The sequence below is a fragment of the Bremia lactucae genome, linkage group LG3, assembly GCF_004359215.1.
Source record: "Bremia lactucae strain SF5 linkage group LG3, whole genome shotgun sequence".
In the NCBI taxonomy this organism is placed as follows: domain Eukaryota; phylum Oomycota; class Peronosporomycetes; order Peronosporales; family Peronosporaceae; genus Bremia; species Bremia lactucae.
Window position 1 is genome coordinate 3,552,071 of NC_090612.1, and position 72,089 is coordinate 3,624,159.

Sequence of the window (72,089 nt, forward strand, 5' to 3'; positions counted from 1 at the left end):
TGGCATCACTAGCCATCCCCAGAGCATCCCACTGGGAGTGCTCACTGCTGTGTGCGGGATGTCCCGTTCACACATAAGGATTTGATAGAACCCATCCATCAGATCCGTAGATGATAAGATCGTACTCTTCGACATACCATCTATGATTACGTCTTTTCTCGGTATCGGCGTTTGAGCCGGTACCGTTGCAGCATTCAGTTTGTTGAATGCGAGCACTATCTGCCACCCTCCTGTGGCCTTTCGCACACAGAAGGTAGGAGAGATATGTGGGGGGGGGGGTCACACCCTTACATGGCCCGCTTTTAATAGATCGATAAAGAACTTATCGATCGCAAGTACTTGTTCACGAGGCAGTGGTCACTGCTTCATGACACAGTACTGCGAGCCCGGTTTGAGCTCAATCTCATATCGAGTGCCTTTATTTCTTAGGCAACTCGCATAGAACTGTTTCAGGGAATACATCCCTGAGTTCAATTAGATCTTTGTATAAAGGATTTGTCTTAAGTGACTTTAAGGATTAAGTAGTATATCTTTCAATCCGAGTCTTGACATCGAGGACACTTTCGTCCATCGATTAGTTGCTGAGAATCCGTTCGTTCTCTGCAAAAATTACCGCTGACCGAATGTCGTAATCGTCCTCTGTCGCGAGTATACAGATCTGCTTGATTTTACCACCATGCAGATCTCTCAAGAACTGCTTGGGTTCTAGGCTTAATAACTGAGTTATCTCCGAAGTCAACTTCGGAGATGCGGCACACTCTCATCAATTTTGAGTGCATCCTCACGGAAGAGAGACCTTCGCCTTGTAAACAGATCAGCGTCATCGCAAACCGCAACAAAAAGTACTCATCTGTCTCAACGATTAGCTTACTGGCTATTGTTTTCTCTGAGTAAAACTTCGTCGTTGTCTATAAGCCAGGCAAACAAAATACTTTTGCCGATGCGCTGTCGCAATGTCCTGATTACGTTCCTCGCTTGGACCTGAGTCGTCAGAATACTGACGGCGATGATGGCGGCATATGCAGGCGTGTGTGTCACTGTATCTGACCCGAGTCGTTTCAGTTACCTCTTCATGATAAGATTGTAACGGCTTACGGTGATGACCCCGATTACGATGAAATAATCGCGTATCTATGCTCACCCAACGACTCTTCAGTGGGGGCTCTTTCCAGTCCTAAGCGTGATCACATCACGCATTACAGCTTAGACAGAGACTTGTTGGTGTACATCATTTAATGCGCCTCGGACCGTGGTTGCTAACGAATCGGATTCACGAGCTCGGATATTTCACGAGTTCCATGATTGCCCACCCAAAGGTCATGTTGGCCGCGAAAACAATTTCGCGGCTATTTTAAGCAATTTTATTGGCCTCACTTGTATAAATGAGAGCGCAATTGGGTGCAGACCTGTGGAATTTGCCAGCGTGCAAAGCCGTCGCCTTCGTCGCAAGCTCCCCTGCGACCACTCCAAACGCTTCGGAGGCATGGCGGATGATTTCTATAGGCCTTATCTATGACCTCTTTTTTGCCCGATGCCAAAGGCCAAACTGAAATCTTGTTTTTTGCTGAATGCTTCAATTAAAAAGTCATACCATCCCTATCACGGCGCAAACCACCGCGGTTGAGACCGCGGTGCACTTCATCGATGCAGTGTACCGTCATCATGGTCTTCCGGAGATGATTGTGCCCGACCGCGATCCACGGTTTTCTTCCCCTTTCTAGAATAAACTGTTCGGGCTTCTTTGAACTACATTGCTGATGTCTACGGCGACATATCGTTAGACCAATGGGCAAGCTGAACGATCGCGTTCTCGAAGACGTTCTTAATCGCAGCTATGCGACATCGTTTACCATTTGGAGCTCCTTTCCGTCACTGGCTAACTTCGCACTCACAACGCTAAACATGTAGGCGGGCACGTCGTAATGCGGCCACGCTCTACTTAGCACACACCCTAGCACAGCGAGGAAGCGGTTTGTACCTGCTTCTCTGGCGTGCAGTGAGGTAGTTGTGGTGGGCGCGCAAGCGACCTCACCCAACACACTAAGAACTCTGGTGAAGTGACGTCACGGGAGCGGTAATCCGTCTCCTCGTGCGCACTTACCAAGTAGGTAGTAAATTTCAGACTGATTTATATTTAATAGAATTAAATACAAATACCTATTTTTACCAATTAAAATGATATCTCTATAGATATCATTTAATATGTATTGCGAGCGTATCTTTATAGATACCTCGCGTAACTGATGACGCTAGCCGTCATCATGGATGACGCTGGGCGTCATCCCTCCTAATGTGAATGCACCCATGTGCATCACATCCACAAGGGTTGGTCACAAATGTGCACCACACCCGAGTGTTGGGTCTAATTACTATTATTTAGTAATTGACCATCCCCTTAAGTACCAAATGTACTTAATGGGGACTGTGTAACATTAGGGCAACTCTAGCCCGTTACACATGAAATGCGTATATTTATTGATTTTTGTCATTGTTATGATTTAGATTTAGTCGTGGCCATGGTGTAAACAGCGTAAATATTAAGGACTGAAGACGCTAGCAATAAATTCTTGAAGATGTAGTAATCCGCATATTGTTTGCTTTCCAGCTTCGTGTTTAGAACGTGGGAAGAGATGAAATCATCATCATACTGTAAATCTCTTAACGTGTAGTGAAATTTCACTACGCGTTTCATCACTGTTATCGATGCGCCTGTCGCTAGACGCACCGTCATCCTCGTTGGAGGGATGTCGCGCTCAACATATTTGAGCCTACTACCCTCTAGTGACTGGCGACGAATAAAGTTATTCGACACTCCGCAGTCCACTAGGGCTCTAAGTGACAAATCATTTGTCACTTTCAACTTCAAGGTGATGAGAGATACCTCATCACCAGGTGCAGACACATAATGATTGTGTGTCAGGAGCAACTTTCATCAGAGATTTGCAAATTCTCTTGAGGTTGCTGGATCAGTAGGGCGTTGCGCCCCTACTGACCCCGTCCATTTTTTGGCGGTCCGCCTCGCTGTTGCGATTTCGCAACAACGTCGGATCCGCGACCGTTGCCCTTTTTGGCATACGGTCCACAATTACGTTCAGTACTACTTTTCGGTGCTGGACGTGGGGCACTACACTCATGAGCGAAATGTCCCAATTTTTGGCAGCGATGGCATTTTTGCGATCGCTTATTGTTATGAAAGCGAGGTCTCTCGCTTTCGACGTAGGAAAGGTCCATGGGTTCTGGACCTCCTAATTCGTGTCGCCTTGGTGGACGATATGATGACGAACTCGCTTGAGCCTGTCTCAAGCTAAAGCCCTCCTGCTCCGCAACGAATGTTGCACCTACAACCGTAGCCAGTCCCAAGCGGAACAGGTGGGTCTTTACGGGACCATCCGTAGACCTTGCATGAAAACCGTAATTGGTTGTATGTGATACAACTCGCTAAGAGTCGTAAATACTGGGCAAAAGCGTGAACATCACGCTTGCCTTGCTTGAGTTTCAGAAGCTCTGACCGAGCTCTGAACTCAGCCCTAGGCCTGTTTGAGCCGGGCTTTAAAGTATCTAGCGACCCAAGGACATATGGGTCGCGCAACTTAAGGCCTAGTGCCCAAGTTTTAGCACGACATGCCAAATTTGACTGAGCAAATGCGACTTGCATTTGCCCGTCGACGATGTGACGAGCCCTTTTGGCATCGTCCAACTAGACAAACCATCTTAAGAGGGAGTCTTCTTTAACTCCCCTATTCTTAGACGTTTCAATCTTTAAGGTTTCATGACGACGCATGTGCGTCATCCCAGGCACAGGGGTCTGTACCTGTTGTAACCTCAACAGTTCTGCCCGTTGAGAGCCTTACTGATTAACAAGGCAACGTCCTCCTTCTCCTTTGCCTCGTCAACTTCATGTTGTATGAACTTGGTGATGGCTGAATGGAGGGCATCTCTATCCAAACCGGACAGCATGGCCAGGATGGCATCATTCCCTACGGTCAAACTCATTCGTTTGACCGCACTCCTTTCTATGTCACTTAGGAAGGAGCGGCTATCACGCGCAACCTGATGCGTATTTCCATTATCATCTAACATGTCCATGTAAGAAGATAAAATTATGGTATTTGGACGGACTACAAAGTGCTACCACTTGTAACGGTTCAATGCCGACTTGTACTGCTTCAGTACTAATCCACGGCTAAATTCCCTGCTGATCGGGAGTTTAGAACGAGGTTGTACCTCATACCTGGGCTCAAGTACTGTGTGACTGCTGTCGAGCGATCAAATCAAGTCAAGACATTGACGAATTAAGAGGGCCGCCACAAAGCAGGACATGTGCGAAAGTGTCTCGCCCCATCCGAGTCCTTTTTTATTGTGAAGAATGCAACTTGCGGGTGGCAAATCTCCCACGCCTTTAATAAGCCGAACGATGCCACTATTTAAGCGCAAACACCGTTCCTCAGGAAGAACGTGGTGTTGCAATCTATGTCTCGGAGCGCCATTTATTGTGCCATCGACCTGGCGGATGGCTCTTATCAGATTAAAATGAGGTTAAGTGATATTCCCTCTCACAGCATTTAGCACTCCCTAGCGGCAATCTAGACGTTCTGGGAACAATTAGTAATGTCGCAGGAACTAAAGAATTCTCACTCAGCGAGTTTGCCCCCAAGTTACTTCGACGACAGTTTCGGTCACAGTCGCGTTGAGGGCGACCTCAATGGAGTTGATGTGCAGTTGAAACACTTATACATGTCTATCAAATAATGAGATACAACAAATTTTTAAGCAATTCAAAGTCTCCAAAATTTCGGTGCTAGTGAGTAAAGCAGGAGCTCACGCCAATTCTAAGAAAACGTGTATCTATCTTCTCATAACCAACACCTGTAAGCCCCACAGAGTTGTATGATGGCTTGATTTGGCACATAATCTACACAAGTGCACGAAAAAAGCTTACACCGAATCTATTCAACCAATATCGTCATTCCGTAAATAAGACGTCACGTAGTCGTGACGTTTCGAGCATCCGACCGCGTTTGAATTCGTGAAGAAAAGCCTGGCTTCTGCTCCAGTATTGGTGTTGCCAGATTAGTTAAGGCCGTTTCATGTCGTTTGCGATGCTAGCGATTTCGCGATCGGCTACGCACTCATGTAAATTGACTACGATGGCCATTAACGGGTCATGTACGGCAACTGAGGCCGCCGAGAAGAATTACCACGACATGGATTTTTTTGCTATGCGGCACACTCTCATCAATTTTGAGTGCATCCTCACGGAAAGCAGACCTTCGCCTTGTAAACAGATCCGCGTCATCGCGAACCGCAACAAAAAGTTTTCATCTGTCGCAACGATTAGCTTACTGGCGATTGTTTTCTCTAAGTAAGACTTCGTCGTTGTCTACAAACCAGGCAAACATAATACTTTTGCCGATGCGCTGTCGCGATGTCCTCATTACGTTCCTCGCTTGGACTTGAGTCGTCAGAATACTGACGGCGATGATGGCGGCATTGGTACGGCGTGTGTGTCACTAAATCTGACCCGAGTTGTTTCAGTTACCTCTTCATGAGAAGATTGTAACGGCTTACGATGATGACCCCGATTACAATGACATAATAGCGTATCGATGCTCACCCAACGACTCTTCAGTGGGGGCTCTTTCCAGTCCCAAGCGTGATCACATCACGCATTACAGCTTAGACAGATACTTGTTGGTGTACAGCATTTAATGCGCTTCGGATCGTGGTTGCTAACGAATCGGATTCACGAGCTCGGATATTTCACGAGTTCCATGATTGCCCACCCAAAGGTCATGTTGGCCGCGAAAACAATTTCGCGACTATTTTAAGCAATTTTACTGGCCTCACTTGTATAAATGAGTGCGCAATTGGGTGCGGACCTGTGAAATTTGCCAGCAGGCAAAGCTGTCGCCTTCGTCGCAAGCTCCCCTGCGACCACTTCAAACGCTTCGGAGGCATGGCGGATGATTTCTATAGGCTTCATCTATGACCTTTTGCCCGATGACAAAGGCCAAACTGATATCTTGCTTCATATTGAATGCTTCAATTAAAGAGTCATATCATCCCTATCATGGCGCAAACCACCGCGGTTGAGACCGCGAGCACTTCATCGATGCCGTGTACCGTCATCATGGTCCTTCGGAGCTGAGTGCTCGACCGCGATCCACGATTTACTTCCCCTTTCTAGAATAAACTGTTCAGGCTTCCTGGAACTACATTGCTGATGTCTACGGCGACATATCCGTAGACCAATGGGCAAGCTGAACGATCGCGTTCTCGAAGACGTTCTTAATCGCAGCTATGTGACATCGTTAACCATATGGAGCTCCTTTCCATCACTGGCTAACTTCGCGCTCACAACGCTAAACACGTGTCAATGGATTTGACGTCTTCCTTCGTTAATATTTCGCGAAATGCTCGCTTCCCAGCTCTACTTGCTGTAGGTAGTCAGTCCCACGACGCTCATGGCTCCACTCCAAGGAATGTGGCCGATGCCGAGCAATCAAAATTACTGAGTGCAGCTCATGCCATGGCCTGGACACACGGTAACAGGTGCGGCAACCGGCATTGACACCACCCAAAAAGCGGCGTCATCCTTGGCGAGGTAGACTTCGAAGGGATTAGTTGAGCCGTCGTTGGGGGCACGAACGTCCGCTGCATGCGGCCAACTACGCGCCGCACCATCGACGCGCCCGATTAGTGACGTCGTTGCTGTAACCGACCATACTTATGCAACGGCAGTCAATTACCCGGGTTGTCCGGGATACACTTCAAGCATCTGTCGACAAACATAAAGAGAACGCAGACGGACGTGGAATTAAAAACTTGAATTCTTTTCAGCGAGGAGATCGAGTACTCCTGTCGACCGAAGGCATTAAAGACTTAGCAGTGACGAATTTTGTAGGGAACCAACTTGCTCCACGCTGTATTGAGTCCTTTAAAGGCTACTTTAAAAGAGCGGACAAGCCTACACTCTCGACATTTCCATTACATCCGTTTTTCTGCTCCAGACGGCTGAAACTGTATCATCTAGCTGCGATCCTCGAGTCTGCTCAGCAGGCTGAGTCAATGTACGCATCCATCCCGTTGAGCCCGTAGCTGAGCCTCCACCTTTCAAGGCTGCGATCCAGCTTGCGACCGACAAAACATCTTCCTGTCATGGTCGAGCAACTCGCGATTCGACGGACGAATCTCTGTCGCTACCCTCCCTGCTAACCCAGCGCGCTCCGACACTTACTCCGTTTCGGAGTGATATTGAACAGCTTGGTTTGTAGCGGCATCCACACCGTCTTGGGCGACCAGAATGAAAGCGATATCATCGCGACGATCCACAGCCTGGATGCTGCGTATATTTTTTACTGTACGTCGATCTNNNNCGTGGTTGCTAACGAATCGGATTCACGAGCTCGGATATTTCACGAGTTCCATGATTGCCCACCCAAAGGTCATGTTGGCCGCGAAAACAATTTCGCGACTATTTTAAGCAATTTTACTGGCCTCACTTGTATAAATGAGTGCGCAATTGGGTGCGGACCTGTGAAATTTGCCAGCAGGCAAAGCTGTCGCCTTCGTCGCAAGCTCCCCTGCGACCACTTCAAACGCTTCGGAGGCATGGCGGATGATTTCTATAGGCTTCATCTATGACCTTTTGCCCGATGACAAAGGCCAAACTGATATCTTGCTTCATATTGAATGCTTCAATTAAAGAGTCATATCATCCCTATCATGGCGCAAACCACCGCGGTTGAGACCGCGAGCACTTCATCGATGCCGTGTACCGTCATCATGGTCCTTCGGAGCTGAGTGCTCGACCGCGATCCACGATTTACTTCCCCTTTCTAGAATAAACTGTTCAGGCTTCCTGGAACTACATTGCTGATGTCTACGGCGACATATCCGTAGACCAATGGGCAAGCTGAACGATCGCGTTCTCGAAGACGTTCTTAATCGCAGCTATGTGACATCGTTAACCATATGGAGCTCCTTTCCATCACTGGCTAACTTCGCGCTCACAACGCTAAACACGTGTCAATGGATTTGACGTCTTCCTTCGTTAATATTTCGCGAAATGCTCGCTTCCCAGCTCTACTTGCTGTAGGTAGTCAGTCCCACGACGCTCATGGCTCCACTCCAAGGAATGTGGCCGATGCCGAGCAATCAAAATTACTGAGTGCAGCTCATGCCATGGCCTGGACACACGGTAACAGGTGCGGCAACCGGCATTGACACCACCCAAAAAGCGGCGTCATCCTTGGCGAGGTAGACTTCGAAGGGATTAGTTGAGCCGTCGTTGGGGGCACGAACGTCCGCTGCATGCGGCCAACTACGCGCCGCACCATCGACGCGCCCGATTAGTGACGTCGTTGCTGTAACCGACCATACTTATGCAACGGCAGTCAATTACCCGGGTTGTCCGGGATACACTTCAAGCATCTGTCGACAAACATAAAGAGAACGCAGACGGACGTGGAATTAAAAACTTGAATTCTTTTCAGCGAGGAGATCGAGTACTCCTGTCGACCGAAGGCATTAAAGACTTAGCAGTGACGAATTTTGTAGGGAACCAACTTGCTCCACGCTGTATTGAGTCCTTTAAAGGCTACTTTAAAAGAGCGGACAAGCCTACACTCTCGACATTTCCATTACATCCGTTTTTCTGCTCCAGACGGCTGAAACTGTATCATCTAGCTGCGATCCTCGAGTCTGCTCAGCAGGCTGAGTCAATGTACGCATCCATCCCGTTGAGCCCGTAGCTGAGCCTCCACCTTTCAAGGCTGCGATCCAGCTTGCGACCGACAAAACATCTTCCTGTCATGGTCGAGCAACTCGCGATTCGACGGACGAATCTCTGTCGCTACCCTCCCTGCTAACCCAGCGCGCTCCGACACTTACTCCGTTTCGGAGTGATATTGAACAGCTTGGTTTGTAGCGGCATCCACACCGTCTTGGGCGACCAGAATGAAAGCGATATCATCGCGACGATCCACAGCCTGGATGCTGCGTATATTTTTTACTGTACGTCGATCTATTTGTTGACCACTTGGATTTACCGAGCGCTTCTGGTCATTCGGCTCGTGGAAGCGCGCGATTCCAATCGCGCTTGTTGTAGATCTCCCGAGAGATTTACGAGAACCTCATGCCAATCTTCTTCGTGACGGTCCGGATGACGTTCAAGAGTTTAAAGTTAACTCATGGTCGAGGCTTTAACTAAATCCAGAGCGAGGACGAGTCTTGACGATTCGAGTCGCTCATGTGGACTCATTCTAACGCGGATGAGACGCAATGCTCTGTCGACGGCCTGGCGGAGTTGATGCGACCCGCCACGAATAGTGCCGGCTTTTTAACCCAAGGCCACACTCGTACTTGCACCCAATTCTGTTTGAATTTGCTGAGCTGTCGCTCGGCAATGTAATTCATCCATGCTGCCCCAGTCGGTCTAGGCAAGACGGAGCAAGACGTTCACCCCTCGATGAAGTAGTCGAAGCATAGGCTGTCCTCGCCCAAGCGTCATTACACGCTTTGTCACATATGGCGCTGAGGGAATGATCATTGCGGAGATCTTTCTCATCGACCATATAAACGATAAATCTGCACCTACTTGACGTCTGAAGCGCATCGTATCCATCGCCGTCGATCATCTTTTCGCGCACGCTGCGGAAGCGCCAGAAATGATCTCGGACGGTATCAGGAGAGTCGGGAGCATCCGCTTCGGACTCGTCATATAGTGCCCACGGTCGAAGTTCAACGTCCATTTTGTGGACATGTTCACTACAGCTGTTGGGTTTCTATGGCGCTCGGTAGCTGCTCTACACATTGTTACCTTGGTGTCTGTGTCACGATTTTTCCTGTGAACACCCAGGTGTGTAAGTGCTGTCTTGGGAGGGTTGTTTTATTGGGCCCATCCCGTTACATGATACTAAGGTTACCTCTACAAAAAACTTAAGTAGGGTGGTATACGTGACTTATCGGGTGTAGCACGTCTCATGCTTCTATGCCATTAATGGGGAACCAGACCAAAATTAGTAGGATACCGGCACGTAGATAAATGACTCCCATGAGGCCATTAAATATAGTCATTGTTAGGGTCCTTAAAGTTGTATTTTACATATATTACGGACATGCTATACGATTCCTTACGTGCAAGTGCAAGCCAGGTAAAGCCGCCCTTAGCCCATTACAATATTACAATACAATACTTGTATTCTTCATCATGAGGCACTACGATGCGCGGAAGAGCCGCCACATCAGTGCGATTAAGCAAAAGGTCAGTATCGATGTAAGCCCGCACGCAATCGTGCCAAAAATTGTTCATCCGAGTCTTAAACCTCTTTGCTCGCAAGAGCCTGTAGCATAGCTACTCACTGATCAGCATTTGCACAAGCCGCACCGATTAAGTCACTGACTTGCGATGACAAGGTCGTGACGTATGCAAGCTCATAAATGAGGTCTGCATGTCAACGCATCAGCCATAGCGCTTCGCTTTCCCGGATTACGCTTCACCTCGAATTGAAAGCACCGAGTCATCCTTTGCAAGAGGTAAGGCGACTGATTCGAGTAATGACGCATTATATTTATCGATCAAACAAATGGCATCGATCCAACCAGAAATACAGAATTTGACGGTAGCATAGTCCATAGCAAATAGCTCTTTTCTAAGGCACGGGTTATTCGGCTTTTCTGCATCGTTGATCTGTCGATACTTGGATTCAATGACGCACTGGATCCTTCAGCATCTGTCTGTAATAAAGCCTTGCCGTTGCTAAAATTAGATGCGTCATAGGGCGATCAGAACCGGGCTTAGCCAAAATAGGTGCATATAGGATACTCTCCTTTAATGCTTTAAACGCGTCATTCTTGGTGCAAGTCGAGCACCAATTAGTACCGTTCTCAAAGGCTACACTTAATGCGCGGAGTGGACCATCGATGCTCAAAGATCCTTCAGATCCATTATTTCCTTAAGTTAAATAATTTCAAGACTTATGTGTCACAATTTACCGTCTATTTCGCATCTTGACAAAGATGTACATCATGTATATGACCTAGAAATTGATCGAGTGAAGTCGGCCTTGATGGCACCACGTGAAAGTCGATAATGATATTATTGACGATACGCCAAAGCATTCCAGGCTATGCGCAATAAATGCACCCGGAATGACAGGTAAGCATTCACAAAGTAAGCCCGGCTGCGTAGCACCTCACTGAGTATCTGAAACACGCACCTTTCGCTAGGACTGATATTAGTACTTGTCAACTAAGCTATATAAAACATTACATAAGTAAAAGGTAAAATACACTGCAAATAGCGAAGGTAAGGTGCCTCGATTTCTTCACGTACACTGACATGTAGAGAAAGGTTACAAGCAGCTAGGAAGTCTTAGCTACTAGAGGTCGACTCTAAGGCTTCAGTATAGAGAAAAGTAAGCTGTACTATCATCATTATCATTAAGAATATCATCAAGTTCCTACGTAAACATCTCCTAGGTTACAAGCAGCTAGGAAGTCTTAGCTACTAGAGGTCGACACTAAGGCTTCAGTATAGAGAAAAGTAAGCGGTACTATCATCACTATCATTAAGAATATCATCAAGTTCCTACGTAAACATCTCCTATCTAGTAGCTTTTCAAATATTTTAATGACTAACTATGTATAGCGCCTCCTTGCGCACCGCCCAATCGCGGTAATAATCTACCGAACTATTGTCTTGTTGCCTTAATATTGCCAAATTTGGTAATACTGAAGCTATTAAGTCGAATTTATTATAGGATACTTACTTATTTATTTATTTCTTTTTATTGGAAATACTCTATATTATCCCTCTTATGGGATAGTACATTATCGTAAGCATAGAACACGTTACAATATCAGTAGTGAAGTTGTTGGCAGTACGTAAAGTAATATTAAATAATGCCGTAAGGCACGTGGATTGACGCGTAAACGATCACTGGATGATGTGCGAGTTACGAGTAAGCTGGGCTATTAAAGACTCAGACTCGAAATGTGCTGGTGATCGGAAGCTTTCTTGAGCATATTTAATAACAGCTAGAGCAGCATTTCTCTTTTTGTGCTCTTGGCTCTTACAGCCATCGAGATGGCAGCGCTCGGGGTATCAGTTACCCCCTGCAAAGCACCAATAGTAGACTTTCAAAGACCGTTGGTTTTTTTTCAGTTGTAACCGCGCTATTGAACGTGATGAGCTTAAATTATGCAACCCTTTCTCTACTATCGAAAAAGAAATCAATTTTTGTATATAGCAAAGTAAGGTTAGAATCTGTAAGTTTTCGATGTTTCGGCCTCTAAGACGTGAGCAATCTCTGAACCGAAAGGCAGAGACGCCACATTGCTAATGCAGAGTGGTACTAGGGAATAGCTGTATACACTCGTCAATGAAATGACTGATAACAATGATGGTGATGTTAGTCTTGATGCTATCTTATCATTATATGAACATGTAGCGCTAGTCGGAATGCCTGTTAATGAGTACGGCCAGGCCTTGAAGGCTGGTGACTTATCTGGCATGGTGGTCATTCGATCTGATACTGCAATGAAGTTATCTTCGCTTATAAATGAGGTCGACCTTGGGACACAAAAGTGGCACTTAGTGCGCGAAGTAGATCATCAACCCTTAAAGATCAATTCTTTGTTTTGGTTCAGGAATATTATAGACGTGGTGTGTCGCAAATCACCGTTTGTTTCACCTCCTACAGAGGTGTACGTCATGACATTGACCTAGTTAGTGGAACCAAATCCTGCGTAATTCGGCAGTGGCCTATACCGTGAAAACAGTGTGACGTCATGACAATTCATTTCGTGCTAAGCACGCAGCTGAAATGGCGTGTGAGATCAAGTCTCCCCATGAAAACCGATAAACTGTGTCAAATATTCGAACGGTTAGTGGCGCATTTTTCTCGTATGCTTAGAAAACGCTTAATGCGGCCCAATATACCAGCACATACACCAATTCCTTGTAAGAATTTCTTCAGAACAATATTGTGGGATGTACGATGTACAGTCGCACGACTTATGCGACTGCTAACAATGCGAAATAGTAATATCCCGCTTACAGCGGTTGAAACCTTTAGCGGTGTAGCTGGTGTTCTCATGGGGCTATTGGATGTCCTGGCTGTGCTTAATTGTTGGTAAAGAATATATTCCGCCGTCATAGTAGGTTTGCCCAGCCGTCGTGTCGGTCGGGTGTGGATAACCACATAGACCATTTACGAGCTGTGCGTGCTCGAAAAACTTGTATGCCAACGTATTAAAAACCATCTTTGGTGCGGATAAATTTGCTGCTTCATCGAAAAACAAGGCTTTAGCGGATCTACGAAGGTAAAAGCCATATTAGATCGGCGGGTTTCAAAAAGCCAAAAGCACTTACGTAAAAAGCTTGGCCTCACCACCTAGTTGCATAAGCTCAGCGAAAATTATGCTGAATTGGCTCAGTCATTATCCGATCTCATTTCTGTCATCAAGAACGGTTTCACCCAGAAATGTCGATGATGTCTGGTCGAATGACCACCATCTTAGATAAGTCAACAGCCTTTGAAATCTGACCGAACTCATCTACAGACATTTCGTCTAGCTCTAAAGAGCATGTAGCGTTGGGATAGCCTCAAAGCTAAGATCACCCTCATCGTTACCAGTTAGACTGTTGATGAATATACATGGCTGTTCGCTTGTATCACGCTGTGACATTACAGACGCTTCACGTATCGCAGTACCCGACGTCTGTCTCTGGTGTCTCGATGACGAGAACTTAATTCTGTATAAATTCAAAACATGTAACAAAGTCTTATCTGTCTCTATCTTTGCACGCGTCCAGTGCTGACTTGACCGCGGAGCAAGTAGATATGATGGCGTATATCTACCAATATAAGTTTTCCGAATATTACTAAAATAGCAATATTCCCAAAACGTTATCTACCTTTTCGATTATATATTTATTAACAACCTTTAAGTGTTAATTTAATGTAACGATACTCCGCGTTACAATTCAGATCAAAAAGAGAGCTGAACTTTATGCTTAAAGATTACCCTTGGTGGCGCGTATTACCCATAATAAATGGAATTTACATAATATTACCTATTTCTTATAGAATAAGGGTATTTACCCATAATGTGAATTGTACCACAATAACGATTAAACGACTGAGGTGAACCTCATTACAAGGGGGACATTTCATGAAATCGTAATCTTGCAGTTCCTGCCAGCCGGGGACGTTTCATGAAATCGTAATCTTGCAATTCCTGCCAGCCGGCCATTATATATGTCCGTTGCAAACGTGTGTAAGGGTACACCTTGGCGTGATGTAAATTTCGAGAACAAATCTGACCCCGTGTTGGATTGCATGAAAGTATCCTACACCATCTGAAGGGAGATCGCGTAGGCTGCTGTAAAAGCCTCATTCACAATTTCAGAAACGCATAATATTCGGCACATCTTCCATTTCTATTCTATCGACAAGCTAGAATAGAAATGGAAGATGTACCGAATCTGGTTCGGTTGTCGCGAAGCCTCGTTCCAAACATATTCCGGCAACATTCCAAAAACATTATTTTTTACTTCTATTAGTCTTTTTAAAGAAGCAATTCAAGACCGTGTATACAGCTGGTCGCTGGTATCATCACTCTGTAACATTTGCGGATTGCCATGGCGTCGGATACAATAAATCCATTTTTTTCGTTCACATATTTTACTGATAAATAAAATGTCAAATTTACTTCAACGACCTAAATGTTCGTGTTGTAACATTCCCACAATAGGTAACAAGTACCTACTTAACCTTCTAGCTGCAAATATCTATAGTGACGGGGTCGCCGGCATCTTCGATTGTCGTCTTAATAGCCTGGTACGTCATCGTGACGCATCCAAGCATCACAGCCGAAGCAAGACATAGGACAATAATAGACTGGCGACCTGTCCGCCGAACGAAGCCCAGGATCACAATTTGCGATAAGGACGTAACTGCAAATGCCACGCCACACAGGAGCAATGCCCAGTCCCATGTAATCATCTTGAATACAGCAAACTGTGCTGTCGCGGCAGCTGACGAATACAGAATCATCAGCGCCGTCGTAGAGGAAGAGACTTCTGGCACAATGCCTAGCTCTATCATAATGGGACCTGCTACAATACCTCCGCCAACTCCAAATAGCCCTGCAACAATACCAGCCGCAGCACAACCTAATGGGAAGAATATTACCATCTTCTTTGTCCATTGAATGTCGCCATCCAAGTACTGATAATTCACCGCTTTCTTGCAAAGGTAAATTTTATGCAAATAGCGAGACGACAAAATGACAAACATAGCAATCCACGGGATCTGCGCGAGCAAGATTACCCAGTAAGCAAGACTACCACAGCTCACCAGTGCGTCCCCGATACTGGCAGCTACGACTCCAAGGTAACAGATCATAATTACACTGTGTGTGCCCCAGGCAAAATGTTTTTCTCGCTCCAACATCTCAACTAGTGGCCACGATAAGTCGACTTCGTCGCCTGTCATAGACTTTTCAAGAGCAACTTCGCTGCTTGTCATGGATAAGCTCAATCGCTTCTCGGCATCAACGGCCCTTGGTGTGGTGATTTGAACGTACGCACCAGGACTGACTGGAATGCTAGCCAATGCTTCGCTTGCAGCTTTCTTTACTGCTTCTTTTTCTGCGACTTCTTTCTTGTGCAAACGTATACCCTTTTTCATTGTACGTGAAGCACCAGCCGCAAGCACAATCACAAATAGCAGCGACAAAACGTAGCCTGGAACAAGTTTGTTAATCAAAGCGCCCAAGACCGTGCCACCAATTACAACAGGAATCATTCCTAGCGCTATTTCCGGATCAATTAATGGTCGGTCTGCAAATGGATGGCGTTTACGAAGATTAAACCACGCGTTTGCCGCCGCACCACCAAGAATCGCGACGTTCGAAATTGGTGTCGCGCGCTTCATATCAAAGCCAATGATCAACACCAAGGCAGGGACAATAAAGACGCCACCTCCCATACCACCAGCGGATGACACAGCTAGTCCAATGACGATGAAGACGATGGCAATGACATCGTAGGTGTCAACGTTGGACAAACTCGGCTCGTCGTTCGCGCTGTTCGAGTTGTCTGCTGCAATTGCGGTAGGATGTATTAGTGCACCAAGAGCGATGGACACAAGGAGGGCGAAAGCGCCACGACGAAGTAAGGGATGGACAGCCATAACGGCCATTAGGATCACGACAATGTAAGATGGAGGGTTGTCAGCTCGAACTTATTGCCAATTGACGAGCCTAAACGTTCAGATGGAGGGTTGTCAGCTCGAACTTATTGCCAATTGACGAGCCGAAAAGTTCGGACTTTGGGACCACTCGTAAATAAAAAGGGTACGATCATATAATGTTATGAATTTGACGCTTGCAGAGATATTTCTCAACATTACTTTTTAATGTTTAATATAATAAAATATTTGAAAAGGAGGAAGATATTTCTAGCTAAGCGGCGTCACGGACAAAAATGTAAGCAATTTTTGCGCGAAAACTGGATATAAGCTCACGTTCTTATAAGCAGAGTGACAGTTTTCTTGAACCAGTAGCTTGATGATGATGCTTGCAATGCTGCGACCATCCATCTCACATTCAAAAAAAGTGCTGCGCAAGCGAAGAAAGTCTAGCTTGCAATGGTTGACGGTTGGTATGCTAGGATTTTTTGGACTGTCGCTGCGGTAATTGCAAACTCGGGTCATGGCTTCGTCACGACTTTTGAAGCTGCAAGCATCCTCGGGACTCAGCCGGCGTCTCGAGTAACCTCCAGCAATGCTGTAAAATGGAAGCTCAGCTCGCTCAAACACCCCACTATTACCGGCCACCGTGGCGCACCGGGATACCTTCCTGACCACACTATTCCAGGCTATTCGCTCGCCATTGAATTTGGCGTGGATGTTATTGAGCCAGACCTCGTCAGTACCAAGGACGGTGTTCTTATTGTCCGTCACGAACCCTACATTGATGGCACCACGAACGTGGCAGACCACCCCGAGTTCGCAGATCGTCGCACTACCAAAGTTCTTGACGGCATTAGGATAAAAAGGTATTTTGTTTGCGATTTCTCGCTCGCAGAGATCAAGACGCTTCGTGCCGTGCAGCCGTTACCTGAACGTGACCAGAGCTTTAATGGTTTGTACGAGATCCCGACGTTTGAAGAGGTCATTCAGCTGGCCCAACGCAAGTCTGCCGAGTACAATCGTACCATTGCTATTTATCCGGAAGTGAAGCACTCGTCCTTTCACAAATCGCTTGGATTATCAATTGAAAATACCATGCTTGAGCTGCTGACCGAGTATGGGTGGAACCATGCCGATGCACCCGTCTTGATTCAGTCTTTTGAGACCGAAAGCTTACGCGAGCTTAATGAAGTCACCGACGTGACCCTCGTGCAGCTTATCGACGGCTATGATAATGATCCGCTCACGGGCGAAGTATTATTTACAGCACCGTACGACTGGTTGCTGATTAATCGTACAGAGGACTGGATTGACCTCACCTCTCATGCTGGTCTAGTCGAGGTGTCCACATACGCCGACATTATATCGGTATGGAAGCGATACTTGCTTAAAGCCGTCGCTATTAAAGTCGACGCAGCTGGCAACACCGTCGACTCAAACGGCGACGGCTTGATCTCTGATGCTGATTATACTGTCTCTGTAAACGCAGGCCTTATAAAGAAGGCTCATGCCGTTGGTCTTAAGGTGCACACATGGACGATGCGTGACGAAAATCACCGCCTTGCTATGAATTACGGTGGCAACGCAACGCTGGAATATTTGGACTTGTTCGACATGGGTGTTGACGGCCTCTTTAGCGACAACTGCAAGGTTTCAGTGCTCGCTCGTGACGCATGGCTAGCTCTGCAGTAGATATGAGCGCAACGGTGTCTAAAAAGATATTTCATAGGTGTCTTTTGAAGAAATATTTAGGATATGCGTTGAAGAAGAAAAGGAAAAGACAGATGATATAGCTGCCGCTTTTGACATGCTTTATGAAAAAGTCACATTTGAGATGGCCTTTGACTTACAAATTATAATGTAATTTTGCAATAAAATGATTTCTTGTCGCGGCACGCTAATAATTATCTGCGTAACAGCGCGAGATATGAAGAATACATGGAAACTTCGTAATTAGGCAATATATCCGTTTACATTTCATTCCGCATTTAAACTGATAGTAAATCTCTCAAAGATGTTGCTGTTCGTATAACATTCCCAATACAATTAGCAACAAGAACTCGTGTGTTACGAATAAAAAATTAAGCGTTGCAACGCTTGCCAGATTTGCCGGCGGGCTATATGCCACCGGCGAGCTTAATTTGATAAATAACATGTTTATTAAGGGCCTTCCAAGTATTAAGGTAGTGGCACGCTCATCTTCAGATGAAACTGTACGACCCACATAGAATGCAAATGCTACTTCAATTAATGACTTAATCGATAAACTTTTGTATTATATTTTTTTATTGCGTGAATCTTACGCTTAAAGCTTTATTATCCATCGTAATGCTGTTGCTGCAACTTGTATAGTAAACTCAAACTGGCGTGTAATTAGTACGCGCCAAGAAATATTTATATAAGTAATGAAAGCGAGCAGGAGAGCGCAGGAGCATCGTGAAGGCTACTATATCGATTCCTTCAACTGCTCAATGCGCCGATATTTAAAGACGTGGTGATCTTCAGAGCGTGTCTGCGCTCAATAGTAACAGTTTACCTGTTCCTTGCGTTCCAGGCGGCTCAAAACGTGCTTGCCAAACGTGAAACGCTTCAAATAGTCCTCATTGTGTCGTATAATACATACAATGCGGCGTCGATCCTTTTCATCAGCACGCTCCAACAATTTCTGCACCACGTAGTTGCCATACATATGTTTCATCATGGGAAGAAGTGCACAAGTGGCGCCACTTTCATCACACTGCAATATGTAGTCGACGATCTGGCTTATCTCTTCCTTCCTCGCATGCTCCAAACAGGATTCCACGACGTTACTGGCATACTTGTGTTGGCTCCAGCGAGCGATCTCAGGAAGCACTGCTTGCATCACAATATCGCGTTGATCCGGCTCACCATGGCTAATCACATGTTGCACAACATAATTTCCATATTGGTCTTTGACAAGGTCACGGCACTTGAGGATTATCTCATCTAACAGCGGGCGAATTTGGACTGGCGTGCAGTGTTCGAGCACGCGCTGGATCACGCGGCATCCATACGGATGTTCAGATAGAAGTGCAGCTTGGCCGACAAAGCTGTCGACAATAAACTGAATGTCTTTTCCCGTGACACATCGTTGTGGCATCAACTCGTTAATAGCAGCTGCTTTCTTCCAAGACGCTGCTTCAATACACTTTTGCAGCACGTGATTGCCATTTTGGTCAACAGCGCACTTCATCACGTTTCCTTTTAATTGTCGAATTAGAGCGAGCTGCTCTTCGAGTTGAGTCACTTCCAACGCACGCTGAATTACACGGCATCCGTACACCTGCAGGGCCAGGTTGAGCACATTTCTTGTCATTAGCTCCACCAACAACTGCTGCTGTTCAAGAGATCCATACTCGAGAAATTTCTGAATAACGTAGTTGCCGAACACATCTTGCATCAGCAGAAGTGAGTTAGGAAAAATCTCATTGAACGCGTCAGCTTTCAAGCGATCGTCTGCCTTTTCCAGTTTCTGCTGAATAAATCGCGAACCTGTCTGATCTTTGGCAAATATGAAGAGGTGCCCTTTGATGGCGGCCAATCCCCATTTTTCTGACTTGGGTGCTAGGATGAATTCTTCAAGAAGAGTGTTCGACGAATACGAATGGGCAATTGGGTGGATATACTCGGACGCGTGTCGTCGAAGTCCTCCACTCTTAGGTCTCTGTAACATTTGAGGATGAGGAGAGTAGTCTCCTAGAGTATGGCGGTCATACATCGAATGTTCAGCCGCGTGATACATTGAGCGGGTCTTAAAAATCTTTTCGGGTGGTTTAAGCCCGCAATTTGCTCCAACATAATCAATGGAATACTCTGGTAAAGTTGATTCAGGCCCAAGATTCAAATCCGGAAAATCTGAAGGCGCACGGCCGTGAGGAGAGGATGCAAACGAATATGCGTTCTCGCTAAAAGCCCATCGCAATTGCCCAGCCATCATAATAGGAATACCTTGAGCTCCGCAGGAATAAGGTGATGAATAAGTGTGAGGCATAGCTCCTGAATAAGGCACACCAAAACGCGCGCTCATACTTCTGCCAATAAGGTGACCATGGCCACCCAATTCCGCATGTCGAAGTCCAAATGCATGTTGATTTGTTGGAGACATAGCGCCTTGTCCTCCGAAACGACCGACGGAATCGTAAGACGGAGCTGAGTAGTAATTGCCAATTCCTAGCTTTTCAATACCTTCATCTATGTCGAAAGTTGACTGCGACTGCTGATCTCTTCCGTCAAAACCGGTTCTGCCTGTCAGCAACTCTTCTGCATACTCGGGTGAAGGTGTACGCGGAAAGTCCTCTTGAATACGGTCGATCAAAGACATTCCAGGAGTGATACGAGTCTCTGCAGCCTTGCGGTCATCGCTATCTAACCCTTCACGTATTGGCTTGACAACGAACTCACTTGAAAGTGAAAAACAATTCTCGGTAGGAGATGCGATGGGGCTCTTGTTCGAAACATAATCATCATCTAGTCCGTTTTCAGCATTTTTCCAGATATTTACCGGGTGAGATTTAATAACATTAGATTGATGGTCACATTCCCGACTTTGAAGCTGAATAAAGCACAAAAATTAGCTGTCATACGACACGAACTGGTTCACTAAAATGTACCGTATCAAGCGGCAGTCTATGTAATTCATCTTCGTGGTTACTAGCTGATTGATTCTCCTAGAAAAAGATATTGAGTCAGAGGTATTCGCGCGCCATTAATTTTGGGTTAACAAGAAAATGAAATTACCTTATTACATTTGTTCTGCATTGAAGTAACCCACGATGCCGACAATTTTCGAGCTTTTTCAGACGCGGTGTCACGGTGTTCGTTTTCTTCCTTTTGATTGTCCACCACTGCCTCTCCTTCATCTGGCTCACTTCGTGGCATTGTTTCAGAGCTTTGAACAGAGCGCGGGTTCACCTTGGAGTGCAATCGTGGTGCACGCAGCACGAAACTTGCCGGTCGCTCACTCAGCGCTTGCGAGGCAGAAAAGAGCAGCGAAGAGCGCGATTTGAGACCTTCTGAGGACCAAACCGAATCTAAGGGGAATCCAGTTGGGTCCTGCAGCTTCACACGCACAGGTTCAACAGGATTGTCGTGATGAATGGGCTTTCTATCGGAATTGCCACTGGCATGCGGCGGCGAGAACGAGGATGTAACACGATTGCTGTCACCCTTGGCGGGGCTCATTGAGTTAGTGTGACCCATAAATGGGAAAGTTGTAGTGAGACCTGTCGTCCACTTGTGCAGGACGCGGCAAATTGATTAATGAATAGTTGCGGATGCGGCGTTGGGCCAGGAGTTATTTTTCACGAAACGGGCTTTGTGACAGGTTGCATCGTTTACTTAAAGCGAGAGGACCCCGTTAATGTTGAGTATGCAAAAAGACGGAAACCTCAACGAAGTTGAGGGTGGGGTAAGCAAAATGGTAACCAGTCTTCCCAGCAGTGTTGCACGTGGGCGATGAAGGCATTAATCACACTAGCAAATTTTAGCGGACGTCTGAGATGGCGAGTGTGTAATAGGACCTCGTGTAACTGTGGGGCAACGAGGGAACTCGAGGCTATGATGGCACCCGGTATGCCGTGGGCGATTCCGCATCCGAAATTTCAGATCGTGTCGTCATGCATTCAGAAGAAGGCAGTTAACAAAGATGTTGATTTTCATAGAAAATCCCAAGCACGCATGTTTTCGAGACGTGATGTGACCTGATTGGTGCAGACGTTACTTCACTGGGGTTTCCTCGAGGTCGGAAGAAAGGGTGGAAGGCTTGCGTTATGTTAACGGCAAAGTTGAAGCGACGTGGGACAGCCTGGGATCGTCGACACGCGAGCACAGAAAGTACAATGACCAACATTCTGGCAAGTCGGCAAACGACATATCTTGTTGACAGGCAAATGTCGGGCTCACAACGCGGCGGTCAGAAAGTGGAATGCTGCTGCCAGACCTTTGAAAATCGTTGATATGCGCTGGCTTGTCGGAAAATTTCGTTAGTTAAGACTAAATTGCAGCCTAAGTATTTAAGTTGCAACAATTATGGTAGGTGTCGGCAATAATCAACTTGCTGCATCTCTCCTCGCTTTAGACACTTTACTGTAAATAACAACATTGATGTTAGTTCGAACAAAATCAATGCTCTGTGTGCCAAATGCTAAAGCGAGAGGACGCGACTTATTAATTGCTCGCAGCCACACATTACTTGAGCCCTGTCCCAGTCGCAGCTGCAGACTACAAGTGCTCTTGCAACTAAATGCATGAGCTCGAGGTTGAAGTGAAAAGAGGGGGGAGCAACTTATGAGCTCTTAGTCTTCTTAAGCGTCAGCAGCACCATTGCCGCCACGCCCGCCGTCACCACTGAGGCCGACACTAGCGCGGGCATGGTTAAGTACCATGCCGTGTGCTTGCCTGCACTAGGTATTGCATCACTCCGCTCCCCCTGTTTCTTCGCCTTGCGCGTAAAAATTCCGCCACTGCTCTTCGTCGTCGTTGTCTTGGTTGCAGTCTTTATGGTCGACGGCGATGCCTCGAGGTTGTCAAAAATGCCGCCCCACGCTTTCATCTCATCCCGCTTTTGCTTTTCAAGGAGCTTGCTCACCTTGTCGAGCAGCGTACGGCAGGATTTATCGCGAGGATTCAGCCTTACGGCCAGTAGCAGATCCTGCTTGGCGTCTGTGTACTTTTCCAACTTGACACAGGCTTGCGCTCGACGAAAGCGTGCCTTAGATGGCCAATCTTCGAACAGAAGCTGCTCAGACATGCCTAAACGTCCCATCCACGTAACAACATTGCCGTCGCGATTCTCAGCTAGCACCGTGAGTATGCCCAGGGCATTCGTGCATGCAACCTCCGCATCTGTAAACATGTTAAGCTTCAGTTTGCATGCGCCAATGTTAAGATGGCAGCGAATCATGGTCTGAATGATGGTCGCTTTTTCCTTGTGTGTCGCCTCGTCCTGATCCACGCGCTGGAGAAAGCCAAGAGAGCGCAGGTAATTATGCACAGCGTTCTGCAGCTTGCTATCGCGGAAATCGTCATTCCCGACGTCAGCGAGCTTAGCAGCTTCCTGTAATAAATCTTTTGTCGACATATCTGCCAGTTCCTTTACTGGCAACTTGATGTCTTTCCGCTGCATAAACATGTGAGCAAAGTCGGTCTCGACGACAATCACGTCATCACAAGAGCGAATCTCCTTCACGACACCAAGACCGTACGGGGTCAATACTTTCATGTGCATTCGAAAGTCGGGCTCATCAGATTCTTCCTTTACAATATCTTGCTGCAAATACGCAATCGTTTGGTTCTTTGATGCCGCGTTTGTATCTAACAGCACTACATACATTCTCGTCAGTGGTCGAAAAGATACCACAACGCCTCGACCAAATGGAGTCACAATGCGGGTCTTATCTGCAAGCGGTGCGATGCTTATGGCAGCAGGATGGTGTGCATCCATGTGGAATTTGTTGCCTGGTACGTAAAGAGCAGCTTGCGCTGTTTCGTTGCCAAACGCTGCAGGATGTTGCACGGAAGCTTTGACAAGACGTGCAGTTTTCTTATACCGCTCAATATTGTTATCATTCTCATACTTCTTCTGTCGCAATAGAGCGACTTGATTCTCGTAGCGCTCACGCGCCGAGAACTCGAATCTCACGCGTAGCTGTATCTTGCCAATAATACCACTCGTCGCTGCTAACGCTGGTGCCTTCAAGTTAAGCCACTGTTCGTGCGGCATCTGGTCTTCATAGTCGGTGCTACGGAGCTCGAGCTCTCCCAGGACGACATCAGCAATGACTTCAGCCTTGCAGCTTAATGATACCTTCACAACAAACTTCTTTGTCTTAGCCCCAACATGCACTAAATTCTCCTCCCAATCTGCTTTCGCGTTATCGACAGCTTGCACGACGCTAGTGCGCAGGTGCTTTTTGGTAGTCTTTTCAAACGCCGACAGTGGAGATACGACTGTGGAAACGTACAAATTAGGCTGTGCATTGCCACTGACTGCCTGCACCGTGGCATTCTTATCCAAAGCCAGGTTATTAACGGCCACGACTTCAATAAACATGCGCCCTGTAGCCTTGTTAGTGTTACTGTCCATGTCTACGCCATATTTATTCTGCTTAACATGAGCAGCCGATGTAGCCGCCTCTTCAGCGAGCTGCAAATCGTGCTCTAGCTGCACGGATAAAATTTCAAGCGGTGACAGCGACACTTTCTCCCACATCAGCGAGGTACCAAGCCCCCCAGAAGATGCTGGTGAATCACTGGGCGCGTCACTCATACCTTTCTCTCTTTCAGCAGATCCAATGGCGAGAATATCAATCAATTACTGGTCAGGCTCGGTCTATCATCGGAAGTTTACCGGTTACATCCAAGCAACATAACACCTGAAACTACATCTGGATGTTTGCTTGAAGCATAACACAACTCGTTTGGATGCATAAGCAGGCCGAGGTGGAAGGGCCTCGCGCCCGTGCTGCTGCGAATGAAGGCGATCGGCTGCGAGCTATCCACGTTGACCGTAAAGAATTATTTGTGCGTGCAAGCGCAGCTCAGCGTCGTCGTCGACAACAGGAAAACGAGGAGCGCCGATTGGCTAAGAGTCGGTATTCGTGGCTGTTTGGCGGCACTAGGCGACTGCACGAGGACGAAGTTGAGTCACCATCATCTTTTGCGAGCAACATTGTAGTAAGCGCGAAATACAGCGCTTGGAATTTTTGTCCGCGTGTTCTATTTGCACAGCTAAAGCGACCTTCGAACATGTACTTCCTCTTCATTGCGTTGCTTCAGTCTATCCGAGACGTAAGCAACACGAGGGGTATTCCGACAATTTTGTTGCCGCTCGCAATTGTACTAGTGTGCAGTGCGATTAAAGAGGCTCTTGAGGACCGAGAGCGTCATCGAGCAGATGGCGTAGCCAATGGCCGGCCAGTAATGACGCTAACCCCCCTGGGCAATTGGGAGCTGCGCAAATGGAAAGACTTACGGGTGGGTGATATTGTAACAGTAATGAATGATGAGACTATTCCAGCAGACTTATTTCTACTGTCGGCGGATGCTATAGAGCACAATGATAGTAAAGAGGCTTCACTACACGCGTGCGATGTAAACGTTACGAGTGATGCAGCAGAGGATACACTAAAGCAATCACAAAGTGACGAAGCCAGTTTATCATCTCATGAATCGCAAGAGCAACGTATTGTTAGCTCTAATATCGCGTACATTGAGACCAAGTCGCTGGATGGCGAAACGAATTTAAAAATTCGCACAGTTATTCCAATCGTAGCAGCTTTCTGTCGTGGATCAAACAGTACAATTGATGGCGACGGACATAATAAGCTGCGGGGTACAATGTTGTGCGAGCAACCGAACAATCGCACTACTACGTTTGAAGGCACGTTTTCAGCGATTTTGAGCTCTGCAGAAGCGCAAAGACTCGGTGTAGCTGCAGAAGATTTGAACTCTACTAGTCACTCATTGCAATTGACGACATTAATGCAGTCTCCGTCTGATCATTATCAAAATGACAAGACTGAAGAGAACCACGTGCGTGTGCATGTACCAGTAACAGCGAAGCAAATGTTACTGCGTAATTGCGTGCTCCGCAATACATACTCGATTACCGGTATGGTCGTTTTTACAGGTCACGAGACCAAAGTATTCTGTAGCAATACAGAGCCTGTTGTGAAGACTTCGTCAGTCGAGCGGCGACTTAATCGACTGATTATTGGTATTGTATTCCTACAACAGCTCGTTTGTTTTCTTGGTGCGCTGCTTGGTGTGTACTGGATGCGTGACGCATGGGCATTGTTTTGGTATCTTTTCAGTGCTACTGAACGAGAGCAACGTACTTTGGCTGGTGCGCCTGCTCTGCAAATACTTACTGATCTTGTCAAATTGCACTTGCGCTACTTCATTATCATGCAAAATTTTATTCCGATTTCCCTGAACGTGTCGCTAGAGTTTGTAAAGTATTGGCAAGCCTACTTCATTCAGCAAGATTTGGAGATGTACGACGAGCAATCCGACACACCGGCCATGGTTCGATCTTCAGCTTTAAATGAAGATCTTGGCCGTGTGCATCATATATTTACGGATAAAACTGGCACGTTGACGATGAATCTTATGCTTTTTCGATACTTTATGGTCAATGGAAAGCATTACGGTGGCCGCATACAAGAAAACGAAATGGAGGCTGAAAATTCTAGCGGCAATGTTTTCAATCAAAGCGGTAGACCACAGTATGTCGACTTTGATCCGACAGAGCTCTTTGCCGATATTCTTCTTGGAGGAGAGCAGTCCGAAACGCTTTGTCGCTTTTTACGACACTTGGCGCTGTGCCATACGCTAATTCCCACGAAATCGCTCGCAGAAATGTGCAGTACGTCATTCCCAGAATATTCGGCATCATCTCCCGACGAACAGGCGTTAGTGTCTGCAGCAGCGTATTGCAATGTCCGATTTGTACACAGGACACCTACAGCTATGATGCTCTTAGAGCCAGGCCAGACGGTACCTCGTACTTATAATTTGCTGAACGTGCTTGAGTTTGATAGCGACCGGAAGCGTATGACTGTGATCGTCGAGACTCCGGATGGAACCATTGATTTGCTCTGCAAAGGCGCTGACAATGTCATTTTTAAGCGTCTTGCTATAAATCAAGCAACAATGCCAACTGGAATGTCGTGCGAACAAGCTCTGGATCAACTCACGCTGTATGCAAAAGCTGGCATGCGGACTCTTTGTCTTGCTTATAAAACGATTAGTCGGTGTGAGTACGAGGCGTGGAATACTCGTTATACGCAGGCGCATGCTTCTATGGAGGAATTAGTAAAGCGGCGTCAGGGCTATGCGAATGCTATTGACCCATTGATGAACGAAATTGAGTCGAATCTCATACTACTTGGAGTCACTGCAGTTCAAGACAAACTGCAGGCTGGTGTGCCTGAAACGCTGCGTTTGTTGCAAGAGACTAATATTAAGCTGTGGACTCTTACTGGCGATAAGATGGAAACTGCAATTAACATTGGATATGCAAGTGCGCTGCTATCTCACAATATGAATGTGCAGCAAATTGCTGGGGATGATTACGCGTCGACAGCTAACGCCTTGAAGAAACTATCTAAGCATAGTGATGAAGGAATCAAGTCATTCTATCAATTGCCACTTTCGCCTCCTTTGACTTCTACAAATTCCAAAGTCAATAAAGAAAGCAGGGTGCGACATGCGCGTAGTAAAAGGCCTCGAATGTCCATACAAACCGGCAGTCTATTGGAAAGCGTTAAGGAAAGAATTGGCAATTTTTTTGCAAAGCCGACAAAATCAAAGCGAAAACGAAGACGCCACTATTCTAATCGCTCGTCCAGAACATCTTCACCTTTCCGGCAAAGTCCGCTATATTCTTCAGTTGCAACTGATGCAGAAATGGGGAATAAGGTTACATCTGACGAAGAATCACTAGATGTCGTCGGAATTGAGGCAGATGATGAAACTATTCCAACACATGTTTATGGGACCCTTGATAAAAATCGCAAGAGTAATGAAGGCAGCCGCCACCTTGCATTGCAGAAGTTGGCTCTCGTAATTGACGGGCAGGCCCTTGAGTACGCTTTTCGCCCTCAATTGCGAAAACTGTTTTACGAAGTCACGCGGCGTTGCGGATCGGCGGTCATTTGCTGTCGCGTGTCACCAAAGCAAAAGGCTGATATCGTTGAATTTATTCGCGAGTTTGAGCCCGATAGCATTACGTTGGCAATCGGCGATGGAGCGAATGACGTAGCGATGATTCAGACCGCTCATATTGGTGTGGGCATCTCTGGTCAGGAAGGAGCCCAGGCGGTGAATGCCTCCGACTATGCGCTTGCCCAATTTCGCTATCTGCAACGATTGCTTTTCGTGCACGGCCGTTGGGCTTACCGTCGCGTGGCTAAGCTTATGAGTTATATGCTTTACAAGAATGTGACGTACGTGCTCACTACATTTTGGTTTGGATGCTTTAGTGGTTTTTCTGGACAACCGCTACTTTTGGATGTAGCCGCCCAAAGCTTTAATGTGCTTTACACGAGTATGCCGCTAATACTCTTTGCTGTACTGGATCAAGACGTATCATCTGCGAGTGCTACAAAGTTTCCACGCCTGTACGCTCTTGGCCAGACAAATGCATTGCTTGCGCGACGCGTATTTTGGCCTTGGATCTTTAACGGCATCTGGCACTCAATTGTCATTTTCTTTATTTCTGCTTGGGCCTTTGAAGGCTTTGGATTTTGCATTCGTGATTCTCCAGTTATTGCGACCAAGGCGGGTAAGAGCGGTGGACTTGTCACTTTAGGATTTGTTGTCTTTACGAATCTTGTGTTGGTCGTGAATCTCAAGCTTTGTATCGAAACGTTTTTGCTGACGTGGCCATTTGTGCTCACAGTGACAATATCAATATTATTGTGGTTTGCTGTTGGAACTCTCATTTCGCTCCCAAACGCGGGATTCTTACAAGCTACTGGTGAAATGGAATATCTACAGAAGCTCCCGACGTTCTGGCTTGCGTGTCTCCTTGTGCTGGCGCTGAGTCTATTGCGTGATGGGTTGTGGAAAATTGTGCGTCGACTAGCGCTGCCTAAATTGTATCACATTCTCCAAGAACGTGAGCTTCTGGGTTTACCTATCACGCCATCTCGCTTACAACAGGAGCGTCGGCAATCGGTAGCAGATAAATTTTGGTTCGATAATCCCGATATTATCGACTGTCCGAGTGCAAATAAAAGCTTATCCCGCGTTGAAAATCCCGAGGAAGCTCTTTTGCGCTCCAGCCCGCTTGGCGAGCGATTAATTGCATCTCCTTACGCTAGTTCATTTAATGGCGGGGAAGTCACTTCATCGAAGCAAGCGGTGGAATTTCAAAGCCGTGAAATGAGACGAAACATTCGTGTTCGTGGATCTTTTCTCGATGGCTTCAATACAGACATCGCAGTATCCTCACAGGTCCCTTCTGGCTACCTTGCTGCCACAAATTCTGCTAACTCAGTCGTCGGAAATCGCTCCTTTAAATCGGGAGTTGGTGGAGGAGGATCTTATCATGGCTACGCATTTTCGGAAGACGAAAATGTGGACAGCGATGTAGAAGCAGCGTCCTCTAAGACCAGACAAGGTGATGTAGATCCAGGAAAGGCTGCAATTGGGGCCCATGTTGCTATTAAAAAAGTACTGAAATCGGTTCGTGGTAGAAAAAACGCTTAATTATCAAATTAATTCTGCGACTTTAGACGAAGAAATATGTTACTTTAATTCGTTTCTCAAACTTAAGCTTCCTCTCACTTCGCCGAATTACACCCGGCTTTTGCTGTCATACTGTGCGATAAAGAAAGGTTGTGCTGATGGAGCGTCAATTGATTTCGACCGCAGAGCAGTTTTTACAGCAGCAAAGCCACCAACCTGAACTTTTAAAACAATGATGCCACAGGGTTCACCTGTTGCAGGCAAATATGCACCATCAAGAAAGGTGCGGTAAAATTGTGTCACCTAGCTCTCTTAATTTCTTTAGGACGACGGAATAACGGAATCTCGGAAGAACCTCTACAAGCGCTGATTTCAATCAATCCATCTTAGGATATTTTCTCCTTTTTTTCGAAAAGTCGTTTCTGCGATATTCGCGCATCAAACAGAACACAGTCAAGGTAGTTGTCGCCAATAATCTTTATTTTACCATGGTAAAAGTGGAACACCGGAAAATATTTAAACAACTTGAAGTCGATTCAACTAAATTGCTATCCCTTATTCTCCGCTTTGGATTTGATAATCATGGATCCCCGCAACATGAAGATGCCATTGCCTGTCACCACGCATTTATATGACGAAATAGCCATTTTAAGTAAACTTGAAAATCAACTAATTAATCTCGGCGGTACGCTATGATAAATATAGAGGCTGCGCTTTTGCTTGGGTTTTATTAAGCAAACAAGCTTTTTTTCTTTTTCTAAAGTCAAATCATGACGTATTTTCAAGGTTGTGTAGGCAAGTAAAAGGGCTTCGTGCTGCTTTTGTCAGAGGTGGATTCGTGTCAATCGCCGTTCTTGTAGAGCAACGAGATGTTTATGCCCGATAGCTCACCGGTATAAAAAAGCTCAAACATGTCCCACAAAGGCTTAAAAAGATTCTACGTCCTATTGTCATGTTTGCTTACAAATTAATTGCGTAAAGTACAATAGCCATTCCACTGTTCCAATGACGATGTGCGATGTATACAAGCGTCTTTGAATTTGTGTCACGAAGCTCCTTTTCTTTCATTTCTTTTTAGGACGATGGAAAAATGGAATCTCAGTATGTTCAAGCGAAATTTCACAGAATTCCAGGATAAATTGCTCCTTCCTTTCGACAAGGTATCAGAGTGCGAGCTTTTCGGTTCGATAGTCGGTCATAATTCAGATTGACAATCCATCGTACAAGGTCACGATCCCAACAACATTAATGGCGATACATCCGTTACTTCTTCGTGTTACTTTCGCCCTCCTTGTGTCCATCGCTCTTAGTGCATTGATACCTCCTACTGCACTTGCAGCAGACAATTCGAATAGCGTACACAACGAGCCGAGTTTGTCCAATATTGACACGTACGATGTCATTGCTATCGCGCTTGTTTTCGCTGGTCTGACTGTGTCATCTGCTGGTGGTATGGGAGGTGGCGTCTTTATTGTCCCTGCCTTGGTGCTGATCATTGGCTTTGATTTGAAGCGCGCGACACCCATTTCGAACGTCGCGATTCGTGGTGGTGCGGCGGCAAACGCGTGGTTTAATCTTCGTAAACGCCATCCATTTGCAGACCGACCATTAATTGATTCGGAAATAGCGCTAGGAATGATTCCTGTTGTAATTGGTGGCACGGTCTTGGGCGCTTTGATTAACAAACTTGTTCCAGAATACGTTTTGTCGCTGCTATTTGTAGTTGTGCTTGCGACTGGTGCGTCACGTACGATGAAAAAAGGTATACATTTGCACAAGAAAGAAGTTGCATCGAAAGAAGCAGTACAGAAAACGGCAAGCGAAGCACTCGTCAGCATTCCAGTCAGTCCTGGCGCGTACGTTCAAATCACCACCCCACGAGCCGTTGATGCCGAGAAGCGATTGAGCTTATCCGTGACAAATAGCGACGCTTTTGTTGGTAATTCTACGGCAGGTGACGAAATCGAGTTATCGTGGCGACTAGTTGAAATTCTGAAACGAGAAAAATCCTTTGCCTGGGGTTCTCATAGTGTGATCCTGATCTGTTACCTTGGTGTCGTAGCTGCCAGTATCGCAGAAACAATGGTTAACTGTGGTGGTGTCGCTTACTGGGGGCTCGTGCTCGCGCAGATCCCGTGGATTGCTATGTTTGTCATTTTATCGTCTCGTTACTTGCACAAAGTGTATCTTTTAAAGAAGGCGGTCAAGTATCCGTACTTGGACGGTGACATTCAATGGACAAAGAAGATGGTGATATTCTTCCCATTGGGTTGTGCCGCAGCTGGCATCGTTGCAGGGCTATTTGGTGTTGGGGGAGCTATTGTTGCAAGCCCCATTTTATTAGAGCTAGGGTCCGTGCCAGAGGTCGCGTCTTCAACGACGGCGCTGATGATTCTATATTCGTCAGCTGCCGCGACAGTAGAATTTGCTGTATTCAAGATGATTACATGGGACTGGGCATTACTCCTCTGTGGTGTGGCATTTGTAGTTACATCCTTATCGCAGATTGTGATCCTGGGCTTCGTTCGCCGGACAGGTCGCCAGTCCATTATTGTCCTCTGTTTCGCTTCGGCTGTGGTTCTTGGATGTATCACGATGACGTACCAGGCTATCAAGACGACGATCGAAGATGCTGGCGACCCCGTCTTTATTGATATTTGCAGCTAGAAAAGAAGATGTAAGACGCATTGCACTGAGCTTTAAAGTAATCTAGTGCCGCGGTGATGTATAATTATAGGCCCTCTCGCAGCTGACTGCGTTGCCCTGACATGCTCGCTCATAAGTTTCTGTATGCGTCTTATTATGCAGTCGTTAACTAAAATAAGCACTCGGCCCGCCCCTATGAAAAAGCTATGTCCAACGTGTGTAAATACGAAAGTATTTCCGGCAGCTGGTGTATCCAGTTTTGTACCCGCTTTTTAAACAATCATCGTCCTTATTCAAATCATTTGTCGGCACTGCCAACTTCAAGTCCTACTCGAACGTTCGTAAGCATCACGTAGCTTTCTGAAATTAAATTAAAGATATGTTCTTTTTGTTATTGGGTACAAATTGCTTACGCCAAAAGCTTCCAGTCGCATCCTGTGTAGTTAATTGGTTGCAATAATAATAAGCTTGAATGATTAAAGCTATGCAGGATTTATTAAAAAAAGTTCCGTATCTCTACTCGAAAAAGAGAACAACCACCGTCGTATCATCGTGGCGGCGACGGCGGCTGCTTCCGGGAGGCAGACTCAAGAGGTCCTGATACGTCATTCCGTATCGTTTCGCTGCTTTCTGAAGCACGCGCTCAACTAACGCACGGCCTGCAAGGTCATGATTGCCGCGCGAAATTGCTTCACTGACTACTTCGATAGCTTCTTCATTGCTGAGGTAATCCCACAAACCATCGGATCCAATGATAATAAACTTATCTCCCTCTTCAAGCGTATGCGACTTGACTTCTGGCATTGCCGTGATATAAGGCGGTGTGTAAGGCGCTGAAAAGTGGCGGCCAGCCGAGCGATCGCCATCTTTGTAAGGAGGGCCATTAAACTCGGGGTGTTTTAGCGCAAAGTCACCCAAAGCGCGTGTGGGCTGCAACGCGCCCTTGACGTAGCACGAGTCCGGGTGGCGGCACGTGAACACATTTGCTTCGCCTGGATGCTCTTTCACGAGTTTGTCTTGCTCAAACTTGACCATAGCGTTTTGATCGCTGCTAAGTGGCTCTGCCACTAATACTTGGGATTCCTTGTCTAGTTTGCCCAACACAGCACGAATATCACCAGCATTGGCAACGTGCACTGTGCCTCCGTGCACGAACACCAGACATACGCACGATCCGCAGCGCGCAACCGCTCCAAACCCCAATTTAAACGCTGACGCCACCTCGGACATGAGATCACGATCTGTGCGCCCGAATGCCCGTTGAATCGCAGCGGCTACGCGGTCATTAGACTCCGTGTCCTCGTCGTCTTGTACCGGCTCGTGCGTCCCTGACTTATACAAGTACGCCAGCTCATTCTGCACGTTGCCAATTAGCGTCTTGCGCGCATACTCCGACACCTGCCAACCCCCTGAAATATGTAAAGTAAGCTCTTGAAAGTGAGCGTTTTCTAGTACATTGTTGCACTCACCGTGGCCATCCAGCACGGCCACAAACACATCGCCTGATTCCGTTGTCTCCACTGCGTACTTGTCTTCAATAGGAAAGTTTGCTTTATAGGACGCACTGCTAAGCCGTGTAGCGCGTGACTTTTTGATCGATACGAATTCCTCGCGCTCGAGTGGTACAGAGAACGCCCCTTCCACCTCGGAGGGTGTGTAGCGTGCGTCACACTGGCCTTCCATATGCGCAGAGCACTCTTTCGTGAGTTCATCCTGAGAGAACGCCAGCATTGACAGTCCCAGACCGCTCAGTATCAATGCCTGACGCACTGCCACGACAGGGACCTAACTCAAAGTATGACAACGTTTAGCTTAATGTCTGTGAAAGTAAGTGAAAAACGCAGACATTAGGAAGATTAACTAGCGCACACCTTGCGGCACTGCCCACGTGCCCAGCGGGCCAAGATTTGCGTTGCAAGGATTCGCATGCTTGACGTCGGATACTAAGGACCCCAAATGGCTTCCGTCATGATCATATCATTGGATGAAAATGTTTTCTTTGAAAGCGAGAACAGCGTCACGTTATTTCATTATTTACTCAAACAATCAATTGCGTCACTATCCATCTCTCTAACCTCGCGGAGCTAGGTAACCTCGTTGTGTTGGCAATGTTTTGCTTCTTAAGGAAGAGGATGATAAGATTATGAATTAACATGACTTATTTGCCTGCTAGAGCTGCTCTTCCTTCTAACTCTTCTGCTCCAACCACTACAAATTTGGTTGGTTGCAAGCACTAACTACTTCATCTTGTACTATGCAAACGGGAAATAACAACTGGCGCTAATCGCATCTTCAACTCCTGTCACCTTGAACTTCCAACACTCCTCCTCGAGTGCGCCTTTCGTTTGTTTCCTTACCTTCCTTCTCTTCCTTCAACGTCCTTGACTTCCCTTGAAAGTCCTCATACTTTTTAGTCCGTCTACTCGATGCGCATCAGATCACGAAGCCTTGTAAGTTTCGCCGCATCGTGGGCCTTCGTCATCAGGTCCGCAAGCATCACTTCAGACCTCAAATAGTGCGCAGCGATCACACCGCGGCGCGAGAAATCGCATAAAAACTTGAACCGTGCGTCGATGTGTTTGGCCTTCATCGACGATGCTTCACCGGAAATCTGACTTATAGCCGCTTGATTGTCCACGTAGAGCTTCATTGGCAGTGCTGGTGACATGCCGATCTCGCTAAGCAGCTCTCGTAGCCCGAGCAGGTCACGCGCCATCTCCGAGGCAGCGACAAATTCAGCTTCCATCGTCGAAAGGGAAACTCCACCTTGTTTTCGAGCTCCCCAACTCACCGCCATACCGTTTAGCAACACGCCACCTGTCATCGACTTCCTTTCGCCCTTGTCTCCAGCAAAATCAGCGTCGCTAAATGCTTCCAGCTCCAAACCCTGATATTGTTCCTGACCTGGCGACATCGTTATCTTCAAGCTTGCGGTACCCTTCAGGTACCGAGCAATCCTTTTAGCGAGCTTCCAGTCAATCACTCGCGGTGCATGAGTCTGTCTTGTAGCCTTGTGCACAGCGAACGCGATGTCCGGCCGTGTGCAACGCGCAATCCACAGCAAACTCCCGACAAGCGACTGAAAACTGCGGACCGTTGGGCCAGTGCCTGCACTTGTAGATCCAAGCAGCTCCACGTCGTCCGGTGGTATGTCGTAACAGTCGTTGCCAATAGGCGCGCGCGTCGGATTTGCTTCTGCCAGCCCATTGGTCCGAAGTAGATCAGCGATCGCCCCCTCTTGGTCCAGTGTATATTTGCCTGTATCATCCAAATTAACCCGCATACCCAAAAATCTACTTACGCGTCCCAGATCCTTGATCGATAGTGACGACAGACTTTCGAAAAGTCGCTCGACTGCTTCCACACTTGTTCCTGTCGCCAAAAGGTCGTCCACATAAACGCCCACAACCACGAGATCTTCGTCTTCCTTTTTCCAATAGAAACACATATCGCTTTCACAGCGCATAAAACCTGCCTCGACGAGGCGCTTGTGCAGCAGCTGACTCCATAGTCGACCGGCCTGCTTAAGCCCATATAGGCTCTTCCGTAGTTCTAGTACTAGATCCTTTTCACTTTCCGCGTCTTGTTCACGCATGGTCTTTGCAGATATCGTCATTCCTTGTGGCACATGTAGATATATCTGTAGATGCTCCTCCTTGTCCGTCTTGACATATGCATTGGGGGTGTCGCCGTGCTTTGCAGGCACCCCTCATATGGCCGCAAGAGCTAATATGACCTTCACTGTTGATAGGTCCATCACGGCGGCGAACGTGAGACTGTAGTCGACTCCTAGGACCTGTTCATTGCCGCAAGCAACGAGGCGCGCCTTCAGTCGCTCGACCTTGCCTTGTGCGTCTGTCTTGGTCTTGAATACCCACTTGGTATGCAAGGCGTTTAAGCCAGGCGCGCGCTTGACTACTTGCCAGACTTTATTATTCTGAAGTGCTTCGACTTCTTCTTCCATAGCCTTGACCCATCCATCGCGATTCGCACTTCGCATAGCTTCACTGTAATTGGTCGGATCTTTGTCAAAAATAGCATTTACGACTCCGCCGCTTGACTTCGACTCCTCCTGGAGTGCTACCGCCTGCGCGCGCTTCGATGCGCCGCGCGTTCCATAAGCGGACCGCGTCCACTTCTTCGTGCTTTTCTTTCGTGTACCCACATTGGCAGCACTCGTGTTGCTTACTTTCGCTTGTCTTGGGGCGGGTGTCGTCACATCCTTATCCTGCTCCACCGTCGCTTGCTGCAGCTGCGCGTTCTGTGCTTCAGACAGAGTGTCGATGTTCTTGACGTGCTGAGTCTTCTCCTTGCGTAGATAAACCTTGTAGCCCTTGGTTTCTTCACTTATCCCCACTATCGTGGCAAGTTGTGCGCGCTGCTGTAGTGAATTTTTGCTTGGGTCGCGATACACGCTACACGTGGAGCCGAAAACAACGATCTTGCGCAGATCCGGCACCTTTCCCGTCAACACCTCAAGTGGAGACGCTCTCTTAGCGTTTGCGCGCGTAGAGCTGCGATTCAGTATATACGAGGCGTACTGAACCGCATATCCCCAAAAGTGAAATGGTAGACCGCACGCAAACATCATGCTTCGTGCCAAATTAAGCACCGTCCTGTGCATCCGTTCCGCCTTGCCATTAGAAGCTTGGTTTCAGCTTCCGACACTTGCCTTGTCACCCCGGTCCATTTACAAAAGAGGTCTATGTTGGCGTATTCTCCACCACCGTCTGTCCTTAGCACGTGGATTCGGCAGTTGAAACGCTTTTCAAAAAAAAACGAGGAAAGCCTCAAACTGTTTAGCCGCCACGTCCTTTGTTCTTGCGAGAAATATCCGGCAGTAATTCGACTTGTGATCGACGAAATTAACCAAATAACGGTTTCCGAGCCTATCCCGTGGCGTCATTGGACCTTTCAAATCCGAACAGATGACTCCACCGACTCTGTCAATGGGCGCGTTGAAACCACTGTCCGTCTGGTTTTGGGAGTTTCGCGTCTGTTTACCCTCCATGCACGAAACGCACGCCATGCGCTTGCTGCTCGTCAGCCTTATCCCTGAGGCTGGGTCTTGAGCCATGCGCTCGATGGTGTCGAATGCCAGATGCCCGAAACGCTGATGGAAATGTAAAAGCGTCCCTTCTTGCACATCGCTCGTAACATCTGCGCTCGCACTTGATTCGAGCACGGCCATGATAGTATCACTTGTGTCCTGTCGCCCCTTCTTCGCTGATATATTAACGTATAAAACGTTTCTTCCCATCTCAACGTCAAACGCGACAGCGCCGTCGCTGCACCGTTCAAGCGCACGCCCCTTCAAATCGTAGACAAGAGCAAAGCCTTTTCTTTCCAGCTTGCCATACAAAACGATGTTCTTTGACAATCTCCGCGCCAGGTAAACATCTGTAAGCACCACTGTGCTCTCCATACCACGAGCCACGATCTTAAGGCGCACGCTCCCAACTCTCGTCAGTTTCAACGTCTTTCCATCAGCCATCGCGATCTCTTCGCTGCATGTGGCAGAATCGAATAGCAACTTCTCGTCATTCACGAGATATCGACTGGCGCCGCTGTCGAGAATCCAGTCACTATCATCGTAGTCATCCGACTCGCACACCGCAAGTACCATCTCACGCTTGCTCTTTTTGCCACGCTTTAGTTTCTTCGCTCCTTCATTCTTGTTCTTTTCGCTCAGTGCGAGCACCATGCCTCCACCTACCTTGTCCTCTTTCGGCCTTCCACTTCGTATTTTGCCCTTAAAGCGACAGTCAGCTTGCACGTGACCGACGTTGCCGCATGCATAGCAGGTGCGCGTGTCCTTACGCTTTGGTTCAACATGAGCAGCGACGACTTCACGTCCAATTGCTCCGCTTCCAAGCTCGATTGACTAGGCAAAATGAGCCAGCTCTTCTGCATGTCGAAGATAGTCGACACGCGTCGGGTCGTACTTGGCCCGCATTACGTTCATAAGCTCGGGCGACGCGTGGTGCACGATGTTATCTACGACGAGTGAGTCCGCACCACCACGTGCGTCGCTTACAGCAACCATGTATAGGTAGTGCTCTGCCCATGTGCGCTTAGAATCTTTCTTTTGCAGGAACAGTTTCATCGCCTGGCTAGCCGTAATAGACGTCTTGAATGTTGCAAGTAGCTGGCACATAACATAGTCCAGCGTCGGATGCTGGTACCACCACGTGTCTACCTGTTTGTGGTAGTAACGCTCAGCCGTTCCAATGAGGTAGTGACCAAGCAGGTCAACCTTAACGTCCTCACTCCAGGTGAAACCGCACGAGGACTCAGCCAGGTTGACAGCGCGCAAAAACGTGCGCCCCCAGTCGAGGAACCCAGAGCCTAGTCCCTTATAGAGTTCAGTCCCGTCAAATTTCCGAATCGACAGCTTGCGCTGACTCGCATTCGGTGTCGTATAGAATGCTGCTGCATTAGGAGCTTGCCCCGATGGTGCTGGTCCATCTGCTGGACGCGGTACCGCGCCGGGAGTCGGAGCATGCGCCCGTGCCGGCGCGAAAGACGCAAACATGGACTCTTCAATCTCGGGCTCACGTGCGCGCGGTGGCCGTGCGACCGGTTTACGCTCAGGCGAGTCCGTAAGCGCGTCGATGGTCATCGGTCTTGCCCGCGCGTTAGCACCAAACGCTGATGAAAACATCCCGCTCTCTACAGCACCCATCATTCTCTCTTGATCTTCACGATCGCGCTGGGAAGACTCCATCTTCTCCATGCGGTTGGTCAGAGCGACGAGGGTCGCGAGAATCTTGTCATCTGTTGTCGAGCTCCTTTCGCGAGCTGGCGAGTCTTCAACGGTTGCGGCAGCACGTGCGGACGAGGCAACGCGCGCCGGCGAAGCACCGCGGGCCGGCAAGGCCCTTGCGTGACCTGCTGGTGTCGGTGTAGGCTTCGTGTCCGTTGTCGTAGCTGTTGGGCTCATAACCTGTTGGCAATGTTTTGCTTCTTAAGGAAGAGGATGATAAGATTATGAATTAACATGACTTATTTGCCTGCTAGAGCTGCTCTTCCTACTATCTCTCTCTGCTCCAACCACTACAAATTTGGTTGGTTGCAAGCACTAACTACTTCATCTTACTATGCACACGGGAAATAACAACTGGCGCTAATCGCATCTTCAACTCCTGTCACCTTGAACTTCCAACACGTTGATCTCTGGAGCCTCGCAGGGATCTTCTTCATTATCACCGCTTTCGTAAACCCATTCGTAGCGGTCGCCGTGTACGGCTGTTAAAACGTTGTAGCTTATGAACGAAGTAGTAATATGGGAAACTACTTGTGCATCACTAATTGGCCTGTCTGTAACGGGGTGTATCGTTACATAAAATTAACACTTAAAGGTTGTTAATTAATATATTATCTAAAGGTAGATAATATGTGGAGGATATTACTTTATATAGTACTATTCAGAGTTCTTATCCATAAAAAGGTATAGACCATTATACATATTTATTCCGCAGACTAATCAGCTGTAGGAGTAATCAAAGAGAGGGTTACAGATAAGATAGAGATAACAATTCATTTACATGTTTAGTTTTAGATTATAATTAAGTTAGCATTTACAAAGATAGAACAAGAGACACTTAATCATATTTAATACAGTTTTCATTTTACCCTCTTAAGCTAATTACCTTAAGAGAAGTTTTTCTCTGCATGTACAGTGTACGTCAATTAACGTAGGGCACCACTCGCAACTGAAGCAGTGCGAAGTGGACTTGTACTGAAACAGCACAAGTCATAGTGCCCCGTTACACTTGGGCACTAGTTGCCACTTGGTTTTACGAGCCCCTGAATCCCTTGTACTATAATTCCTTAAAGTTTTATAGTGCAATAAGACATTATTTATATTGATTGGCCCAGCCAATCGTCATAAGACTTGATTGAGTGGTGCGCAGATAGGCGCCATGTCCCGGAGTTCTTCTATTCATTAGTTCAATAGAATTAAGTGACTCTCTGAGTCTGAAAGTCTTCCTCGGACTTTGAAAGTGAGGTAGCTCCGCTACATCTTTTTAGTTGACGGCACGGACAGACGGGACGTGTACACTTAGTAGGGCTAGCATCCGCTCGTGTTCATGGGGACCACAATAGTATGCGATTGGCCAGTTCGTCTAAAGAGCGCGTGCGATTGAAAAAATACAGTATATCAAGAATACAAGGTTTTACAGAACTTTTACTATCAGGCCCTCATCTACGCTATTCATTGGATTAGTAAATTTTAATCATCTGGCGAGCGAAGATAAAACTGAATTTTATTTCTAGAAATTTTTAAATTCCTTTCCAGGATGAGTAACCTCAACTTTTTGCTAATATTTTAGATTCAATCGATAAAATCCTTGGTCCACTTTGCGAATGTGAGTGGACGCACTGATCCGACGATTGGTGCCGGAAGTCGCTATTAAATTTTCAATACGCGGAAGAAATAGGCACAAAGAAAAGTGTGCGATGCAAGGCGAGATAAAGTCATTGAGCCAGCTCGTTTTGTTGCTGAAGCATTTTCGGCTGACTGTGGACGTCATTTTGAAGGAGTTTTTAATACAGTGAAAGAACCGACGCGATAAGACTGCGAGGTAGAATTCTAGTGGTAGTTTGTCGTTGCTTTTGCAATCATGTGGAGAATTAGTATGCTTGTTAGCAGTACTGTCAGGAACGAGGATAAATTACGACTGATTCAGAATTCAGTTTTACTAACCGATACTTTTGGTATATTCCTAAGGTATCGCCTATCCTAAATCTAATTATTACTAAGTATCATCTCCTCTAATTGCGCAAACCTTTTTTGCTTCTTTTTATTATGGCGTATATGTAAAATTGAATTAAAGAAAATGAATAATTCAAAAGATAAATCGAAATAAGTGGTCAAGGAATCATTGAGTTGACTGGTCCTTACATTTTCCCCGATTTAATCTCTCGTTGACACTGATTGAAATCGGCGACGAGATCCTTCCAGTGGGAGACATAGCGAATATTTGTCTCTTTTTTCCAGCTAGATATTTTCGACTCCTTTCTTCATCTTCTATTTGGTGGTATTAGTGACGTCGAAACAAGTGACTTGAATTGCCACTTCAGACGTAACGCGTAGCAGCAACCCCAATTTCACCACATTGCATGTGGCGCCAGAATCGAGCATTATATTAACAGCGCGATCGTCAAGATGACCTTTTTGACAATCAAATCTGTTCCCGTGAAGGAAGCAAAGTCAGCTTCACTTACTGTGGTGATAGCTTCATTTCACACAGTCGCGATAATTTCTGCTTCGACTGGCTGCTCACTCTCGAAATAGTTGACATTTGCACGATCGCGGCGATATCCGTTGCCGCGACATTTTTGCTGGTTCCTAGACTTAAACACTGCTGAATCGTGTGCCCCAGTTTTTTGCAGTATGCACACTTTGATGTATTTGGACGTCGGTTATAAACGCGAGAAGACATATGAAATGGCCGAGCGTTGTCGACTTTCATCGGCTCTGGATCATTGTTTAGTTCTCTGGTCACATATTTGGTGGACCAAGACTATAGCCATTCACAAAGCATCCCACTGGGGATGCTCACTGCTGTGTACGGGATGTCCCGCTCACGCATAAGGATTTGATAGAACCCATCCATCAGATCCATAGAAGAAAAGATAGTACTCTTAGACATACCGTCTATGATTACGTCTTTTCTCGGTATCGGCGTTTGAGCCGGTATCGTTGCAGCATTCAGTTTATTGAATGCGTGCACTATCCGCCACCCTCCTGTGGCCTTTCGCACACAGAAGGTCGGAGAGCTATGTGGGGAAGTTGATTCCCTCACATGGCCCGCTTTTACCCGATCGGCAAAGAATTTGTCGATCGCAAGTACTTGTTCACGAGGCAGTGGCCACTGCTTCATGACACAGTACTTCGAGCCCGGTTTGAGCTCGATCTCATGTCGAGTGCCTTTATCCTTAGGTAACTCGCATGGAACTGCTTCAGGGAATACATCCCTGAATTCTATTAAATCCTCGTAGAGAGGATTTCCCTTGAGTGACTCCCAAGATTGAGTACTGTATCTTTCAATCCGAGTCTTCACATCGAGGACACTTTCGTCCATCGCTGAGCTGCTGAGAGCCCATTTGTGGTATATACCGATCACGCGTCATTACGCACTGCGACTAAGTCGCCCCATCTCTCACAGAGAATGGCCCGATGGCTATCCTTTTTTGCGGAATACAACTTCGAGGTAGTATAAACCCGGCAAGCAAAATGCTTTGGCCGATGCGTTATCACGCAGGCCGAATTATGAGCTTTCTCATTCAACGCTTATCTCGTCACATATTCCTGAATTATTCCGTTCGGCTTACGCCAAGGATGAACAGTGTGCAGCTTTGCTACGAGCCTTAAAGAACTCGGATTCGGGTATTCAATTAACGGCACGTTTGCGTGCATGCTTACATCGATTTTCTATCGATAACAACCTGTTGCGTTATTGCACTGACATCGCGGACCCTCCGCGCGTCGTTGTGGTTTTGAAGTACCGAATCCACTATGAGGCACACAATACTGTCCTTGGTGGCCATCTCGGTAGAGAAAAGACGTACGGCTCTATCAACCAGAGTTAATGGGTGGCCCAAACTTTATAAATGGGTCAGCCCATCTGTTCGCACATGCGAAACTTGCCAACGGGTCAAACCCTCGGCGCATGCTGCTGCGCCACTGGCAAGTCTTCCCGTCCCCATAGGTTGGTGGGAGTCCATTAGAATAGATTTTGTTTTCAGGCTACCGAAAGATTCAGCCGGTAACTCCGGCAGAGTGGTTTTTGTTGACCGTTTGAGCAAAATGGCTCACTTAGCGGCCGTGCCGGATTCCATTGATGGAGAGCGTACAGCTAAGCTGTTTATCGATCGCGTGTTTCGACAACATGGTTTGCCAGTGGCAATTGTCTCTGTTCGAGATCCCCGTTTCACGGGTACATTCTGGAAAGCGATTTTCCGAGTGCTTGGCACCAGATTAGATAAGTCCACCGCGGGCCATCCGCAGACCGATGGTCAAACTGAACGTGTAAATCGCGTCATTGAAGACGCAGTGTGTGTGCTCAGACACCAAAGCGCTGGAGCTCAATTCTTTCAGTAGTGGAATTTGCAGGAAATAACGCTGTTCATGCCTCGACAGGTTATACTCCGTTCTATCTCAACGGTCTTACCCACCCGCGCGTTCCATTAACGATACCACTGCGTGGTTCAGGGCTTGGTGGGAGAGAATTGGCCGATAGGCTTGCTGATATCAGCCCCGTTACCGTTCGGAAACAAGTAAGCGAGTTTCTCGCGACGAGATTTAGTGTCTTAAGACATGTAAGGGACACGATGGCTGATAGCCAAGACAAACAAAAAGAACAAGCAGATGCCAAAGGCAGAAGCTGTTTAAATTCTTTTTTTTTGGTCGAAGACCGAGTTTTACTAAACGCTAAAAACCTACTTACCAACTTGGTTTCCGCGGTCTTCGAGACCAAATTGCGCCCGCGCTTTGTTGGACCATTTACGGTCGTGGCCAAGAAGGGCCTAGCTTATACGCTAACCTTTTCAGCAAGCTGCGTACACGCCCAGTGTTTTACGTTGGCTTGCTTGAGCCATATGGGGACCCTATCCACGTGGACTTGAAGATGCTTGCGCAGAGACAGGCGGTCGTGCCGCAGATTGCTGGATCCTCACTAGGATGTCCAGCTGGCCCTCTAAACGAGGTTGCTGGCGTTTTATCATCAAAAGACGCTTTGAACCGCCTCAAAAGAGCCCTCAATCCGAGAAGGCTTTCACAGAGAAGTTGCACCTCGTGCTTTAGAGGGAAACAAACGATATTTTACCGATAAAGTAAATGTACCACATCAGCAATTCTCCAACCAATGTGTGCTACATTACACCCTCTCCCATCACACAGTTGACACCGAGTGACAACATTCGCTTCGTTACCTCTTTGAGGTTGAAACATAAACAGCTAACCGTTTGGTTGCGTTTCGCATTCCTTTGTCCCATGATAGTTAAGCGTGAGTCACAGACCCTCAGCACCTTCCTCGACGTTGATGAAATATTGGACTATGAAAGTCACACTCCATCCGAGGATGAGGAAAAAGAGCGTCGCTCTTACACACCTTCTCCTTCAATTGAGCGTCGGCGGGCCTCGAATCCGTTCCCGGAACGTTGTGCCGCCAATGTCTTAATTGCATTGAGCAGGACACAGAACCCTAAGTCCAACATTATCACAAATTCGCTCGATGAAGAGCAAGAGCAGTCAATGGTCATCGAGGAACAAGCTCGTCGTCAAGCTGTAGAGATAGAAAAATTGTTCTTTTAGCATCAGTTTAGTCACCTCAGCGAACGAAGACGCCTTCGCTGCCGCTTCTCGACTAGAAAACCTGCTTCCACGGCGAGGACGCAGGTGGAGCTCGCTGCTCGCGATGCTCTTCATGAGCGATACCTCAAAGGTAATGACGCGAGGTCAGTATCTCTCATAGAAGTCACCGAAGCCCGTGTGGCTTCGGTGACTTCCATGAAAGATACTCCGATCGTTTTATTTAAAAAAGAAAAACAAGGAGTGAAAATGAAGTCCTGTTTGAGAACTGGCTTCACCGCCTTCGCAATATTTGGAATATTTGGAATATCAGAGAGTGATGTTCGTTTGGAACGGAAGCTTCGCTTCGACTTTGCTAAGCTTAAGGCCAAAGGCCAGTTACGTTCGGCATTTTATGCCACAAAACGAAGAAAAGCCTAGCCGATATTTCAGTGCTTCGGCTGACCGTACAACCAAGGATCGAAGTTGCACTGAGGCTTTAATCCACCTAATCCCACATTTAGTGGTGGGAAGCGTCGTTTGACGCGAATTGACCCTGAGCTTGGCGCTCAAAAACGTCAATAGCGTACGGGCAATCTTGCCGAAGAGGTACCTTGAACTCCCAAGAGTTTAAAGAAGAGGGTTACCCTAGCCACTTCACCAGATACTGGTATTGACCCTCACGACGACGTCGCTTTAAAAGTTTCTCCACATGAAACTGAAGGTTCCCTTGCGCGTCAAGCAGCGCGGGAGGGGACTAAAACTTCGGCGGAAGCATTTGATGTATTTAAAATATAAATTACTAAAATCCCATTAACTATGGGTAACACATGTGGTCGCCGACAGATATAAATCTGGCAGCCGAAATCAATTTTAAATAGCTAGGGCAAGGTTTTAGGTTTAAATAATAAAATAAAGTGCAGTTTTTCTTTTGATCTTAGTGCGTCTAGTGCCTTTCTAAGGCTTAAGCATTTATCTGCCAGAGACAGAAGCCTTTCTAAGTACACACTCTCGGGTACTAGTTGCCACTTGATTTTACGAACTTCTCAATCCCTTGACCTAGGATTCACTAAGCTTTAAAAGCTTGCACGACTCCTTAAGTTGTCAAACCCATTAGTTCTATAGACTAAGAGCTTCTTTGAGCCTATAAGTCTTGCTCTTACTTAAGGAGCGAGGTAGCTCCGCTACGTAATTCCTAGCAAAAGGTGCCCTGTTTCGGAAAACATATGCATGAGCTCATAATTAGTAAGAAATAAAGAGCTTACGACCTATCAACGCAGACAAACATTTAGGAGTAAAAGAGTATAGGCGGGGTACGTCTTAATGCGGCCACGCTCTACTTAAGCACACACTCTAGCGCAGCGAGGAAGCGGTTATACCGTCTTCTCTTGCGTGCAGTGAGGTAGTTGTGGTGGGCGCCTTAGCGACCTCACCCAATGCACTAAGTACTCTAGTAAAGTGTCGTCACGGGAGCGGTAATTCGGCTCCTCGTGCGCACTTACCCAGCAGGGAGTAGTTTTCAGACTGATTTATATTTAATCGTATTGAATTTATATGCCTTTTTTTGCCAATCAAAAATGTCATCTGTAGATAACACTAATATGTTTGCGAGCGTATCTTTCTCGATACCTCGCCTAACGGATTTCGCTAGCCGTCATCCCTCCTGATGTGAATGCACCCATGTGCATCACATACATAAGGGTGGGTTACAATGTGAACCACACCGAAGTGGTGGCTCTTATTACTTCACTTAAGTAATTGACCATCCCCTTGTATACACAAAAGATACTTAACGGGACTGTGTCACATTGGGACAACTTTAGCCTCCTTGGCAGAAGATCCATCGGAGAACTAGCGCTTTCCGCGATTGTAAAAGGATTGGAGGTTCTCAATCCCTTGATGCATCTCGCAAGAGATGAGCGTCATCCAATAGAAATCTTTGAGGGAATATGCTTCCTCATGGGCATGACCAGCACCCTTAAAATAGCATGGGCAAGAGTCCCCCCACGAGAAACAAGGAATCCTTGCCTCTCTACACAAACGGTGGAAATTATAGCGTGCACCGACTATGGTTGTTTCTCGAACTGTTCGCGGAAAGAATTTTTGCTTGTCAAGCCAGACCTCGCTGCCTACGCTTTGTACATTCTGTACAAAGGCTGCTCATGCTTGGAACGAAGGTTTAACATTTTTTCTCGCTTAAACGAGTACCACCGATGCCGGAAAGGCATCGATGAAGAATTCAATTTCATCCTCACCAGGGCTGCCACATATGTTACCCATAATAAATGGGAATTTAGAGATTAACTATATATACATATTCAAATTGAACAAAAGAGTATTTCACCCTATAACGTTAGGGCACCAAAACGACGGTTCACCAACCGAAATATGCCGGATCGTCGTTTGTGAAGCCTGGATGAGTCGAAAAGCGGAATATGATATCGATCGTTGGCATACCAGACTAACGAATCAGGTTATCTTTAAAGGGCAACCGAGGCCTCTTTTCAGATGCGAACCGCAACGTAGCGGCCCCTCTCCTGTTGACTATTGTTAAGTTTAACGTTGGCTTGGCCCTGGGAGCGATCCTTAGATTCATTCCCTTTTGGTGATGCAAACTAGCATCAGCACTCTTACCTTCGCGAACACGTAGTTCCTGGTGACGCATACTAGCGTCACCAGAGTAGTCATTGCCCACGGAGTCATCTGATGATGCCTTCCTACCAAAGAGGTCCGACGAGTCGAACAACCTCGTTATCACCTCGTTGGTTGTCACGTTAGAACCCAAAGGTTTAACGGACTCGGCCCCGGGTGGTCCGGCGGCTTTAAAAGTAGATACTGAGTCGGGCGATGCAGGTGACCTGGTCCAGTCACCTACATTTGATGTAGCAGGTGACTTGTCACCATCACCTGCAATGTCATCAACAGACGACATGTTCCAGTCACCTAATATGGGAGTAGGAGGTGACGTATTCCCTGCAACAGACGCATTAGCGTCTGCAGAAACATTTGCATTACCAACAGCTGCACTGATTCATGCAGCTGCCAGCATTGCGGCCTCAAGGCCTACGCGCACCGACTTATTCTTCGCCATCTTGATTTTTATCAAATTCAGATAATAAGAAAATTAAAATCAGTATTTTGATGAAAACAAAACTGCAAAATAAAGGTAAAGACATAATAATCTTTCTTATCCACCCTGATCAGTCACTAGTGCGTGTTGGTAAAGGGGTGGGGGTGTAACGGGGTGTCCTTTATATAAGAACCAGATAAAATCTTCTGGTGATGCGAATATTGTAACTTGAGTCTTTATTAGACATACTTGACAAATAAGGTATCACACTTATAAAATATTAAACAAAATTTAGTTCCCTTTCAATCCAAAGTGTTACGTACCTTTCTAAGGCTTGCGCAGTAATAGCTACCAGTTAAAAGCCCAATAGCCTTATAGCCTTATAAAGGAAAATACTCTTAGGCACTATCCGCCGCGTGATTCTACGAATCGCTAGTCCCTTGAACCAGGTCTCAATAGCTGTGTGAGCTTTAACAACTCTCTTGCCATTTCTTTAGTTCCGAAGCTAGCATCATCCAAGATACGAGGTAAAAGAAACAATACGCTTGCAATACATTTCTGTGCATATCTACAGAAATGACACTTCTTAAAACGAATACGATAAAACATAAATCTGACTGAAAACTACTTCCTAGTTGCCAAGTGCGCACGTGGAGCCGCATTACCGCTCCCGTGACGTCACTGAAAACCGAGGTTTCTTGTTCGTTGAGTGATATCGCTTAGACGACCACCAACTACCTCACTGTGCCTGAAGGTGTAACGGGCTAAAGTTGCCTTTAAAATTTTACACATTTCCCGTTAAGTAGACTAGGTGTACTTAATGGGATGGTCAATTACTCAAATAAAGTAATTAGACTCATTACTCGGGTGTGGTTCACATTTGTGACCAACGCTTGTGTATGTGATGCGCATAGGTGCTTCCACATTAGGAGGGTTGACGCCTAGCGTCATCCGTTACGCGAGTCATCTAGAAAGATACGCTCGCAATACTTATTAGTGTTATCTACAGATGTGACATTTTAATTGGTAACAATAGATATTTGTATTTAATGCGATTAAATATAAATCAGTCTGAAAACTACTTTCTACTTAGTAAGTGCGACAAGGAGCCGGATTACCGCTCCCGTGACGACACTTACTAGAGTACTAAGTGCGTTGGGTGAGGTCGCTAAGGCGCCGATCACAACTACAACTACCTCACTGCACGCAAGGTAAGATGGTCTAACCGCTTCTTCGCTGTGCTGGGGGAGCTAAGTAGAGCGTGGCCGCATTAAGACGTGCCCGCCTACAGAAGGTGTGTGTTTGAATAGTGCGTAGTAGCTTTTAGTGTTGGCAATGCTTTGCTTCTTAAGGAAGAGGTGATAAGATTCTGAATTAACATGACTTATTTGTCTGCTAGAGCTGCTCTTCCTTCTAACTCTCTCTGCTCCAACCACTACAAATTTGGTTGGTTGCAAGCACTAACTACTTCATCTTACTATGCACACGGGAAATAACAACTGGCGCTAATCGCATCTTCAAACTCTGTCACCTTGAACTTCCAACACTCCTCCTCGAGTGCGCCTTTCGTTTGTTTCCTTACCTTCCTTCTCTTCCTTCAACGTCCTTGACTTCCCTTGAAAGTCCTCATACTTTTTAGTCCGTCTACTCGATGCGCATCAGATCACGAAGCCTTGTAAGTTTCGCCGCATCGTCGGCCTTCGTCATCAGGTCCGCAAGCATCACTTCAGACCTCAAATAGTGCGCAGCGATCACACCGCGGCGCGAGAAATCGCATAAAAACTTGAACCGTACGTCGATGTGTTTGGCCTTCATCGACGATGCTTCGCCGGAAATCTGACTTATAGCCGCTTGATTGTCCACGTAGAGCTTCATTGGCAGTGCTGGTGACATGCCGATCTCGCTAAGCAGCTCTCGCAGCCCGAGCAGGTCACGCGCCATCTCTGAGGCAGCGACAAATTCAGCTTCCATCGTCGAAAGGAAAATTCCACCTTGTTTTCGAGCTCCCCAACTCACCGCCATACCTTTCAGCCGCAGCACGCCACCTGTCATCGACTTCCTTTCGCCCTTGTCTCCAGCAAAATCAGCGTCGCTACATGCTTCCAGCTCCAAACCCTGATATTGTTCTTGACCTGGCGACATCGTTATCTTCAAGCTTGCGGTACCCTTCAGGTACCGAGCAATCCTTTTAGCGAGCTTCCAGTCAATCACTCGCGGTGCATGAGTCTGTCTTGTAGCCTTGTGCACAGCGAACGCGATGTCCGGCCGTGTGCAACGCGCGATCCACAGCAAACTCCCGACAAGCGACTGAAAACTGCGGACCGTTGGGCCAGTGCCTGCACTTGTAGATCCAAGCAGCTCCACGTCGTCCGGTGGTACGTCGTAACAGTCGTTGCCAATAGGCGCGCGCGTCGGATTTGCTTCTGCCAGCCCATTGGTCCGACGTAAATCAGCGATCGCCCCCTCTTGGTCCAGTGTATATTTGCCTGTATCATCCAAATTAACCCGCATACCCAAAAATTTACTTACGCGTCCCAGATCCTTGATCGATAGTGACGACAGACTTTCGAAAAGTCGCTCGACTGCTTCCACACTTTTTCCCGTCGCCAAAAGGTCGTCCACATAAACGCCCACAACCACGAGATCTTCGTCTTCCTTTTTCCAATAGAAACACATACCGCTTTCACAGCGCATAAAACCTGCCTCGACGAGGCGCTTGTGCAGCAGCTGACTCCATAGTCGACCGGCCTGCTTAAGCCCATATAGGCTCTTCCGTAGTTCCAGTACTAAATCCTTTTCACTTTCCGCGTCTTGTTCACGCATGGTCTTTGCAGATATCGTCATTCTTTGTGGCACATGTAGATATATCTGTAGATGCTCCTCCTTGTCCGCCTTGACATATGCATTGGGGATGTCGCCGTGCTTTGCAGGCACCCCCCATATGGCCGCAAGCGGTAATATGACCTTCACTGTTGATAGGTCCATCACGGCGGCGAACGTGAGACTGTAGTCGACTCCTAGGACCTGTTCATTGCCGCAAGCAACGAGGCGCGCCTTCAGTCGCTCGACCTTGCCTTGTGCGTCTGTCTTGGTCTTGAATACCCACTTGGTATGCAAGGCGTTTAAGCCAGGCGCGCGCTTGACTACTTGCCAGACTTTATTATTCTTAAGTGCTTCGACTTCTTCTTCCATAGCCTTGACCCATCCATCGCGATTCGCACTTCGCATAGCTTCACTGTAATTGGTCGGATCTTTGTCAAAAATAGCATTTACGACTCCGCCGCTTGACTTCGACTCCTCCTGGAGTGCTACCGCCTGCGCGCGCTTCGATGCGCCGCGCGTTCCATAAGCGGACCGCGTCCACTTCTTCGTGCTTTTCTTTCGTGTACCCACATTGGCAGCACTTGTGTTGCTTACTTTCGCTTGTCTTGGGGCGGGTGTCGTCACATCCTTTTAGTGCTCCACCGTCGCTTGCTGCAGCTGCGCGTTCTGTGCTTCAGACAGAGTGTCGATGTTCTTGACGTGCTGAGTCACGATCACCTTGTTCTCCTTGCGTAGATAAACCTTGTAGCCCTTGGTTTCTTCACTTATCCCCACTATCGTGGCAAGTTGTGCGCGCTGCTGTAGTGAATTTTTGCTTGGGTCGCGATACACGCAACACGTGGAGCCGAAAACAACGATCTTGCGCAGATCCGGCACCTTTCCCGTCAACACCTCAAGTGGAGACGCTCTCTTAGCGTTTGCGCGCGTAGGGCTGCGATTCAGTATATACGAGGCGTACTGAACCGCATCTCCCCAAAAGTGAAATGGTAGACCGCACGCAAACATCATGCTTCGTGCCAAATTAAGCACCGTCCTGTGCATCCGTTCCGCCTTGCCATTAGAAGCTTGGTTTCCAGCTTCCGACACTTGCCTTGTCACCCCGGTCCTTTTACAAAAGAGGTCTATGTTGGCGTATTCTCCACCACCGTCTGTCCTTAGCACGTGGATTCGGCAGTTGAAACGCTTTTCAAAAAAAACGAGGAAAGCCTCAAACTGTTTAGCCGCCACGTCCTTTGTTCTTGCGAGAAATATCCGGCAGTAATTCGACTTGTGGTCGACGAAGTTAACCAAATAACGGTTTCCGAGCCTATCCCGTGGCGTCATTGGACCTTTCATATCCGAACAGATGACTCCACCGACTCTGTCAATGGGCGCGTTGAAACCACCGTCCGTCTGGTTTTGGGAGTTTCGCGTCTGTTTACCCTCCATGCACGAAACGCACGCCATGCGCTTGCTGCTCGTCAGCCTTATCCCTGAGGCTGGGTCTCGAGCCATGCGCTCAATGGTGTCGAATGCCAGATGCCCGAAACGCTGATGGAAATGTAAAAGCGTCCCTTCTTGCACATCGCTCGTAACATCTGCGCTCGCACTTGATTCGAGCACGGCCATGATAGTATCACTTGTGTCCTGTCGCCCCTTCTTCGCTGATATATTAACGTATAAAACGTTTCTTCCCATCTCAACGTCAAACGCGACAGCGCCGTCGCTGCACCGTTCAAGCGCACGCCCCTTCAAATCGTAGACAAGAGCAAAGCCTTTTCTTTCCAGCTTGCCATACAAAACGATGTTCTTTGACAATCTCCGCGCCAGGTAAACATCTGTAAGCACCACTGTGCTCTCCATACCACGAGCCACGATCTTAAGGCGCACGCTCCCAACTCTCGTCAGTTTCAACGTCTTTCCATCAGCCATCGCGATCTCTTCGCTGCATGTGGCAGAATCGAATAGCAACTTCTCGTCATTCACGAGATATCGACTGGCGCCGCTGTCGAGAATCCAGTCACTATCATCGTAGTCATCCGACTCGCACACCGCAAGTACCATCTCACGCTTGCTCTTTTTGCCACGCTTTAGTTTCTTCGCTCCTTCATTCTTGTTCTTTTCGCTCAGTGCGAGCACCATGCCTCCACCTACCTTGTCCTCTTTCGGCCTTCCACTTCGTATTTTGCCCTTAAAGCGACAGTCAGCTTGCACGTGACCGACGTTGCCGCATGCATAGCAGGTGCGCGTGTCCTTACGCTTTGGTTCAACATGAGCAGCGACGACTTCACGTCCAATTGCTCCGCTTCCAAGCTCGATTGACTAGGCAAAATGAGCCAGCTCTTCTGCATGTCGAAGATAGTCGACACGCGTCGGGTCGTACTTGGCCCGCATTACGTTCATAAGCTCGGGCGACGCGTGGTGCACGATGTTATCTACGACGAGTGAGTCCGCACCACCACGTGCGTCGCTTACAGCAACCATGTATAGGTAGTGCTCTGCCCATGTGCGCTTAGAATCTTTCTTTTGCAGGAACAGTTTCATCGCCTGGCTAGCCGTAATAGACGTCTTGAATGTTGCAAGTAGCTGGCACATAACATAGTCCAGCGTCGGATGCTGGTACCACCACGTGTCTACCTGTTTGTGGTAGTAACGCTCAGCCGTTCCAATGAGGTAGTGACCAAGCAGGTCAACCTTAACGTCCTCACTCCAGGTGAAACCGCACGAGGACTCAGCCAGGTTGACAGCGCGCAAAAACGTGCGCCCCCAGTCGAGGAACCCAGAGCCTAGTCCCTTATAGAGTTCAGTCCCGTCAAATTTCCGAATCGACAGCTTGCGCTGACTCGCATTCGGTGTCGTATAGAATGCTGCTGCATTAGGAGCTTGCCCCGATGGTGCTGGTCCATCTGCTGGACGCGGTACCGCGCCGGGAGTCGGAGCATGCGCCCGTGCCGGCGCGAAAGACGCAAACATGGACTCTTCAATCTCGGGCTCACGTGCGCGCGGTGGCCGTGCGACCGGTTTACGCTCAGGCGAGTCCGTAAGCGCGTCGATGGTCATCGGTCTTGCCCGCGCGTTAGCACCAAACGCTGATGAAAACATCCCGCTCTCTACAGCACCCATCATTCTCTCTTGATCTTCACGATCGCGCTGGGAAGACTCCATCTTCTCCATGCGGTTGGTCAGAGCGACGAGGGTCGCGAGAATCTTGTCATCTGTTGTCGAGCTCCTTTCGCGAGCTGGCGAGTCTTCAACGGTTGCGGCAGCACGTGCGGACGAGGCAACGCGCGCCGGCGAAGCACCGCGGGCCGGCAAGGCCCTTGCGTGACCTGCTGGTGTCGGTGTAGGCTTCGTGTCCGTTGTCGTAGCTGTTGGGCTCATAACCTGTTGGCAATGTTTTGCTTCTTAAGGAAGAGGATGATAAGATTATGAATTAACATGACTTATTTGCCTGCTAGAGCTGCTCTTCCTACTATCTCTCTCTGCTCCAACCACTACAAATTTGGTTGGTTGCAAGCACTAACTACTTCATCTTACTATGCACACGGGAAATAACAACTGGCGCTAATCGCATCTTCAACTCCTGTCACCTTGAACTTCCAACACGTTGATCTCTGGAGCCTCGCAGGGATCTTCTTCATTATCACCGCTTTCGTAAACCCATTCGTAGCGGTCGCCGTGTACGGCTGTTAAAACGTTGTAGCTTATGAACGAAGTAGTAATATGGGAAACTACTTGTGCATCACTAATTGGCCTGTCTGTAACGGGGTGTATCGTTACATAAAATTAACACTTAAAGGTTGTTAATTAATATATTATCTAAAAGGTAGATAATATGTGGAGGATATTACTTTATATTGTAATGTCCTGAATTCTTATCCATAAATAGGTATAGACCATTATGTCTATTTATTCCGCAGACTAATCAGCTGTAGAAGTAATCAAAGAGAGTTACAAGATAAGATAGATAAAAATTCATTTACATGTTTAGTATTTGTTTATAGTTAAGTCAACATTTACAAAGATAGATTAACAAGACACTTAACTATATTAATACAGTTTTCATTTTACACTCTTAAGCTAACTTGCCTTAAGAGAAGTCTTCCTCTATACGTACAGTGTACGTCACCCAACGAGAGGCACCACTCACACCTGAAGCAGTGTGAAGTGGACTTGTACTGAAACAGTACAAGTCGCAGTGCCCCGTTACACTGTCCTAAATTACTTAGTAGGAGTTAATTAGTATCTGACATATTATAGAGCATGCGACAGTGTAATTTAGGTAAGTACCCTTAATTTGCACTCACCGTTCCTTCTTTGTGTGTATCTTGAAAAGTCACATTACGCACCTTCTCTGCGCGTAACTTGTAACGTCGTCCTATGCACCTTCTTTGTGCATATTCACTACTCCTCCTCTGTCATATGTTCACCTCCAGCCCTTAGTTATGGATCAACTTTTGCAAGTCTTCAATCTTGTGCGTATCTAGCGCCTTGGTGAGTAAATCACCTAGCATTAGCTCAGTATAATTCCTCCGTAAGCGACTTGCGATCTTGTTTGTCGGCTCCAAAAGTAAGCGTCACTGTTCGAATGCCGGTGAACTTCCCTTGATCCAGCTTCATTTCTAGCTTTAGAGCCTTGGTTACCTTTAGGTACCTGGCAATCCTTTTCGCAAGCTTGCAGTCTTGTATTCTTGGCTTGTGTGTCTGTCTCGCAGCTTTGTGAACGGCGAAAGCTATATCAGGTATAGTACACCTAACCCAACAAGTGATTGAAAATCCTTTATTGTGGCTCCCCATCCTTGGGTCAGCTCTCGAGAAAGGTGTCGTCACTCATTGCTACTTCGTAGCAGTCGGCGCCAATTGGTGCACGCGTGGGGTTCGCTTCCAGCATTCCATGCTCACGCAAAGAAATTCCGAGATAGTATCCTCCTGATCTAGGATATAACCTTAAGCATTTTCGGGTTTCACTCGTATTCCTAGGAACTTGCTAACTTGACCCAGATCTCTTGATGGATAAACTCTTCAATCCAGTGAAAAGATCTTCTACAGCCCTTGAGCTTGTCCCTGTAGCCAGAAGATCATCGACATATACACCTACAACAACAATATTATTATTGTCGCGTTTCCAATAAAGACACATGTCTGAGATGCATTGTCGAAACCCTTCATTCAGTTTTTGATGTAGCAATTGGCTCCACAGACGCCCGGGTTGTTTCAAGCCGTACAAACTCTCTCGTAATTCCATCACACATTCCGAATGCTTACGTTTGGGGAAACAAAGAGCCAAAATTAAAGATATTCCTCCACGTGCCGCAGTCGATGATACTGAATACTAAATTTTAAAAAATTTGGGCGTCAAAGACAACAAGATGTTCTCCATGCTTGGCTGGAACACCCCAAGCGGCCGCCAATGCCAGCAAAACTTTAATTGCTGACATATCCATGAAAGCAGCAAAAGTGAATTCATAATCATATCCATATACCTGCTCGTTACCACATGCCACAAGCCTGGCCTTTAAGCGTTCGATGTCTCCATTAGAATCAGTCTTCGTCTTGTACACCCATTTAGTGTGTAAGGCGTTACTGTGGGGCGGTCGCTTAATCAATACCCACACCCCATTCTTTGCAATGCCTTCAATTCTTCAGTCATTGCTATCTTCCACCCTTCGCATTTCGAACTTTTCATGATTTCACCATAACGCTTAAGATCCCTTTCATAGACATGGGTAACGACTTGCGCAGTTCTCATTGGCTCCTCCCGAGCCTCTATTACTTCATTGAATCTGGCTTTACTTACGGTTTGATGCGCATCCCTTTTCCAGGTCTTAGTCTTTTAATATCTGTCTTGATCTTGGGATTCGAATAGGATACTTCTTCTCCTTGATCTTCAAAAGCCAATGTTCTCTGAAGTTGATTATTCTGGTCCCTGCTCAAAGTTTTAATATTCTGCACGTGTTGTGTAGCCGTGACCTTATTGGCTTTCTGAATGAAAACCCTGAAACCCTTGACTTCATCACTTTTTCCAATGATTATCCCTACCTGAGATCGTGTGCAAGTGAATTATTGCCTGGGTTTCGATACACGGTACATACGGAATTGAAGACCACAATGTCCCATAAATCTGGCGCTTAATTTGTTACCACTTCGATTGGTGATGCCTGTTTTGCATTTGCACTCATTAGGACTACGACTTAAAATGTAGTTGGCGTACACTACGGCATCCCAACCAAAATGATAAAGGTAACCGACAAGCGAATAGCATTGACCTTGCCATGTTTAAATCATCCTATGCTTCGCTGACTTGACAAGCTACTCCATTGGTTTTGCAAAGTAAATCCACGTTTTCGTATTCGCCACCTCTATCTGTACGCAATACGTGAATCTTACATCTAAATCTCCTTTCGAAAAACGATAGGAAGTGTTCAAACGTCTTTGCTGCCTTGCCCTTGTTAGTGCCAAGAACATCCTGCAATAGTTGGATTTGTGATCGATAAAAGTTGACTAGGTACCTGTTTCTAAGTCTGTCCTTAGGCGTCATAGGACTCTTAAAATCTGAACAGACTACCACCCCCCAATTCGATCTATTGGGGAGTTATAACCTGTGTCTTTTTCCGACTGAGCGTTTTTTTTGTCTGCTTCCCTTGAGCACACGAAATACAGGTTGGTCTTGATAAGCTCGTTATCACAATTCCAGTGTCTGGTTCCTTTGCCATCCTTTCAACGGTGTCATACGAAAGATGACACAACCTTTGGTGAAAATGATACAATGCACCGCTTTGGATGTCGGCCCTGGGTGACTTTGGTCCTTCAGCAAGCTCCACGGTTATCACTTCTTTTGAGGACTTCAAATTTATCTCAGTGTCGCACGCAAAGCACATACTATTTAATATCACTGTAAAATAATCGATTTATCTCGCCATCCGCCAAATGGCACTCCAATTGACACAGTTTTAGATTTTTTAGTAGAGACGCATCATTTACGAGATGCCTGCTAAACCCGCTGTCTACTATCCAGGCATCTAAACTCAAGCTTTCAGTAATATCGTTTGAGTTATCAGAATCGTTGCGATTTCTTCTGGCCCCCTGAATCGCCAAACTATATACTTCCGGCTGAATTTTCGTCTCGCACATTATTTCGAAGTTCTCGTTTGAATTTGCAGTTGGATTTTACGTGTCCGACTTTACCGCAATTATAACACGAGCGGGTCTCCTTTCTCCCCATCTTATCTTCAATGTTGGCCAACACCTCTCTTTCAAAAATTCGGCCCGATTGAGATTCGAGCTCGATCGCTTGGACAAAATGAGCCAACTATTAAGCTTAAACCAAATCTATCGGCTCTCTGGGTTGAGTATTTGGCCATTAAAATGGGAGCCGAGTCAGGAAAGGCGTATATGACAATATTGTCCAGTACTTGTTGCTCCCCGCCCCCTTCTGCATCGCTTACAGCCACCAAGTATAAAAAATGCTCAGGCCAAGACCGCCTTGCCTGCTTTTTGTAAGTAAAGAGTTTATTTCTTTGAGCAGCAGTTACTGTTGTCTTGAACGTGTCATGCATCCTCTGCATGACGTATTGTAGAGTTGGTAAAACTTGCCACCATGAATCCACTGCTTTGCTAAAATATCTTTCGCCGGTGCCCGTAAGATATCGTCCGAAAACGTCAGTACTGACACTTTCTGTCCAAAGAAATCCACACGATTCTTTGGCCATGTCAACCTGTCTCCAAAACCTCTTTCCCCAATAAAAAAAAAAGCTGAACCCGGACCGGCATATGCTTCGGTCCCATTGAATTTTCGAATAGCCAACTTTCATTGTTTGGCATCCGGGGTCCTGTAATTAACTAAGGGCTTTGAGGTTGATACGGAGGTAACGGCACAGGGGTTTGAGTGATTTCTTGTTCCCTCTGTGCCACCCTAGCTCGTGCCCTTGGATGGTGCCGAATTTGGTGGCCCAAAATTTCATTTCAACCCCTTATCAAGGAATCGTCCTAGGCATCGCAGTGTAGTCGACCAGCGAAATCCGCACCTAGCATGGCCCAATTCCAACCGCCCTTTCATTCTTTCATTCTCGGCCGACCTGGATTAAGCAGCTTGATTCTTCTTCATTCGTTCTTCCATCCTGTAAGCATATCCATCATCTTGGATAGCGCCTCAGTTTCACCCCTTTCAAAGGTATGAGGTGGTATGGTTGTTTCCGATTCCGACCTAGCCTTTTCGTGACTAGAAGTTGTTGATAGTTCGACATAACTTGCAGGTGAGTTGGTCGTTGAGCTCGTAACCTGTCAAAATGGTGTAGCTTATGAAGGAAGTAGTAATGGGAAACTATTACGTATTATCTTAATCCTACTTGTGCATCACTAGTTAGCCTGTCCTAAATTATTTACTAGGAGCTAATTATTATCTGACACATCATAGAGCATGCGACAGTGTAGCGTAGGTGAGTAATGAGCCCTTAATTTGCACTTCCCGTACCCTCTTTGTGTGCATCTTGAAAGGTCGCATTACGCACCTTCTCTGCGCGTAGTTTGTAACGTCGCCCTATGCACCTTCTTTGTGCATATTTCAACAACGGCATCCTAACCTTCTTCGCCCTCGTCATTATAGCCAACCTCACCAGTCTGCGCGCGTATACAAGTGGCTTCGTCGATGATGCTTTATCCACTGGTCTTCATCCTCTTGTACTGCCTTTCCGGGTCCTCCTCCAAAGCCCATGGGAAACCTTTGCCTTATTGGCACGTTTCAAGTAGCTGCTCCTCGTTACCAGACCTCGCGTGTCCGGGTGCCCCTAGCGGTCCGTCACTGTGAGCGCATTTTTTTGCCTTCTTCAGAGGCACGAGCGCGCATGCGCATAAGCGCAAATGCATCCTCGCTAGCGTAATGCGCACGCACCTGTATAGACGGGATTTCTTCTTTCGGAGGAGGCGCTGTCCCTGGGAAGTATGTCTTGTCCAGGCGCCGCATTTCTTATCGTTACGTAATTATTTTAACTTCTAAGAAAGATAATAAAGAATAGGGAACCGTTGATCTTTCCTCATTCTTTTGGTAAATCTCTCAATTTGATACAACTCTACATGATTGGCTAATATCCAACCTAAAATACCTACTTTCAATAGACGTCCGGTATTCCCATGAGTTTCATTAAAACTACGCCGGCATGGGGCTAATAATGATTAGAGATCATCAGGATTCGCCATGTACGAGCGCAAATAGAACATGCGTGTCGATGAGCGGGGATATTCTCCGATAATTTTTATTTGACGAAAGTGTCTGCCAGGTAGCAGCTGCATGAAATTGTCATTGAAGTTGGTGCGTGTGGAGACTGAGGAGAAATTCTTAGTGCGATGCGCGACCTATCGAGGCCAGAACGGCTGGTGGACTCTTAAAACTTTTCTTTAATACACTCCCTCTTTTACCTTTGATAACTACCGGCGGTCCCAAGGCCGTCTCTGCGTCAATCTTGTCTGTCCAATAGGTTATGAGCCCTTGTGCGCCGAAGAGCGGACGAATTGGTGAGGTAGAAGAATAAGAGGAAAGGTTGCGTACGTTGTTGCGGACAATGGAGATGAATATTTGGTCGTCTTCGCGGACGACCCACCAACGTGGCTCTTTTTCGGTGGCATCTTTGGCGCCGTGTATGAAACACAGGTCGCTAGAGTGAATGAGAGAACAAGCGGCGCGTTAAGCAGCTCGGAGTTCCTCTTTCCTCTTTGACGAGTTATAAATGTAAATTCGTTCTTATAGGGGGGATGGTATAACGTGCTAAAGTTGCCCTAATGTTACACAGTTCCCGTTAAGTACACTTGGCGTACTTAAGAAGATGGTCAGCTGTTAAATAAAGTAATTAGACCCAGCACTCGGATGTGGATCACATTTGAGACCAAACATTGTTTACGTGATATACATAGGTGCATTTACATTTGGAGGGATGACGCCTAGCGTCATCCGTTACGCAAGATATCTAGAAAGATACGCTCGCAATACATATTAGTGTTATCTACAGAGATGACACTTTTAATTGGTAAAAATAGCCTTTATATTTAATGCGATTAAATATAAATCAGTCTGAAAACTACTTTCTACTTAGTAAGTGCGCACGAGGAGCCGGATTTCCGCTCCCGTGACAACACTTTACTAGAGTACTTAGTGCGTTGGGTGAGGTCGCTAAGGCGCCCATCACAACTTCCTCACTGCACGCAAGAGAAGACGGTCTAACCGCTTCCTCGCTGTGCAAGGGTGTGTGTCTAAGTAGAGCGTGGCCGCATTACGACGTGCCCGCCTACAGATGGCAAGACACACACTGTAAAGCTTGCCGAACTTTATATCGCGGTCGGACTTGCGCACAATGTGATTTCGTATGGAAAATTGGATGCTGAAGGGTATGTACTACGTCGTCGTGGTAGACAGCGTGTACTCGAAATGCGTGTTAGAAAATGTGTGATTTCTAACGTGGAGCTATCGCAAAGTGTCTTGTGGTTCAGACCACTGTTATACAAACACGGCGGCAATCTCGTGATTTGATTTAGCGCACTTGTTAAAAACGTCAGTCACATTCTGATACCCACGACGAACCCCAACGGAGTACGCTATATGATATTCATCTATAACGCTTCGGCCACCTGCACTATGGTGCCATCGAGAGACTGGCTCAAAATTCGGCGTCGGTAATCACTCTCACGGATCGCACACGTGTAAAATGTTCGACATGTGCACATGGCAAACAGAGCAAAAATCGACAGCCTACTCAAGATACGGGGGAAAACTCTCCCATCGACTAATTGGCAGAGTTATTGTTCGGATCTTAAAGGTCTCATGACGCCAAGAGACAGACTCGGTAATCGCTACATGATCAACTTTGTGAATCACAAAAGTAAATACGTGAAGATTTTATCGCCCGCACTAAGGATCAAGCGGCTAAATCATTTGAGATTCTTTTTGTGTTCTTTGAGAAGCGTTATAATTGTCGGTTTAGAATTTGCGTAACGACTCCGGTGGCGAATGCGCGAATGTCAATTTGTTTTGTCAAAAGTCTGGCGTGGCTCGTCAGCGTAGTGAGGCAAGAAACCAAGCTAGCAACGGAAGGCGGAACGTATGCACCGTACTTGGTGACATCCCAAACGCATATGTCAAGGCTGGCAAAGAGCCGGAGCTCGAGATTTTCTTAAACTTTTCGCAAGGTATGAACGTGGATCACGCCGCTCTTCAGGCGTGTATGGTCGAGAAGAAGGATGAATTGTCTTTTGAATTAAAGAAGGTGCTGTATGGATTAAATTAAGGTGTGAGACTTTGGTCTGAATTGCTGCACAAGAAGTTGATGTGTCTAGAGTTCACACTGTGTCGTGCGGACATTTTTGTATACTGGAAGCGAGACGATAGACAACTTATTGTCGTGGGCCTCCTTCTGGTAATGGCCACAACACCATCTCTGATCGATTTGTTTTTTGCGGTTAACAAAATTTGTCTGTGAAGAAGATTAGGGCATTGCCCATATATTGCTAGGAATGCGAATCAATCACGATGATGAAAATAGTTAGGACATCGACCAAAAAGTGACAATCGTGGACATGCTCAAGGGCCTGGGTCTGAAGAGTGCTCTGTGGAACGCGAACTCCCAAAATGATACTATTTATGACGTTGTCGAAAAATATATCGTGCTCCCTGTTTATGCTACACCGAATGGGATCTCCGTGCGCATATTTTCATCGCTGGTAAGTAGTCTGTTATGGATATCGCGCTGCACTCGCCCCGATAACTCGTTCGCGGTTCATCGTGCGACCAGACGTACGCTTTTGCCCGAGGGAAGACGATTGAAAACTTGCCAAGAAGATAGCCAGATACCTCCAAAGGTCGAAAGAGGTTCGTCTGCGAATGAAAGTACAGAAATCTTTCAAATGCGCCGCTCGCTTTGGTGAGATATAGTAATGCAGACTCTGCTGCAGATAAGAACGACCGTAAATTTGTCACTCGGGGATATGTTGAGGTGGCGGGCATACCAGTTGCATGGTTTGCACGCAAACAAGGTGAGTTTTCAATATCTACTATGGAAGCAGAGTTTACTGCAGCGTCGGTCGTGGTTGCGGAGATAAATGACAACAAATAATTGCATGGACAGATGGGAACCGATTGTGTGATGCCGATGACCTTTAAGGTCGACAATCAAGCAGCTCTTAAGCAACTTGCCGGAGATTCTATGTCAAAGGCAGAAATACATTGATGTGAGAATCAAATTTGTGGGCTTGTATGCCAAACGTGGGATCATCAAGACCGAGTATTGCGAAAGGCCCCGCATGCCAGCTGACAGGCACTTCATGCGCCGAGTTGTAGGAGTTCAAGACTTTAATCGGTCTACACCACAATGGGTAAGGAGTGTCAAGATTTGAATGTGCACGTGGAAAACGTAAGCCTGCACGATAGAGGAGTGTAGCAAATCGACATTATAGTTGGTGCCTGTGAAAACTGGAGAAGAATTCCTTAGTGCGATGCGCGCCGTGTTTCGACCTATCGAGGAACATGATCATGCAATTGCAAAAGCTAGAGCGATTGGTGGACTCTTAAACCTTTTCCTTGACACCCCCCTATTAGCTTTGATAATCCGGCGGTTCGAGGGCCGTATCTGCGTCAAGCTTGTCTATCCAATAGCAGCAGCCAGTAAAGACACGCGCAAGATTCCATGGAGGCTGACTACTATGTTTAGGACACTCTGGTGCGCAAAATTTGGAGAGCTTAACGAAGAAGACAGTGCATCCCTTCACATATGCGTCAAGCTGATGTGGTCGTGGCAGCGTGTGGACAGCCATACCTTGTGCGTGGAGGCTGGCTTGAATATGGCGCTACTGTGGTTGATTTACCAACTTTGTGCTCGATACAGCTAAGGAACTCCATGGCATCCCGATATGTAGCTCGTGTGGCACGTCCATTTTCAGAGGCTTATAAGGTAGCTAAGGCTAAAACTCCTGTCGGTAGAACGTGGGACCTATGACAATTCCAATGCTGCTGCATAATGTCCTGGAAGCTTTCAAGCCACGTTGGTCTTACATCTTAAATTTGCATGTCAATAGCACGATATAAATTACGGGTTGTGTCCGTGCGCTTAAAATAATTGAGTTGAGTAGACAATTACACAGTCAAGTTCAACTTTTCTGTCGCTGGCAATGGAGGAGTTCGCGACTTTGGCTGGGCTTACGTTTATAAGTTTGCATGCTGAATCGCATGCAAACTTATAAACGTAAGCCCAGCCAACGTTGCATCGGAAGTCGAAATTATCATGAATTGGATCTTGGTGCTGGATCAAATTAATTGTACTGCAAATTTGTCGTCAAGAAATCCTGCTCATCTCGGGACATCGATTGAAGCAACAAACGTGGCACTCGTTATAACGTCTTTTCACGGCCCAGATCCCACTCGATGGTGCATTATGGAGTTCGTGAAGCAATTCCAATTTGAGATCTGTGGCATGAGGGACGAAGATTCTCAAGGGATCACAAGGTGAGAGCTGATGCTAATATAGGCCATCGCCGTAGCTAAAGCGACTTAGCTTAGCCTTCAGGTGCGACAGAAGGGTTACCTTTCGTCCACCAAAGTGATCCAACAGCAGGCGACAATGGTCGTCCTGACTGTAGCTCTCTTTTATTTCAGAGGCTAATGAGCTCGTCACGTGGTATGCCTTCATGGCTGCCAACGTTGACGACTGAACTTGTGTCTTTGGACGAGACACTTTTTTCTGGCGTCTTGCCTCGAAGTCTAGTCTGCGCGATAATGCGTCAGCCAAGATTACCTGGCTTGTATTCAACTTTGAAATTAAATCCAGAGAAGAATGTAAGCCATCTTGCCATTCTAGGCGATAGGTGGGGTGAGTTTATTGCAGTCTGCATTGATGCGTGATTCGGACAAACCACAAATCGTTCGGTGCCGAATAGATGCACTTGAAACTTAATAAGAGCATACTTCATTAAAACTAGCTTCTTGTCATGCACAGGGTAATTCAGTTCCGCGGCTTTCAATAGCCTGGATAGATAAGAGATGACACGATCGACACTGTCGCATCCTTTTGCACGAGCGTGCTGCCGATTGCAAATTGCTTCCAACGTAGACGACCCTAAAGGGCTTCTCTGCGTCTGGCAATGCCAAGATTGGTGCCTCAACAAGAGATGTCTTTACTGATGTAGACGCATCTACTTGTTATTTCCCCCAAACTTATTATGTTTCCTTTTTAAGGAGGTCAGACAAGGGCTTAGTCCGTTCTGCATAATATTTGCTGTGTTTATGCAAGTAATTAGCGGGCCTAGAAGTTGGCGCAAATCCTTCACGTGTCATTGGTTTGGCCATTCCCTTACAGCATTTACCTTGTCAAAGTCTGCTCGTACACCGTGTATAACTACGATGCAGCCCAGCACAGGTATCTCTAGGACCCCCTAAGACGCACTTTTGCAAGTTGACGTACAATTGGGCGTCACCCAGAGTCTACAACACACCGTCCAAATGACGCTTGTGCGACTCTTTTTCGCTCAGCCCGTCCTCGATCCTACTATGCAAGAATACATTGTCAATGTCCGGGGCGCGTCAGCACGATGCTGACGCATCACGTGAGCCGCCACTCGGTTGAATGTAGCCGGTGCGTCTAATAAACTTTGGGGAATCCCAAAGCATACCGGTTGAGGTGCTTACTGCCGTTGGCTACATCGCCGTCGAGGAAGAGGACAAAGATCTTCTGTGCGAGGGGATGCGCGGGCATTTGTCGTCAATTTAACAAAAGCAAACGATTTTATTACCGTCCACGGACTCTCTCATGAGTACATGAAAGTCCACATCCTTGAACTTGACTTTCCCATGGAGCTCAACAACAACATATCTCCGCAGAATCGGCGTTTGCGGCGGAATGGTGGCCGTGTTCAGCTTATTGTAAGCATGGGCCACGCGCCATCCACCTGTGGCTTAACACACACAGAAGGTTGGGCTGCAGTGAGGCAACTTGCTTTCACGCATATGTCCCGCCTTGGCTCCCTGCTGGAGAACTCCTCGATGTAATGTTTTGCTCTTCCGGCAACGGCCATTTCCTGGTCTCACAATATTTTTCGCCAGGTTCTAAATCAAATTCGTGCCTGATACCCCTGTAGGCCGGTAGGCGGCTCGGCACTTCTTCTAGCCTAGATAACGATGTTCCCAAAGAATTTCAAAAATGGGCAGTCTTACGTGGTATCTCAGCCTTGAGCAACAAATCGTTTCCTTTCTCCGTTTGTAGGAGGCTCTCGTCCGTTGTGGACGACGAGCAACAGTCCACCAAGTTCTCTTCTGGAATTGATGCGACTACTTCGTGAATCTTTCCTTCCTTAAATCGGACAGGAAAGAAAGATCCACGAAGTAGTCGCAACAGAACCTACGACATCTCCGGGAGTTTTACTATCTCCTCGGCAGATTTCAACACGTGCTGGAGCACCTTAAATGAAGTTACCTTCGCCGTTTCGTCTTCGACAGCCTCGAACGCCTCGTTTGAAGGCCCGTCCTCTTTTAGTAGGACCGATCCAAAAGTCACTCGTTTTGACGTGCCTTTGTTCACCCTTCCTTCTCGGGCACTTGTTTTTCGGGTCACCACAACCTTCGACTTAGAAGCGTGTGCCGTTGCTCTCTCGGCAAACGCACTACTTCCAACCGCACCAAGATCTAGACTCTGTGCCGGCTGTTGCGACCCTTGACTTCTTGTCAGCTCGCTATCTACTTCAACAGGCTCTCGCTCTGTGCAGGACCATTGAACGCATCACTACTTGTCATCGTCCTTTTCGCTACTCCAGTCTCTCCGAGCTTAGTAGGACTTGGTGACGTTTAACATCCCGTCAACGCACCCTCAACTGTGTTGTACACGACATCAGCACTCGCAGGAACACATCCTTTCCAGTGTCATGCGTAGAGTTAGCGACTGTGCGTGTATGCCAGTCTATCCATGGTTAGAGTTTTACCAACCATGGCATGCCTAGGATGAGGTCATATACCTAGCACCATGAATCTCCCCCTGCAGGTCACTAAAACTAAAAACAGGTTCAACTTGAACTCCCTCAGACTTTACGAGCGTGCCATTCGCTGTATGAACGGTCGGCTCTACTTGCTTGCCATCCTGGAAAACCGACTCAAAGATGTCCGGTCTCTGTTTTAAAACAGTGAGTTTCAAAAAATCTATGATGCCCAAAAGGGTCATCACCGGGTCTAACTTCGTACTCGAGCGCTATAGACCAGCAAGATTGAGGTCCGAGTTTCAGGGCTTCGACTAGGCTACCCATTTGTTCGATAACTCTGAACTAAGGGGTAGCTTCAGAGTGCTGCCTGCAGTGAACGGAATATTCTGCTGACGCATGAGAATCTAGTAGATTTAATCAATCCAAATTGGCTAGTCTCTTCGTCGTTTCCGGGTGCTTGGACTATTTCTTTCCGTTCCTTAGTACCTAATGGCTTCTCCTTATTGCAGATGTCGACACCTTGACGAGAAGTCCGTACCGTACGAAAAAATGATTGAATGTTAGTTAAATGCTGCGCGAATGTCGCTCTTCCTTGAATTCCTAGATCGATCATGATCCTTGCACATATGTACCGATGCTGCGCTGCCCATGATCCAGCTGTCGCTTGTAAAGACTTCACTGGTAGTGAACACAATGGTCGACTGGTCATGTGCTGCACCCTTTAGTCCACGACTTGAGCGGTAGTCCGTTGCAGAATGGCCAACCTTGCCAGAGTCTCTATCAGCTGACATTGCTGCTTCTTCGGAAACTGCTTTCCGCCTTTCTTGCCCGTGTGGAGAGCTGTCGCATCATCCATCCACTCAGAGTCACCTTGGCGTACTTTTCAGCAATCACTTTGCTGATAAGATCACTGAACTTGAAGCTTGTAGCTGCCATGCAAAACGCCACTTCCAAACTCTTGTAGCTTGGCGGTAGACTGCGTGGCATCACTGCACAAATGGCTTCTTCTCTTGGCTTGCAGTTTGCGCTCTGCATCTTCATGAAGAGATCTTCGAGATCCATGACGTGTCCGCTGATGTTCGATGCAGTGTATTCAAATAAGAAACTACTCGTTCATCCAGAGACGAACAGCCGTGTCTTAGGTGCGCTGGAACATCGCCAGCTTCCTTCACACAGCCATCGCGGTCTTCAAGCCGATCAGGTACATTAGCTGCGAGTCCGCCAGGTTCATCATGTTCGCCGCGTGTGTTTGCTGTTCCTCTGTAGCAGGCACCGCTTCTTCGCCGGAGAATGAGCTCTATAACCCCTGAACCATTAAAAGATCTTCATTTTGAAACTCTATAACTCGTAGGAGAAGCCATCGAACGACTCAACCTTAAAACCGAAGACGCTGCTAACCCTTTGTAAGCTTTGGTTGTCGTGATCATTTCTACTTAATGAAGACGGCTTTAAGTCGAAGATGCGAAAAGTGGATTAATTAAAGGTCCTTAGTTCGCACACTGCTTCCTACTTCAAGCCTGTACTGTAGAACCTTTCTCAAAGGCTCTACACATCTCAACTAGGATCAAACGCGCATGCATATCCTACTTATATCCTAAACATAACCGATGCCAACTTTAATGTCATCCCTGAAGAACAATATTTAACAAAGAGAGCTTGACCTCGGAGCTTCGCTCCCCCGGACGTACGTGGATTGATGCTCGTCTCGAAAACACGCTTCACGTTCAAGATATGAAAGAAAACTTGGTATCGCTGAATGCAGCAGCGTCGCGAGAGACGAAGGTCACACAACACGAGCGTGTGATCAAGCGCAATGGTATGCTGGTCGCTTCAGGAAGGAAGAAGCGTGATAGCGCATTTAGAATGTCTCTTTTCTAGCGCAACAGGTGGATCGTTACGTGACGACTTTTTATCATGATAAAAGTCACGGTGTAGTTGAATTCAGACTTCGATGCAGGAGTAATCGATCCAAGAACATTTGAGCACAACACTGCGTCGGAACGCGCACTCTCCCTAATTTCTGAGTTTCATATTCACCTTGAACGTCTTGCGCACCAGCTTGGCTAATGCGTACACATCGCACGCAACTCTGGCGTTTATTTTCACACTAGTAAGTCTTCCGTCCTTGATCAGCGCATTTACCGTGCCATATCACGCGTGTTCCAGTCTTCGATGCCATAGCTCGGTGTCAACCTCGGCAACATGGCACACATCTTCGATCTTCACGATAAGATACAGAAGAGAACCTTACGTTCAGGATATAAAGATGTTGTCCGAGACGATCATCAAGGTGCTAAGTATGTGACAATGGTGGATAGTATCGGAACGAAGTTATGGGTTGTTTTTGCAAGTCAAGGTCTATCAAGCAGAAACACACTGTGCCGTACAATCCCGATCAAAATGGGATCGAAGAGCGTATAAATTGCACGCTCGTGGAGAGGATGCGCTATATGATCAAGGACGGAACTCGGTATGCAGCCTGGTGCGAGGAAATGAAGGCAGCTGCAGATATTAGAGACGTTTTGTTATATTTAATCAACAAGAGTTCAGGCCCATTAAAAATTAACGATTGGATCAGATGCAAGTGTTTTTGATGGCTCTTGATCGCCATGCGTTGTCGCCTCGCATGCTCACATTGGTGGCATCAGAACGCTTCTTCTGCTTCCGGTGTCCCCACTTCCACTTCATCAGAACTTGGGGTCGTCATAACTTCGTCGCCGTTACTGTCAAAAACCTTCTTGACCGATTTCTTCGTCACATTTCTGGAGATGGCGACCGAGTTCTTGTCAGCATTCAGGAGTCGGTATGCCTTGTGCTTATTCTCGTAGTTTGTCCGCTTCTTTCTTGGGACATATGTGTAACATAGTTCTCCATGGTGCAATTCAAGTCGAATCTCAAGAACTCCTGGACGAGACGATAGGAAAAATTGACAGCGTGGCCCTTTGGAAGAAGCGTAGAATTACGCAATACGAATAAGAGTATCCCAACTTTTCACGCGGTCAATTGAACCTGAACCAATATAGGGGGGGGGGTCGAGTTCTATCACTGTTTCACTGCTGAAGAAAATGAAGAGCAAGCGGCAAGCTACGAGCAATTGATGAAGAGCAAGTACAAGGACGAATAAATGCGCGCTATGCAGAGTGTTATGAAGTCGCTCCATGATCACGACACATGGAGACTCGTGGGCATGCCACAAGGCAAGAAGGCGGTCGGTTACAAACGGGTTCGCAGGATCAAGCGCAAGTTAAGTGACGAGATTCTTAAGTCCAAAGCGCGCTTTGTTGCCAAGGGTTTATCAGCGACCTGGTTTTAATTCCACCAAGATATTTGCATCACTGGCATGGAAGGATTCGATCAACGCGGTGTAGGTGATTGCAGCTTCTGAAAAGACTTTGAAGCTGCAATTTTGGATGTAAGTACTGCTTTCTTGTACGGTGAAGTTGACGAAAGATTTACATGGATTAACCGAATAGATCGAAGACAGAAGTATCACGACGAAGAAGTGTTTGCTATATACAGAACCAAGTAAGCGGTGCGGCAGTGGAACACCAACCTGAACGAGCACCTCGATATTGAAGGTTTAACAGAAAATGATGTGTATTGAATCGAGTATCAAACATTTAGTACATCATCATCGTCATCTAATTTGTGGACGATTTGATTATGTTCTGCAAAAAGAAATGGCACATTAATGACATCAAGATTGAACTGAACCGAATATTCAGCATCAAGAAGCTTCGTGACCTTGAGTACTGCTTAGTTTCGTGATTCATCGCAAGCGAAACGAGAGGAAGATCATAATGAAACAGCAAACGTACAGTAGAAGACCTGCGGAGACGTTTGGTGAGAACTGCAAAGGAGTTCATACACCTGCGGACAACAGCTCAAATCTGGTCAAGATACCAGACGGTGAAGTGTCGGTACCGAAGTTCCCTTACCGTGAGCTGGTCGGTGCACTTTTGTATGAACGCGACCGTACATCGCGCATGCAGTTGGTGAAATCTTTAAGCTCTGTAAGCGATATGAAAAGTCTCACTGGGCGGCTGCCAAGAGGATTGTCAAGTATATCAAGACAACTCAAGATCTCAGTATTAAATTTCGCGCAATAGCAAGGAAGAGCTTATTGGATTCACCGTTGCGAACTGGACAGCTGATTTTGACAATCGGCGCTCAACATCTGGTCGTTCCGAGCAACCACAGTGGGTATAACTGTCCACTGCATAGCATAATACGTTTAAGACCACCACTGAATTATAGTGGGTGTAAGAACGGCAACCCTCGTCTGCGAAGCGATTGTCTTGGGGGTAGAGGAGCCAATTTCGCCTGAAACTAGAAGCGAGAAGGTCGTAACTGCGGCAGGGCAAACCGTTTGAGCATACTCACTTAGTGTAAACCAATAAAGAAATTTCACTAACCTATCGCCTGACTTAATGTTATCTTTGTCACAGCGGCTTTGAATTTGTTTTAACCAATTTGTAACAATCGTCGCCGGCAATTTTCCTTTGTACGTAGAGGGAGCTTTCTGCTCGACGTCTTAGCAGTAGCAGCTACCCTGGCATTGCAGCGAGCAAAAATATGACCACGCTTGCCACACTTATGGCAGGCAACGTCTGCGTCGCTCAACTCCATAGGATGGCATCCAGCGTTTCGCCCACGGCAATACCAAGCAGTCATTGAGACACTGTTTGAATGTTGCTCCTTAACCAAGGCACTTTGGATTGCCTCTTGCATCGTCGACGTCTCCTTTCTATATGGGCCTTGTCGCGATGGGCCGTCCCGCATTCCGTCTATGGACGTGGTCACCATTTTGTGCCCATAGTAATGGATATCGCCAGCGAACGCATTTCCTGCTCATATACTTGCAGAGATCGCTTTGCCTGTCGCACTTCAAAAATACACGACTTAATAAGCACTTCGTTGTTCGGCAGCTGTAAGATGGCGTGATCTTTGACGCAAAGACCGCCAATGAAAGGAAAGCCTTGCTGTCCGCCATAAACGCCGAGCAAGTACACTCTGAAATCTTTTCGCGCAAACGGGACATGGCAGATAACAACATCCGGGTGTCGTCCTTGATGAGCTGCACCACACCTCATCTAATGGATATTAGCATCGCTGAGGAAGAAGAAGAAGCAGATCTTCAAGCTGTGGAACAGCAACAAAACATCAGTGGATATTTTACTTGTGGGAGCACTAAACACTTTGCGCCCGACTTTTCCGTTGCGCAAACTGCCCAAAGCTTGAAATGTTACGGGGCATCTTTCGCAAGTACTGCCTCAATATCAGTGAATGATAACAGTGAAGTTTAAGGTGCCGCCGAATATTCACGTACACAGCGTACAGAGAAAAAGTTTTAAATTGCTAATTTTCTCTAAGCAATGAAAAGTCAATACTAAGGTAGACTTGGAGAGAAGTAAACAGTATACATATAATTAAGTTTCTACGTATTGTAATCGTCTTGACTGACTTAATATATTAATCGAAGTATGTATCACGACTCATTGCTCACCGCCCATTCGTGCGTCTAGCAACGATTGCAGGGTTACTTTAAGTCTTTAATCAACCAATGAACACAACTGTTGCATTGCCGCTACAGTTTTACCGTGTATGGGTAATATTGGAAATGTTACGTAAAATTATTAAAGATAGTACATTATTCACCTTTTATCATTCCTCTTATAGGTAAGCATATATATGGAACGGACACCCCGTTACACGAAGTCCGCAAAAATCTAATAGTGATATCAATCAACGACTACTTGGCAGCAAAAAAGACTAGATTCGAATTCTTGCAATTGCGATTTCGCCAATGGCAGCTGGAAAGCTGAAAATTGATGAATATAGATCAAAGGAAACGGCGGATACGCAACTTTACCGGTGAGCAACACGAAACTGATTAAAAAACAAGCAATCTAAATTT

The 72,089-nt window shown here is 46.8% G+C and overlaps 7 protein-coding genes across 7 annotated transcripts; 3 read left to right on the forward strand and 4 right to left on the reverse strand.

Annotated features, from left to right (window-relative positions):
• Positions 1-14,783: 14,783 nt before the first annotated feature.
• Positions 14,784-16,211, reverse strand: CCR75_007203 (uncharacterized protein; the record flags this gene model as incomplete). The annotated part of the gene is made up of 1 exon (XM_067965266.1): positions 14,784-16,211. One exon carries the CDS (start codon positions 16,209-16,211, stop codon positions 14,784-14,786), a length of 1,428 nt encoding a protein of 475 aa, XP_067814957.1.
• Positions 16,212-16,658: 447 nt separating this feature from the next.
• Positions 16,659-17,894, forward strand: CCR75_007202 (uncharacterized protein; the record flags this gene model as incomplete). Its single annotated transcript, XM_067965265.1, has 1 exon — positions 16,659-17,894. One exon carries the CDS (start codon positions 16,659-16,661, stop codon positions 17,892-17,894), a length of 1,236 nt encoding a protein of 411 aa, XP_067815365.1.
• Positions 17,895-18,458: 564 nt separating this feature from the next.
• On the reverse strand, positions 18,459-21,422 carry CCR75_007201 (uncharacterized protein; the record flags this gene model as incomplete). Its single annotated transcript, XM_067965264.1, has 3 exons — positions 18,459-20,775; positions 20,834-20,890; positions 20,961-21,422. 3 exons carry the CDS (start codon positions 21,420-21,422, stop codon positions 18,721-18,723), a joined length of 2,574 nt encoding a protein of 857 aa, XP_067815347.1. The 3' UTR covers positions 18,459-18,720.
• Positions 21,423-22,506: 1,084 nt separating this feature from the next.
• On the reverse strand, positions 22,507-24,489 carry CCR75_007200 (uncharacterized protein; the record flags this gene model as incomplete). The annotated part of the gene is made up of 1 exon (XM_067965263.1): positions 22,507-24,489. One exon carries the CDS (start codon positions 24,487-24,489, stop codon positions 22,507-22,509), a length of 1,983 nt encoding a protein of 660 aa, XP_067815237.1.
• Positions 24,490-24,644: 155 nt separating this feature from the next.
• CCR75_007199 (uncharacterized protein) lies at positions 24,645-29,438 on the forward strand (the record flags this gene model as incomplete). Its single annotated transcript, XM_067965262.1, has 1 exon — positions 24,645-29,438. The coding sequence occupies one exon, from the start codon at positions 24,645-24,647 to the stop codon at positions 29,436-29,438; it is 4,794 nt and encodes a 1,597-aa protein (XP_067815299.1).
• Positions 29,439-29,999: 561 nt separating this feature from the next.
• Positions 30,000-32,084, forward strand: CCR75_007198 (uncharacterized protein; the record flags this gene model as incomplete). Its single annotated transcript, XM_067965261.1, has 3 exons — positions 30,000-30,102; positions 30,496-30,518; positions 30,624-32,084. 3 exons carry the CDS (start codon positions 30,000-30,002, stop codon positions 32,082-32,084), a joined length of 1,587 nt encoding a protein of 528 aa, XP_067815298.1.
• Positions 32,085-32,579: 495 nt separating this feature from the next.
• Positions 32,580-33,991, reverse strand: CCR75_007197 (uncharacterized protein; the record flags this gene model as incomplete). Its single annotated transcript, XM_067965260.1, has 2 exons — positions 32,580-33,848; positions 33,935-33,991. The coding sequence occupies 2 exons, from the start codon at positions 33,989-33,991 to the stop codon at positions 32,580-32,582; spliced, it is 1,326 nt and encodes a 441-aa protein (XP_067815297.1).
• Positions 33,992-72,089: the final 38,098 nt, after the last annotated feature.